At 41.7% G+C, this 72,089-nt stretch overlaps 2 protein-coding genes across 3 annotated transcripts; one reads left to right on the forward strand and one right to left on the reverse strand.

Annotated features, from left to right (window-relative positions):
- Positions 1 to 502: 502 nt before the first annotated feature.
- sycp2l (synaptonemal complex protein 2-like) lies at positions 503 to 12,866 on the reverse strand (the record flags this gene model as incomplete). Its single annotated transcript, XM_071531349.1, has 11 exons — positions 12,847 to 12,866; positions 12,162 to 12,211; positions 11,379 to 11,457; positions 11,164 to 11,228; positions 10,747 to 10,789; positions 8,657 to 8,737; positions 7,093 to 7,217; positions 6,637 to 6,731; positions 6,432 to 6,531; positions 1,192 to 1,250; positions 503 to 584 (listed from the first exon to the last, which is right to left on the reverse strand). Coding segments are annotated over exons 3-11 (660 nt in total), but the record flags the coding sequence as incomplete, so codon positions are not given.
- A 26,329-nt stretch (positions 12,867 to 39,195) lies between these two features.
- On the forward strand, positions 39,196 to 60,740 carry gcm2 (glial cells missing transcription factor 2). 2 transcript variants are annotated; one of them, XM_071531350.1, is made up of 8 exons: positions 39,196 to 39,650; positions 48,309 to 48,372; positions 49,383 to 49,571; positions 49,741 to 49,853; positions 52,819 to 52,944; positions 54,083 to 54,357; positions 54,459 to 54,693; positions 58,147 to 60,740. In XM_071531350.1, exons 1-8 carry the CDS (start codon positions 39,558 to 39,560, stop codon positions 58,453 to 58,455), a joined length of 1,404 nt encoding a protein of 467 aa, XP_071387451.1. In that variant the 5' UTR covers positions 39,196 to 39,557; the 3' UTR covers positions 58,456 to 60,740. The 2 variants fall into 2 exon arrangements, with proteins under 2 accessions (XP_071387451.1, XP_071387452.1); XM_071531351.1 differs by having other exon boundaries at positions 54,462 to 54,693.
- Positions 60,741 to 72,089: the final 11,349 nt, after the last annotated feature.

Below are 72,089 nucleotides of genomic sequence, written 5' to 3' on the forward strand. Positions count from 1 at the left end.
TTACCATAGTGACCTGAGTCCTAGGTCAGGACATGGAAACAGAGAGACACTAAGAGGAACTGTCTGGGGCGAGAGAGCATAATGTAAAACAGAGAGAGAGAGAGAGCAAATGTACAAATGCCTCCATGAACACACAGGCAGGCAGACAGGCAGACAGACAGACAGACAGACAGACAGGCAGGCAGAGACAGACAGACAGACAGACAGTCTGCCTGTCTGTCTGTCAGATCATATTAACTATTCATATTTTCAGTATGTTGTCTTATGTTGAATAAAACATACTATTCTCAGTCTATTGGCTCATTCTGATTTTATTTAAACAAAAAGAAGAACAAACAAACAAACAAACAAACAAAAACTGTGACCATTAACTTTTATTTTCCTTATTGTGGAAACTGAGTCTGGTTTAGTTGATCTGTCCTCCTCCTCCTCCTCCTTCACAGCTCCTCCTCTTCCTCCTCCTCCTCCTCCTTCACAGCTCCTCCTCTTCCTCCTCCTTCACCAGCTCCTCCTCTTCCTCCTCCCCCTCCTTCACCTCCTCCTTCACCTTCTCCTCCATCTCTGCATCTTCCAGTGATTTCAACCTGAGGCAACAGAAACAGATAAAACAGATAAAACAGATAAAACAGATATAGATATAACGGATATAAACAGTGAATATTGAAACCAGTTCAGATCAGATCCTGGCTGTTTAAAACACTTGAACCAGACCAGCTGTCTAAATCTGGAGACTCCTGTAGAAACAAAAGTTCTCTACTGTATTTAGCTTCTGCATTACCAAACCTCCACAGATGGAGGAGTGACTGTCAAAGCTCACAGGTGGATGAACTGGTCTGTACTGAACTGACAGGTGGATGAACTGGTCTGTACTGTGGGAACTGACAGGTGGATGAACTGGTCTGTACTGAACTGACAGGTGGATGAACTGGAGAAAGTGGATGATGAAAGGATGAAGGAGAAACTGATCAGCAGATTGATCATATTGCTGCTGCCATAGAAACCCAAACCTGTCACCGTTCTGTGTGTGTGTGTGTGTGTGTGTGTGTGTGAGAGAGAGAGAGTGTGTGTGTGTGTGTGTGTGTGAGAGAGAGTGTGTGTGTGTGTGTGTGTGTGTGTGTGTGTGTGTGTGAGAGAGAGAGTGTGTGTGTGTCTGCTCCTTGGTGGTCTGAGGAGGTCAGAGGTCAGACTGACCTGAGCTGCTGGTTGTCACAGAAGGAGCTGAAAGAACAAACCTCCGACTGGAAAAAGCTCTGAGAGAGAGAGAGAGAGAGAGAGAGAGAGAGAGAGAGAGAGAGAGAGAGAGAGAGAGAGAGAGACAAAGAAATGTTTGCAACAGAAGTAGTGATAGCAGTAGAAGTAATATTATTAGTAGTATTAGTAGTTAGTAGTTCGTAGCAGCAGTAGTAGCAGTAGCAGTAGTAGTAGCAGTAGTAGTTAGTAGTAGTAGCAGTTGTAGGAGCCTAGTAGTAGTAGCAGTAGTTGTAGTAGTAGTAGTAGCAGTTGTAGTAGCAGTAGTAGCTGTGATGTTTTATACTAACCCAAACCCTTGAATAGAGGAGAGAGGAGACTGTGGTCTGTGCATCCTGCTGTCAAACAGTCTAACTAGCAGCATGTGCCAACTGTATCAATTAAACATGTTCTGAAAAACAACTTTGTATCCTTGGTCTACTTTCACTGTTGTCCTTTTTGTTTCGTGTCCAACAAATGTCCTTTATCATTCCTCTTTTTCTTTTTTTTCTTTAATAGACCAATACGTTTTAACAGCAACACCAATAATCATGTTCCAGACTGAAAACATCTCTAGTCTACAGGGTAACGGGTGGACTACCACACCCTGGTGGAATGGGAAGGGGATTATTCTGCCCTGTGTTGCTCCACATTCCAACTAACTAGTAACTTAACGGACGGCAGGTTTCACAACACGTCCTGAACGTGTCAGCTCAGCTCCGGGTGGTGGTGTCACGTCAGCAGTCTCAGTGTCAGCACTGGCAGGGCTAGGGAGCTCCTGAGCGATAACACTGCAGTCTGGCGGTGTGGAGATTTTCCTTGTTTGAGTCTCATGATGTTCCTGGTTGTCAATCTGCAAATGCCTGCGGGTTCGTCTGGTGGCGTCTCCTTGTGGTGTTTTCACAACAAATGAACGTGGTGTGGAACTCGTAGCCTGGATGACCCCAGTCCCGCTCCATTCCTTCTCAGTGTCAGTTTTGAGTCGTACTCTGTCACCTAGACCCAAGGCAGGAAGCGGCTTTGCTGGATATCTCCTGTTATAGGTGCTTTCGTAGGCCTGCTTAGCATTGGCATCATTCTGCCTTACTGTAGACAGATCGGGCCAGGCTGGCCTCAGTTGGTGGTTAAGCTTAGAGACTGTGGTGGTCCGTAGTGTAGTCTCCTTCCCATAAGGAGTCTGGCTGGACTCTCCTTGGTCGGTTCAGTGGCAGTGTCCCTGTAACTCAGGAGGGCAAGCTGAGGGTCTAGTTGCCTCAGGATGCTTTTAGCTGTCCTGACGGCTCGCTCAGCCATCCCGTTAGCTTGGGGGTAGTACGGACTTGACGTTGCATGCCGGATGTCATACTTAGATGTGAAGTCCTGGAACTGCTGTGAGGTGAATTGCGGGCCGTTATCTGTTATTAGCTCTTCAGGTATCCCAAACCGTGCAAATATGCTCAGCAGGTTGCTTATCACAACTTCACTCATGGTCCTGGTGAGGCTTAGTATTTCCAGCCACCTTGAGTAGTAGTCTGTAACTACTAGGAAGTTCTTTCCTTTGAACTCACACAAGTCTGCGGCAAGTTTTTGCCAAGGGAGCTCCGGCAATGGCGTAGTGAGAGATGAGTGGTTCCCGGTGCTCGCTAGGTTCGTGCTCGTTGCAGTGGGGGCATGACAACACCTTGTCCTTTACTGCGTGGCTGATCTTTGGCCACCAGATGGCATCTTTGTATCTCTCTCTACATTTGTTTAGGCCCTGATATCCATGGTGGATCCTTTCCAGCATCTCAGACCTCATGGTTTGTGGAATCACAATTTGTTTACTCTTTTCAACAGTCCGTTTTGTTCACTTAGACTACTTCTCTCCATGAAATAGTCCAAGGCTGGCCTGGCGACGTTTCTCACATATTGTGGCCAACCAGACCTAATGTAGTGTCTGACAACCTGCAGGGAGTCATCTTTTCCTGTTTCTGCCTTTATCCGCTCCAGCACTGTTTTATGCCTCTCATACTCTTCAATGGCGTCCACATATGCTTGGACGTCCTCATGTAGTCCGGTGTCGTCCACCTTGGACTCAGGATGCCTAGACAGCACGTCAGGCACAACCAGGTTCTTACCCGGGACGTACTCAGCGATGGGATTGAACTTCATGAGACGGATGAGAAGTCGCTGGTATCTCAGAGGGGGTTTGTCTAGGTCTCTGTGGTTGATGAGCGTCACCAGTGGTTTATGGTGTGCCTCCATGATCCTGCAGCAGTACTCCACCTAGTCCATAACTGGATGCATCAGCACCTACTACAGTGGGCAGCTTTGGGTCAAAATACTGGAGCACAGGTGCAGAGGATATCAATATTTTTACCTTCTCGAAGGCTTCTTCCTGCTGCGGGCCCCACATCCATGCCACACTAGTTTTTCGCAGCTCATTAAGAGGGTGAAGGGTGTGAGACAAGTGAGGTATGTATCTACCAACATAGTTCACCATACCAAGCACTCTTTTCAACTCAGACACATTTTTGGGTGTTTCCAGGGCGGTGATGGCGGACACCCTCTGTGGGCATGGAGCAGTCCCATCCTGGCTGACAACATGGCCCAAAAAGTGAAGAGAGCTCTGTCTGATCTTACACTTCTGGCAGTTAAGCTTCAGGCCAGATTCGTGAATAGTCTTCATTACCTTTTCCAGATGGTGGTCATGTTCTTCCATCGTGGCTCCAAACACCAAAGTATCGTCCATGTAGACGACAGTGCCCTCTTGGTCCTGCAACAGTTCCTGCATCTTTCTTTGGAGTATCTCTGGTGCAGGCGTGATTCCAAATGGGAGCCGTTTAAAGCAGTAGCGTCCTTTTGGAGTTATGAATGTGGTCAGCTTTGAGCTTTCCTCATCCAGAGTTATCTGCCAAAACCTGCTCGCTGCATCCAGAGTTGAGTACACTGAGCTTCCAGCTAGTTTATGCAAAATGCTGTCGATGGTGGGCAGGATGAACTTCTCTCTTCTTACATTTTTGTTCAGTTTGGTAAGACCTACACAAATCCTTTTCCTGTCGGTTTGATTACTGGCACCATAGGCACTACCCATTCTGTGGGCTCAGTCACATGCTCCATTATGCCGTTCTCCTCCATTCGCTTCAATTCCTCTTCAACTTTTGGTAAAAGTGGAATAGGTATGCGGTGAGGTGCTGCAACACTATAAGGCTTAGCGTTTTCTTTGAGGACTATTTTCGCGGGATCACCTTTAAGGAGTCCTAACTCCCCGTACACACTCACTTCTTCAATGTGTTGAATCAAACCCAGGTGAACTCCAACTGATCTGCCTAGCAAATTGTCACATGTAGACTTTGCAACTATTACCCTGAAGTATCAGTCTTTAGTTTTTATTCCTTTTGAGACTTGAACCTTGGCCAGGAATTGTCCCTTATGGCCCACGTTTCCTCCTGGACGATCGAGTTTAGCCGTTACTGGTCTGAGTTTTGGCTTCACAGGGAGGTGGCTATATGTGGCCTCGTTTATTATTGTGTCTGCACCAGAATCGATCTTAAAGTTAACTGCAGTCCTGCACATCACTAGTGTTGTGCGCCATGGTGGCTCTGTATCAGTGATGACTTCATCTACTGCCGCCCCATTCTCAGTTTCATTTATTGAGCCCAGGAATAAACTGTCCACTTCCTCAGTCACTTCTTGAATTAATCTGGTTCTGCATTTGATAGCAAAATGTGGAATTTATTACATTCTTTATCCTTTGCTGGGCACTTCTCTCTCTTATGCATGCGCCCACATCTGCCACAATTCCTCCTCTCATTTTCCTTATGTCCTCCTATGGCCCCAGTGTTTTAATTTTTCCACTTACTTTTGTAAGGCTTTGTTTTTACCTCATCAACGTGTCCTGTCGCACCTGTCTCACTGTTTTGAAGCTTCACTAACTCAGAGTGCCTGGCCATGTTGGCTGCCTTTTTTAGAGTTAGGTCACTGGTCATCTGTAGTTTCAGTGAAAGATCTTTGTCTTTGATTCCAATGACAAGCCTGTCGCGTATTCCCTCCTCCTTGAAAAAGTCACAGTGAGCAGCAAGTTCGTACAGGTGCCTTATGTATTGTTCAGCAGTCTCACCCCGTCCCTTGGGTCCATGAGTGGAATCGTGCCCGCTCAAAAATGACGTTCCGTTTCGGCACAAAGTGCCCGTCAAACAGTCCCAACATATAGTCATAATCGTTAGCCTCCTCTTCGTCCACTAAGGCGAATGATTTATACACTTGTTCTGCCTCTGGGCCCATAGAGTATATCAGCTCCTTGTTGAGCTTCGTTGCAACCCGGTACCTTGAAAAACGTTGTTTCCAATCCGGCCAATCCTCCGGCTTGGCAAAGATAAACTGCTCCGGCACCGAAAACTTTGCCATTCTGGGCGATAGTCCCCGACAAACTCTTGCCCGAATAAACGTACCGCGTCGGCTTCACTTCTGACACCATGTGATGTGTTTATATATATTGTGTGTAGTAGTAGTAGTAGTAGTAGTAGTAGCAGTTGTAGTAGCAGTAGTAGCTGTGATGTTTTATACTAACCCAAACCCTTGAATAGAGGAAAGAGGAGACTGTGGTCTGTGCATCTTGCTGTCAAACAGTCTAACTAGCAGCATGTGCCAACTGTCCCAAAGAAACAGGCTTACACCACAGTAGCAGTAGCATTAGTAGTAGCAGTAGCAGTAGTAGCAGTAGTTAGTAGCAGTAGTAGTAGTAGTTAGTAGTTAGTAGTAGTAGTAGTAGTAGCAGTTAGTAGTTAGTAGCATTAGTAGTAGTAGCAGAAGTAGTTAGTAGTTAGTAGCAGTAGTAGTAGTAGCAGTAGTAATTAGTAGCAGTAGTAGTAGCAGTAGCATTAGTAGTTAGTAGTAGTAGTAGCAGTAGTAGTAGTTAGTAGCAGTAGTTAGTAGCAGTAGTAGTAGCAGTAGTAGTAGCAGTAGTAGTTAGTAGTTAGTAGCAGTAGTAGTAGTAGCAGTTAGTAGCAGTAGTAGTAGTAGTAGCAGTAGTAGTTAGTAGAAGTAGTAGTAGTAGTAGTAGAAGTAGTAGCAGTAGTAGTTAGTAGCAGTAGTAGTAGTAGTAGCAGTAGGAGTTAGTAGCAGTAGTAGTAGTAGCAGCAGTAGTTAGTAGCAGTAGCAGTAAAGTTAGTAGTTAGTAGTAATAGTAGTCGTAGCGGTAGTAGTAGCTAGTAGTCAGTAGCAGTAGCAGTAGTTAGTAGCAGTACCAGTACTTGTGTCTCTATAGTATTCAGGCTGGTTGAGTTTTGCTCCAGTTGGTTCAGCTGATTGAAGACTCTGCTCTCAAACCTCTGCAACAGGAGCGACCTACACACACACACACACACGCACACGCACACACACACAATAGCTGTTTAGAGGGGCGGGACCTGTGACGATGTTAGCCAATAGCTGTGGACAGAGGGGCGGTACCTGTGATGATTGACAGCTCTGAGGAGGGAGGAGACGTGTTGTTGACATTCGTTGAGAGACTGAAGAACCTCAGCTTCAACCTTCTGCCAAGAGTCCTGAAAATGATTTTATATCTTTACATATTTACTTAACTCAACATAAAAATGATGGTTCCAGTCAAAATAGTCCCATAATTCCACTGTAACAGAGTGGAGCTCCAGACTGCAGCCTGGTCACTTTGTTTCATAGAAAATCTAAATGAAGCCAAAGAAACAAAACTGAAATCTTCCCTCAAACAAATAATATAATCATCATAATATAATAATAATAAAAACGAATATAATAACTAATATAAAATGTTCATCTAACGAGGCAGTCACTGTAGAGCTAACATGTTAATTACAACACCAGAACACAAAGAAAATATTGAGAGGTGTGTGTGTGTGTGTGTGTGTGTGTGTGTGTGTGTGTACTAACAGTAAAGTGTTCTTGTAGTTGTGTTTTGAAGATTTTGAAGGCAGCCTTGATGCCTGAACTCAGCTCTGCCTCTGACTCCGCCCCCTCAGCCAGCGGCTCTGACTCCGCCCCCTCAGCCAGCGGCTCTGAGGACAGGAGGGAGTTTGTTCAATAGAATGTTCAGCCTGTGCAGTAAAGACTTGAAAAGTTGAAAGCCTCACCAGGACTCACTAATTAAACAAAAGAAAATCATATAAACTTCAGATTTGTTGCTGACCGTATTGTAAAGAACTGTCAGGTTTCAGTTTGAAGTCTCTGTTGTTCACCACTCTCCCTGCCAAAGCATGGATCCACCTAAAGAAATACGTGGAGCCCTTTGCAAGTTTTGTGAATGAGGCAGATGGTAAAGACCGCCCGCTGTGTTGACCGTTCTGATCTGATGTCAGCCAAAGTCCCAGTGGAGACGTTTCCTGTATAAAGTCCTTCTTCCCTACTTGTTGTCCTGTCAACATTCTTCAGACAAATATTGTTTCCAACATTTTATATGTTATCAATAGTTGACTGACATCTGGATTTTTGCGCTCTAGCTTTGAACACGTTCTTCAACCTGTCCTTAAAAAACTTCCTTAGATCCACCGGATTCCAGTGACTGCAGGCCTCGTCCCAAACTTCCACTTCTTTCAAAAGGTGTTTGAGATTTTTTACAAATGCACATTCCACTAAAAGCTTCTATTTTGTTGCATCAATTCGATTTAACTCTTTCATACTTCCTACTCGGGCTGCTGAATGCTAGTGGACAACTTTCATACTCTTAATTATGATACTTTTAATGTAAAATTAATGGGAGTCCGTATATCAAAACATTCAAAGGATGTTAAATTATATTTGAGATATAGACCTAGAACCTTGCTCCTATGCTTCCAATCCAACCAAATGTATTTCCTGTCTTTCTTTCTTTCTTACTTTCCAGCTCAGTGTCTCCTCTGCTCAGTTTCAGTGCTTGGCCTCCTCTTCATCCTCTACATGCTTCTCCTCTCCTCTGCTACGCTGATGACACCCAACTCTGCATCTCCACTAAATCCATCGCTGCCACCCACTACACCCTCTCCAACTGTCCCATGGAAATATAATCCTGGAAACAAGCTTTGTCAAACTGAACTGTGATGAATCAGAAATCACTCAATATGTTAAGAATATGTGAAAAATTAGCTATCCAGAACATTTCTCAGGAGGCTATAAATATGCAAATCCGTTTTTTAAACATATGCCTTCCTACTCAAGTGACAATTAAAAAAAAATGTAAATCAGAATATATGAATTTAAAGTTTGAGAAAAAGTATGAACCAAGTCCAGCTTCTGGAGGGACTTGTACATGTCCCTCCAGAAGCTGGACTTCGTCCAGTCTTGACCTTTTGATTGCATCTCTTGGTCTAGTCGGGATTGATTTTGGACTCTCGTCTAGTCAGGACTAGCTGATTTTGGACTCTTGGTCTAGTCTCAATTGGTTGATTTTGGACTCTTGGTCTAGTCCGGATTGGTTGATTTTGGATCCTTGGTCCAGGATGGATTGATTTTCCACTCTTACCTTTCTGTGCTGAGTTAGGCCCCTCCCTCTCTGGCTTAGACTCCGCCTTCCTCTTCTGGGCTGATGCCCCATCAGCAGGTTCTGAAATATACAGACCGTATGAGAGTATAAGATATGGCTGCACCAATTCAAAAGCCCAAATCCAATTCAAATTTATATATATATATATATATAAATAATCAATCCAGCCTTTGCAACCGGATACAGTCCTAAATCACCAATAGAAATGAGAAATCTGAGGCTGGGTAGTGTGTTTGTTTGTGAGAGTGAGAGAGAAACAAAGAGGGAAATACTTTGGATTTATTATGCTAATTATACCCAATTACACATTTCTCTGTAACCTGGAATCTTGGGTCCGATTAGCCCTTTGATTTACTGTTTGGGAGGCATTCATCTCTGAATGTCCCAGAAATTGACAAGACAAGACAGAAATTCTATTTCTTGGGCCTAAGTTATACAGTCAGGCGTTCCCAGACCCAGTCCCAGGGTCTGGGAACGCCTGGTGGAAGACCATGTCCAGAAAGAGATCCTGTTTGGTGACATTAGTGAGGATCTCTGCTGTTTGCAGATGATGTCGTCCTTCTGGCTTCACCACACTGTGATCTCTGATGGGAACTGGAGCAGTTTGTAGCTGAGTGTGATGCAGTTGGGATGAGGATCAGCATCTCAGAGTCTGAGGCCATGGTCCTCTGGAAAAACGAGACCTGTTCCATCCAGCTGCCCAAAGTTCAGCTACCTCAGGATCTTATTCTTTGCCTCGGTGTACCACGGAGCGGCACAGGAGGTCCTTCTTGCCCACCGCCATGAGACTTTATAACTCCTCTCTGGACTAACCCCCCCCCCCACACACACACACACACACACACAGACAAACACTGCATGCCCGGGCTTTCTGCTCTTCTTGCTCTTTTTGCTCCATTGCACACCTGGCTCTTGAGTAGCATTTGTATATTGTGTATATATACTGTGCATATTTTATATTTTATATTTTAATTTTAATTATTTTAATTATTATTTGTACTGTTGTGTGATTTTGTGTATTGCTGTTGCTGCTGTGGCAAAGAAATTTCCCCCCAGGGATTAATAAAGTACCTACCTACCTATTCACCAGTGAAGGTGAGAAGGATCATGAGATTGACTGCAGGTTAGGTGCAGCTGCTGCAGTAATGCAGACTAACTCTAACCTGGATAAGTGGCTAGAAAATGGATGGATGGACTTTTCTCTGGACTTATATTCACCTTCAAATGCAGCAACACTGGTTTTAACAAACATGAGGAAAACATCATATCACATCAATTCTAAAATCTCTACACTGGCTTCCAAATAGCCCTAGGTTCAACTTTAAATTTCTTTCTGTGGTTTTCAGAAAGAAAGTCTGGCACCATCATATCATATCATCTGATATTCTGGTTCCATACAAGTAGATAGATGCATCAGAACTGAACTGTTTGTAAAACACAGAAGTTCCAGTTCTTGGGCTGAAGAGCTTGGAGTGGAGAGCTTTGTGGTGATGAGGAGGACTTGAAGGTGACTGACGGGGTGACTGAGTTTTGTACATATTGGAGTTTGCTGAGGAGATTAGTGTGGGAACCGAAGAGAATGCTACTGCAACAGTGGAGTCTGGAGGTGAAGGTGTAGATGAGGATTTCAGCACCAGTGGAGGAGGAGGAGAGCAGCATGATGGAGGTGGAAGGTGAAGTGAAAGGTGAAGGTTTTTGTGATGTGGTCGATTTGAGCTTGTATGGTAACACTGACCTCTGTCTGTAAGTCATGCATCAAAACATCTTCCTAAACTATTGACAGGCTTTTCAGATATTGTTGGAATTGCCTGTTTGTCGAGAATATAATGTTTACTACAGAGATGCTTCTTTATTTTCATGGCTTCATTTACATCAGCTCATTTTAGGGTTTCATCAACTTGACAAGCAGCCGTTTTGTGCTGCCGTGCTATGAAACAGCCAATCAATATCCAGAGTGATAGAACAAACATTTTATAAAACCGAGAGAGACAGAAGAGAAGAGAACTAAGAACAAATGAAAGAACAAACAATGAAAGAAAAAAGAAAAGATTAAGAAAGAGTTTGTTGACCTGTGATTGGAGCAGCTCTCTTCCTGTCAGCAGTGAAGATTTCCTACAAAACAGAGAGCAAAGTCCTGGTTTCATTTAAGAAAAGTGAACTGAAATGATAATAATCATCTTTAGTTTTGTTACAGAGATACCCTGGCACATTAAATATTAGTTTGTTAATTATCTTAAAGGGAAATCTTTGAATTGTGATAGAGAAATGTTTCTGTAAACAGGGAACTTTAATGAGGCAACTGACCAGTTAGTTTATAGTTTCAGTTAAACTACTGACAGAAACCAAACCACTGCAGATCAGTAGGTTAGTAGGCAGTGGAAGGTGATAAACTGATTGAGTCGTAAACCGCTGTGGATACGTTCGTCTAGAAATACGTGAAGTAGATTTTCAAACATGACTTCAGTTTTCTAGAGGAAGTGATGCACCTGTCCTAAAGAGAAGCTGCTCAGTCCACTTTCCTCCTCCTGCTCCATGTCCTCCACAAGAACACCTGGGGGGGGGGGCAGACGGACAGACAGACAGACTTCAGTCAATCACTGGAGCAGTCAGTCAGCTCTGGTCAGATCGATCAGCCTCATCCTCATTTGAATCAAAAATCATCCTGACAAAGTTCAATACATTACCAAACCACATGTCTGACCTGAGTCCATGTCTGTCTGTCTGGGGGTGGAGTGTCTGATCTGATCAAACAGAAACTCTGCTCTGCTTCTCCCTGGAGTCTAGAGAGAGAGAGAGAGAGAGAGAGAGAGAGAGAGAGAGAGAGAGAGAGAGAGAGAGAGAGAGACAATTGAATTGAGAGAGAGAGAAACAGAGAGAGTGAGAGTCAGAGGTTAACAAATACATAAATAAATAAAAAAATAATTCAACAAATGACTGATCATTCTCCAGTTACAGAGCAGTTCCCTTGGTAACAAAGTCATGGACTTTTTTAGACACTGGTTACCTTGGTTACACAGTAGTTACCTTAGTTAGAGAGTAGTTGCCATGGTTACAGAGTAGTTACCTTGGTTACACAGTAGTTACTTTAGTTACAGAGTAGTTACCTTGGTTACACAGTAGTTACCTTGGTTACACAGTAGTTACTTTAGTTAGAGAGTAGTTACCTTGGTTACACAGTAGTTACTTTAGTTACAGAGTAGTTACCTTGGTTACACAGTAGTTACCTTGGTTACACAGTAGTTACTTTAGTTACAGAGTAGTTACCTTGGTTACACAGTAGTTACTTTAGTTACAGAGTAGTTACCTTAGTTACACAGTAGTTACTTTAGTTAGAGAGTAGTTACCTTAGTTACACAGTAGGTACTTTAGTTACAGAGTAGTTACCTTGGTTACACAGTAGTTACTTTAGTTACAGAGTAGTTACCTTGGTTACACAGTAGTTACCTTGGTTACACAGTAGTTACCTTGGTTACACAGTAGTTACCTTAGTTACAGAGTAGTCTTCTCCACTGCTGGGGGATGATAGAGGCAAAACTGGACAGACAGACAGACAGAGGTCAAAGGTCAAGATAAGGCTGAATTCAAATATTAGTCTTTTTTTCTTCTCCACTCTTGTCTTGTTTGGTTAAAGACTGAAAACGTGTCAAAGAAACTAACTAGGACTACGAAAAGCCAGTGACAAACTGTGAGCATATATATATATATATATATACATACATACATATATATATATATATAACCGTGTGTGTGTGTGTGTGTGTGTGTGTATACATAGTAGATATATATATATCTCTCCTGTATATATAGAGGAGGGATCTGGGTATCTGTATCCAACAGTAGTTCTCCAGACCTTAGTTTGTTTTACAGGGAGGTCTGGATACACCATGGCAAAAACATTCAAAATGGAGCTAACACAACCAAAACAGGTAAAAACGAAAACATGTGACTGGTAACGCTCTTTGGAAACATGGACAACAAAAAAAAAACATTCCCAGGCTCTCGCTGATGAAGTTTGAAGCCACAACATGCAGGTCAGAAGTGTTTCAAAGGCTTTTTATCTCCGAGTGCCTCGGACCTGTCTTTTTACTGGAGAGGCAGCAGGTAACTTCAAACATTTCAAAGTGTTGCAGTTCCTTTTCTTGCAGAAATAACATGAAGTCTGAACTCACTCTTCAGCCGACTCTTGACTGGTTTCTTCCTGCTGTAAGACCGCCCACCTGCTGCAGAGGGCGAGACCTGGACCGGACCACCTGCTGCAGAGGCCTGGACCTGGACTGGACCACCTGCTGCAGAAGGCGAGACCTGGACCGGACCACCTGCTGCAGAGGCCTGGACCTGGACTGGACCACCTGCTACAGAGGGTGAGACCTGGACCGGACCACCTGCTGCAGAGGGCGAGACCTGGACTGGACCACCTCCATCCTGAGCATGGGGGGAAACCTTTGGTTTCTGTTGCACAATGAAAAAAACAAAGCAGTCAGAGAATGTTCACTGTTCATGTCTAAACTTCTCTAAACTCGATGGAAAAACTGTTTCTTTCTTTCTTCGTCTCTAATGACCCATTTTCAACAAATGAATGTCATGAATTTGCAGCATTCTTCAATGACAAACATTAGGCTGAATATCTTAAAAACCAATCCTGATACTAATCTGCGTCGAAGACCTGTCTCTGTACTGGGCTCTAAGGAGCTTGCTGAGTCAGCTAAAATCCTCTACCAGCTCCCATGATCCTCTGCCTACATCCTTTTTTAATTTTTTTAAAGACTCCTATAATTAGATCTCTCTCTCTAATGATGCCAAACAGATTTCTGTCCTGGTTTTGTTCGATCTGAGCGACCTCATCACATTTTAACAGACAGGTGAGAGCCGGTTACAATTACAATTACAACAATTTCACATTTGGCAGACGCTTTTATCCAAAGCGACTTACACATGAGATTTGCATACAACACAAGCAACTTTCTAGATAGGAGAGAACAACGAGAGTAAGTGCTATAGAGCTAAGTTCTGGTCCAACAGGACAAAGGTGCTACGAGGGAGTGCAACAAGGCAGTGCTATGAGGTAATGCATAGAGTGCATCAAATTTTTTTTTATTTTTTTTTTTATTTTTATGAAAGGAGGTATTCGCTAAAGAGCTGGGTCTTTAGCCTTTTCTTAAGGATAGAGAGGGATTCTGCGGATCGAATGGAGTTTGGCAACTCGTTCCACCACCGGGGAACCACAGAAGAAGAGTCTGGCTAGAGACTTAGGGCCTTGCTGAGGTGGCAGCACCAGGCGCCGCTCCATGGCAGAGCGTAGTGAGCGGGAGGGAGCGTAGACCTGAATGAGGGAGTTCAGGTAGGTCGGAGCCGTTTTGGTTATTGTTTTGTAGGCGAGCATCAAAGACTTGAACTTGATGCGGGCGACTGGGAGCCAGTGGAGGGAGATGAATAGCGGAGTGACATGTGCTCTTTTGGGCTGGTTGAAGACCAGACGCGCCGCCGCGTTCTGGATCATCTGCAGAGGTTTGAAAGTGCAGGCCGGGAGGCCTGCCAGTAAGGAGTTGCAGTAGTCAAGGCTGATATTACAAGAGCCTGTACCAGGAGTTGTGCTGCATGCTCAGACAGGTAGGGTCTGATCTTCCTGATATTGTATAGAGCAAATCCACATGACCGAGCAACAGAAGCCACATGCTCCTTGAAGGTTAGCTGGTCATCAATCATGACACCCAAGTTTCTGGCAGACTTTGTGGGTATGAGCTCAGTTGATTCGAGCTGGATACTGATTTGTTGTTGTATAGAGGGACTGGCTGGGATGACAAGGAGCTCAGTCTTTGACAAGTTAAGCTGAAGGTGGCGTTCCTTCATCCAAGCCGAGATGTCGGCGAGGCAGGCCGATGTCCGCGCCGAGACTGTGGGGTCGTCTGGCGGGAACGACAGGAGGAGCTGGGTATCGTCAGCATATGAATGATAAGAGAAGCCATGTGAGCGGATCACTGCACCCAATGAGGTGGTGTATAATGAAAAGAGAAGGGGTCCAAGCACTGACCCTTGAGGTACCCCTGTGGACAAGTAGTGGGATTTAGACACTTCCCCTCTCCAAGACACTCTGAAGGATCTCCCTGAGAGGTAGGACTCAAACCAGTAGAGGGTAGATCCTGAGAAGCCGAGCTCAGCGAGTGTGGAGAGGAGGATTTGGTGGTTCACCGTGTCAAAGGCGGCCGATAGGTCGAGCAACATTAGAACAGAGGACTGACCGGCAGCTCTAGCTGATCGCAGTGTTTCTACTACAGACAAGAGCGCAGTCTCTGTAGAGTGTCCACGTTTGAAGCCAGACTGGTTGGGATCATACAGGCGGTTCTCAGAGAGGAATTCAGAGACTTGATTAAAGACCGCCGGCTCAAGTGTTTTGGAAAGAAAGGTGAGTAGTGAAACCGGCCTGTAATTATCAACCTGAGATGGGTTGAGTGTAGGTTTCTTTAGTAGCGGGGTAACCCGGGCTTGCTTAAAAGCAGTGGGGAACACACCCGCTGTAAGTGAGGAGCGGTTGGTCTTATTTGATATATTGTGGAGTCCCACAGGGATCAATCCTTGAGCCTCTTCTGTTTAATCTTGACATGCTTCCCTTGGTGATGTCATCTCTAAACACAAGATCTGTTACCACAGTTATGCTGATGACAAACAACTCTTTATTTCATTGTCCACTGATGATATGAGACCTGCAGAATCCCTGCTGGACTGGTGGATCAGATAAATCTCTGGATGTTGGGTTTGGGTGTTATGGCTCTGAGCATCAATGATCAGGTCAGAAATCAAATCAATCAAATTATTATCCATGGTGACCTGAGCTGTCATGACCACATCAGCAGCATCACTAAGTTGGCCTTCTATCATTTGAGGAATATTAGAGGTTTTCTATCAAAATATGATTCTGAAAAGTTTGTGCATTCGTTTGCCACTTTACTGGTTTACAAAGCTCTTAATGCCTGGCACCGCAGTATGTTAGTGTTACAATACCTATCACAGTGTAATAAAACAAACACACCTCTGTATCAGTGTAATAAAACAAACACACCTCTGTATCAGAGTAATAAAACAAACATACCTCTGTGTGGGAGAGGAAGAGGAGCAAAAATAAAGCATAATGAAAAAGTTCTTAGAAATTCTCTCTGAGAATCTCTGTCCTGCTGGGAGTCTCTGAGAGTCTCTGTCCTGCTGGGAGTCTCTGTCCTGCTGGGAGTCTCTGAGAGTCTCTGTCCTGCTGGGAGTCTCTGTCCTGCTGAGAGTCTCTGTCCTGCTGGGAGTCTCTGAGAGTCTCTGTCCTGCTGGGAGTCTCTGTCCTGCTAAGAGTCTCTGTCCTGCTGGGAGTCTCTGTCCTGCTGAGAGTCTCTGTCCTGCTGGGAGTCTCTGTCCTGCTGAGAGTCTCTGTCCTGCTGAGAGTCTCTGAGAGTCTCTGTCCTGCTGGGAGTCTCTGTCCTGCTGAGAGTCTCTGTCCTGCTGAGAAAGAACCTGTCGCTCCAATCTGAAGCAGCTTCTGCCATTGGTCTCCAATCACTGTTCCCTCTGTCCTTACAAGTCTTGCCCACTCCCGGAGCGACTCTATATATATCTGGAGCGAGTCTCACTGACAGACTGTGACAGACAGACAGGCAGACAGACAGGCAGACAGACAGACAGACAGACAGACAGACACACACACACCATGAATCCAGCTGTGCTGAAGACTTTCCCAGCAGCTTCCCTTAGCTGACTGTGGTGTTTGGAACTGAAGGACATTTCAACGGTCTGTCCCTTGGTGCTGTGGTGCATGATGGGATTGAAGAGGTGGATGCTCAGAATAGTCTCTTCCTCATTGCATTCTGGGAACACAAATAGAGGTACATAAGAAAACTAACCAGCAAATATGGAGAAGTAGCTTTTTAGCATCACAACCACGTCAAACAGCGAGACTCATGAGGGACAGAAACTGAGTCTGACAGAAACTGAGTCTGACAGAAACTGAGTCTGACTGACAGAAACTGAGTCTGACAGAAACTGAGTCTGACTGACAGAAACTGCGTCTGACTGAAACTGAGTCTGAGAGAAACTGAGTCTGACTGAAACTGAGTCTGACTGACAGAAACTGAGTCTGACTGAAACTGAGTCTGACAGAAACTGAGTCTGACTGACAGAAACTGAGTCTGACAGAAACTGAGTCTGACTGACAGAAACTGAGTCTGATAGAAACTGAGTCTGACTGACAGAAACCGAGTCTGACAGAAACTGAGTCTGACTGAAACTGAGTCTGACAGAAACTGAGTCTGACAGAAACTGAGTCTGACTGACAGAAACGGTCTGAACTCTTGAAGCGTTCTGAAGACTGGAGGGAATTTATCTCACACTTCAGGTTCTGTGGTGAAAGTGAAATAAAAAAATCTGTCCTTGTAATTCCAGTTAAAAAAAAAAAAGTTGATTCAAGTCAACTCTGTTTATTTGTCACACAGCAGACACGATGAAATGCTGGGTCCTCTCAGTATCAAGAGAATAGTAACATATATTCACCAAAGATAAATAAGAATTAAAAATAAGAATCAAATTAAAAATAGAAGAGTGTTGTAGCTTAAACATAAAGGTTTTGTGATTTCATTAATTAGATTAACACAAGCATTAAGTTACAAGCATTCTAATTAGAATTACAATGACAGACTGATTTATTTCAATATTTGACTACAAATTCTTTCCTTCAAAGATTAAAAACTGAGCTTCAAACTTTAAAAAATAGTTTCAAGGTTTCAGAATTTGGATTGTGTCAATTATTAGTTTCCAAAGGTGAACCAGTCTGACCAATCAGATTGCTTGCCTGAAGCTAACTGTCCTGGCCTGGCCAGACCGATTCAGACAGTAATGTCTAAAAAATATGAATCTCTAATTTAAGCTCACAGTCTGACCTTTGACCTCTGGGCCATTCTATCATTCAACATCTACAGTAATAAAAGGATGAAGTGTCATTACTGACCGTTCTGTTTCCAATGGAGGCTGTAATGATCTACTTCCTGTTTGAGCAGGTGGATGGACCCCCATAGAAATCCCTGCAACACACACACACACACACACACACACACAGATTGTTGAGACTGTTGAAATTTGAGAAACTCTGGTGGTCAACAGAATCAAACTAATTTATAAGTCCAGTCTGTCAAACACATCCACATTTAAATAAACAATATGATATGTATGTATATATATATATATATATACCAATATATATACCAACCAATCAATACCTTTCTATGGACCAGCAAGTTACAAACTCACCAACACTAGCTGCCTTGGTTAGCCAACTTGTCTAGTTGGATACATTTTGAACTTCTTTAATAAATTCAATTAAACATCACATTTCTGTGTGACTGAATTAAAATCTTTAAGAAAAAGTTGATTATTGCTCTTTCTACTCTACCCATTCATATAGTGCAGTACTCCACCTGTTGATTACTACATGGTACTGCAGAATTTTGTGGTATCTGCTTCAATACTGTAGTAGTACTACATTATACAGCAGTATTGTTTGGTATCTGCTTCAATACTGTAGTAGTACTACATTATACAGCAGTATTGTTTGGTATCTGGTTCAGTACTGTAGTAGTACTACATGGTACTGCAGTATTGTTTGGTATCTGGTTCAATACTGTAGTAGTACTATATGGTACTGTAGTATTAGGAGGTATCTGGTACTGTAGTACCTGTGGCTCGTCGATGAAGAAGCTGACACATCCAGAGCCGAGGTTGAAGTCAATCCAGAACTCGTCCAACTTTTCATCCGTCGGACGGAACAGCTGCATAAAAACAAACATTGAACATTTCCACAATTCTAGGTTCAGTTCTATGTTCAGTTCTGGGTTCAGTTCTATGTTCAGTTCTATGTTCAGTTCTAGGTTCAGTTTCAATTCAAGGTTCAGTTCTAGATTCAGTTCTACGTTCAGTTCTATGTTTAGTTATGGGTTAAGTTCCAAGTTCAGTTTCAGTTCTACGTTCAGTTCTGGCTTCAGTTCTAGGTTCAGTTCTGGCTTCAGTTCTAGGTTCAGTTCTGGCTTCAGTTCTAGGTTCAGTTCCAATTCAAGGTTCAGTTCTAAGTTCAGTTCTACGTTCAGGTCTAGGTGCAGTTTCATTTCTAGGTTCAGTTCTAGATTCAGTTCTACGTTCAGTTCTATGTTCAGTTATGGGTTAAGTTCCAAATTCAATTTCAATTCTATGTTCAGTTCTGGGTTGATTTTCAGTTTTGGGTTCAGTTCTAGTTTCAGTTCCAGTTCTAGGTTCAGTTTCAATTCTAGGTTCAGTTCTAGGTTCAGTTCTAGGTTCAGTTCTAGGTTTAGTTCCACTTGCAGGTTCAGTTGTAGGTTCGGTTATACATTCAGTTCTGGGTTCAGTTCTGGGTTCAGTTCTAGGTTCAGTTCTGGGTTCAGTTCTGGGTTTTGCAGACAGGGTCAAGAGTTTCAGTTACTATTGAACTAAAGGTTAAAATGGGCAGAATGTGATTTGAAGTGTTGAACGTGATCGTTGGTGACAAACCAGAAACAGAAAACACAGAAACTGCTATTATTTTCAAGTGCTGACCTCATCAGATTGACCAAATGTGCTATAAAAACATGTTTTATTCTAAAATTGTTTCTAATAAAAAGATGTTATCTCATGAACAGATGCTGCTAGAAGTCTTGTCTGTCATAGAAAACACTTAAGCATTTAAGTAGCACCTAGCTACTTTTCACTTGTAAATCTACAGTCAGTAATTAGATTTTGCTAGTTAATAAATCAAATGAAAGTGCAGAAGTCTGATTGTCATTTTAGGCCTCAAGGAAAACTTGAAAGTGTGCATAGACTTTTGATATTCACTGTATCCTTTTACAGCTAAGAACTACAGTTGTGGCCAAAAATATCGGCACCCTTGCAATTATTTCAAATAACTCTAATTTTCTTTTTGAAATAAGTTGAAAGACCAAATAATATGGTGTCCACATGTTTATTTCTTTGCTTTGTATTGGAGCAAAACAGAAAAACTGGAAAAAAAAAAAAAAAATCTTAGGTTTTTCCTCAGAAATCGTAAAATGGCCCGGACAGTATTACTGGCGCCTTTTAGAAAGTGTTAGAAATCAGCTGATTTCAGTCAGGTGATTCTCATTTACTGTGGAATTGAACTCACCTGTGGTGACTTGCAGGTGCCTACAATATAAAAACCATTAATTTAAGCACTTGAATATAGAAAAGAGCTCATACTGCTGTGTTGTGTCACTCTTTGGACAACAATGAGCATGGATAAACAAAAGAAGACCAGAGAATTGTCTGAGCAGGTCAGACACAAAATTATAACCAAGCACAAACAATCTCAAGGCTACAAGTCCATCTCCAGAGACTTGGGAGTTCCTGTATCCACAGTGTGCAATGTAATCAGAAAGTTTAAGGCCCATGGAACTGTAGCCAACCTCCCAGGACGTGGCCGCAAAAGAAAACTTGATCGAAGATCAGAGGAGGATTTCTAGAATGGTGGAGAAAGAACCTCGATCAACTGCCAGACACATTCAAGCTGACCTTCAGGCAGAGGGCACAGTGGTTTCAACACGCACCATCCGTTGCCAACTCAATGAAAGAGGGCTATATGGTAGGAGGCCCAGAAGGACCCCATTTCTGAAAGAGACACACAAGAAAGCCAGACTGGATTTTGCCAGAACACACCTGGACAAGCCAAAGTCCTTCTGGGACAATGTTCTGTGGACAGATGAGGCCAAAATAGAACTTTTTGGTAGAGCACGTCACCTCTATGTTTACAGAAAACCAGGTGAAGTGTTCAAAGAAAAGAACACCTTCTCAACAGTCAAACATGGAGGTGGTTCACTGATGTTTTGGGGTTGCTTTGCTGATTCTGGCACTGGGTGCCTTGAGTGTGTGCCTGGCATCATGAAATCGGGAGATTATCAGGGTATTTTGCGGCACAATGTTGAAAGAAGTGTCAGAAAGTTGAGTCTTCGTTGAAGGTCATGGGTCTTCCAGCATGACAATGACCCAAAACACACTTCAAAAAGCACCAAGGACTGGATCAAGAAAAAACATTGGACTGTCCTGGAGTGGCCAGCAATGAGTCCAGATCTAAATCCCACTGAAAACATGTGGAGAGATCTGAAAGTTGCTGTTGGGAGAAGGAACCCGCCCAGTGTGCGAGAACGGGAGCAGTTTGCACAAGAAGAGTGGGCCAAATTGCCAGTAGAGAATTGCCAGAAGCTAATACATGGTTATAGGAAGCACTTGAGCAAAGTTATTTTGAACAAAGGCTGTGCTATCAAATATTAAGTCTAGGGTGCCAGTAATTTTGTCAGTGCCATTTTTATTCATTTTTGGATTTACAAGGATGTTTTAAGTTCTAATTCAAAAACAAGAGATTTGTAATATTGAACATGAAATTAAAAGAATGCCTGAACCATTTTTTTTTTTATTATCAGTTTCAAGTTTTTTCAGATAAAATTGTGAGTTATTTGAAATAATTGCAATGGTGCCGATATTTTTGGCCACAACTGTAGGTGGAGATATTTACCTCAGTGGAGTCAAGAAAGGCTCTGAGACACGGAAAGGTGTAGACTCTGAAAGAGAGACAGGTAGAGAGAGAGACAAAAGAGAGACACAGACAGGTCTAAGGTTCGCTGAATGAACCACTGTAGACTAGCAGCTTAGTAGTTGACATAATTCTCATCTAGTTGTTCCCAGTATTGGGCTTTGTTACCTCCTCTGGTCTCCATGGTAACAGTTGACGAAGTTCAGGAAACGTCTACAGTCCTGGTGACGACAGACAGACAGACAGACAGACAGACAGGCAGACAGGCAGACAGGCAGACAGACAGAGACATCTGGTTCACAGTCCAACTCATTATATACCCAAACACTGACTCACTCTGTAGCCCGTTCCCATATCATTCTCATCAACCTTTCACCCAGTAGAATCATCTTTACTGACAGAAATAATCAGTTTAATTAGAGTTCTTGATCTGGTTTCACCCAGTAGAATCATTTTTACTCTGGAGGGGAATCTGTGAGAATCAGTATCTTGTGAAACAATAAACAATAAACATGTATGGATGTCTATTGTGTAAAATCATTAAAATTTAACCCCAATGCGTCACTTGTATGGAGAGAGTGTTGCAGAGAAAAGGATTTGGTTTGGTCTGGTTTTGGTCTGGTTTGGTCTGGTTTGGGTCTGGTTTGGGTCTGGTTTGGGTCTGGTTTTGGTCTGGAATGGTCTGATTTGGTTGGGTTTTGGTCTGGTTTGGTCTGGTTTTGGTCTGGTTTGGTCGGGTTTTGGTCTGGTTTGGTTGGGTTTTGGTCTGGATTGGTCTGGTTTGGTCGGGTTTTGGTCTGGTTTGGTCTGGTTTTGGTCTGGTTTGGTCAGGTTTTGGTCTGGTTTGGTTGGGTTTTGGTCTGGATTGGTCTGGTTTGGTCGGGTTTTGGTCTGGTTTGGTCTGGTTTTGGTCGGGTTTTGGTCTGGTTTGGTTGGGTTTTGGTCTGGTTTTGGTCGGGTTTGGTTGGGTTTTGGCCTGGTTAACTCATTAATCCAGCAGAAACACTCTATGGAAAGAGAGAAGGCAGAGCTGATGGATGGACAGACAGACGATTTGGTGGAAAGATATGAAATTACAGACAGACAGACAGACAGGCATACAGGTAGGCAGAGAGGTAGACAGGTTAGACAGACAGACAGACAGACAGACAGGTAGGCAGACAGGTAGACAGGTTAGACAGACAGGTAGACAGGTAGACAGACAGGTAGACAGGTAGACAGGTAGACAGACAGGTAGACACGCACCACCTCAAAGTCTGCATCTCGGATGCTGCAGAAGGCGTTGCTGATGTCACGGCTCAAAAACCACTGATTGGCTCTCTGCCCTCTGTCCTTTCTGGGTGTCAGACGGCACAAAGCCTCTGATAGGCTGACCTGCAGCTCATAGTCTGAAACAGACAGACAGGTAGACAGAAAGACAGACAGACTGCCAGACAGACAGACAGACTGCCAGACTGCCAGACAGACAGACAGACAGACAGACAGACTGCCAGACAGACAGACTGCCAGAAAGACAGACAGACTGCCAGACAGACAGACTGCCAGAAAGACAGACATACTGCCAGACAGACAGACAGACAGACAGACAGACAGACTGCCAGACAGACTGCCAGACAGACAGACTGCCAGACTGCCAGACAGACAGACAGCCTGCCAGAAAGACAGACAGACAGACAGACAGCCAGACAGACAGACAGACTGCCAGAAAGACAGAAAGACAGACAGACAGACAGACAGACTGCCAGACTGACAGACAGACAGACAGACTGTCAGAAAGACAGACAGACAGACAGACAGACTCACCTCCCACAGTCAGAACAGCTGCAGCCATGTGGCCGCTGTGTAACAAAACACAGACAGACATTTTGTTATGAAGAAGTCTGACTGAGTGAACCGTCTGTCAGTGTTTCATATCATATATATATATGCATATACATACATACATACACACAGATACATATATATATATTACAATTATTATATTACAATATAATAATAATATTACAAAATTATTATATTACAATAATTTTGCAATGGTCTCTTAATTTTTTCCAGAGCTGTATCTATATATATATGTATATATATAATATAAACATATACTGTATGTTTCATATAAATCATAACTGGTCTGTTGAATGTTGAGTATCTAAACTGGACACTAGATGGCAGCAAAACGCTCTGACTGGTTTACACCTGATGAATGTAGTTAACGACAACTGTGTGTGTGTGTGTGTGTGTGTGTGTGTGTGTGTGTGTGTGTTACAGTATTTGACACTGGCTTGTGTCCATCTGAATTCGTCTCCTCTCTTCTCTGTTCAGAGACTCCAGGATGCTGTTATACGTTCTGATGGCCTGAAACATTTCACAGGATGATGTGAACACTGAAGGAATAGAATAGAATAGAATAGAATAGAATAGAATAGAATAGAATAGAATAGAGGGCATGTTTTTGATGTTTTGTGGATCAGTAGTGTCTGAGGTTTTCCACATGATTCCCCCCCCAGCAGCGTTGCTGGTTGCCATAGTTACCTCCAGTCGCAGTGTAAAGTTGATTCCTGGTTCCAGAACCAACTGGGCCAACTGCAGCAGAACCACCGACAGTAGACAGACAGATACTGACAGACAGACAGACAGACAGACAGACAGGCAGACATCTGGGATTTTACTGCAAAGGAAGCTGAAACCCTTAATCTCACTTGAATAAATAATGAATAGAGAAACAAACCTTGGAGAGAGGCTTGACCCAGCAGCTGACAGACAGACGGGCAGGCAGGCAGGCAGACAGACAGACAGACAGACAGACAGACAGACAGACAGACAGACAGACAGACAGACAGACCTGTTTTACTGGCCAGCACAGTCAATTGTAATTACAATTACAATTTCACATTTGGCAGATGCTTTTATCCAAAGCAACGTACACATGAGATTTTAATACAACACAAGCAAGGATCCAGTCAGGAGAACAATGAGAGTAAGAGCCATGAAGCAAAGATCTGGTCCAACAGGACAGAGGAGCCACGAGGCAGAGAGGCAGAGAGGCAGAGAAAGAATTTTATTTATTTTTTTTGGATTATGCAGTCCATCAGGTGAGAAGGTGTTCTCTAAAGAGCTGGGTCTTTAGCCTTTTCGTAAAGATTGAGAGGGACTCTGCAGATGGAATGGAGTTTGGTAACTCATTCCACCACCGAGGAACCACAGAAGAAGAGTCTGGATAGAGACTTAGGGCCTTGTTGTGGTGGCAGACGAGGAACCACAGAAGAAGAGTCTGGATAGAGACTTAGGGCCTTGTTGTGGTGCAGCACCAGGCGGTCTCTCCTTGGCAGAGCGTAGTGAGCGGGAGGGAGCGTAGACCTGAATGAGGAGTTCAGGTCGGTCTGAGTCGCTTTGTAGGCGAGCATCAAGGACTTGACCTCGATGCGGGCGACTGGGAGCCAGAGGAGGAGATGAACAGCGGAGTGACATGTGCTCTTTTGGGGGGTGAAGACCAGACGCTCCGCCTGTTCTGGATCATCTGCAGAGGTTTGAGCTACATGCCGGGAGCCCTGCCAGGAAGGAGCTGCAGGAGTCAAGGCTGATATTACAAGAGCCTGAACCAGGAGTTGAGCTGCATGTTCAGACAGGTAGGGTCTGATCTTCCTGATGTTGTTCAGAGCAAATCCACATGACCGAGCGACAGAAGCCACATGCTCCTTGAAGGTTAGCTGGTCATGAATCATGACACCCAGGTTTCTGACAGACTTTGTGGGAATGAGCTGAGCTGATTGGAGCTGGATACTGATCTGTTGTTGTACAGAGGGACTGGCTGGGATGACAAGGAGCTCAGTTTTTGACAGGTGAAGCTGAAGGTGGCGTTCCTTCATCCAAGCTGAGATATCGGCGAGGCAGGCCGATATCCGTGCAGAGACTGTGGGGTCGTCTGGAGGGAACGACAGGAGGAGCTGGGTGTCATCAGCATATGAACGGTATGAGAAGCCATGTGAGCGGATCACTGCACCCAGTGAGGTGGTGTATAATGAAAAGAGAAGGGGTCCAAGCACTGACCCTTGAGGTTCCCCTGTGGACAAGCAGTGGGATTTAGACACTTCCCCTCTCCAAGACACTCTGAAGGATCTCCCTGAGAGGTAGGACTCCAACCAGCAGAGGGTAGATCCTGAGAAGCCGAGCTCAGCGAGTGTGGAGAGGAGGATTTGGTGGTTAACCGTGTCAAAGGTGGCCGATAGGTTGAGTGACATTAGAACAGAGGACTGACCGGCAGCTCTAGCTGATCGCAGGTTTTCCACTACAGACGAGAGCGCAGTCTGGTAGAGTGTCGGCGTTTGAAGCCAGACTGGTTAGGATCATACAGGCTGTTCTCAGAAAGGAATTCAGAGACTTGATTAAAGACTGTGCGCTCAAGAGTCTTGGAGAGGAAGATGAGTGAAACCGGCCTGTAACTTTCAACCTGAGATGGGTTGAGTGTAGGTTTCTTTAGCAGCGGGGTAACCCGGGCTTGCTTAAAAGTCAACAGTCAGTCAGTTAGTCAGTCAGTCCCGCCCATAACCCCTGGGGGGGGGGCTAACCTGACTATAAGTAGGTAGTTCAACTTCACCACTCGGCTCATTGAGTGAAAAGAAAAAGGCCGCCATCATTTGGTCTTATAGATCCACAGTTATTTCACCCACTGTTGAACCTGAACACAATCTGCAGCAACACAGATGCATTATGGGTCAAATGTGATCCTGTCTTAAGTCATAATAGGAGCATTATGAGGTTCACACATAGTCAAGTCAAGTCAAGTTTATTTATATAGCCCTTTGTCACAAGCATGTCTCAGAGGACTTTACAGAGAATGTGTCTAGCTAGGTCTAACTAAACACAATCAACGGTGAACAAAATTATGTTGGACAAGCACAGCGAAAAACACAGGTAGGCAAGAGCAGATTTAGCAAGACAAACAATCTACCTGTTCTACAGCCTAACCTACCCGGCACCCCAGCCTTAGACCCTAAATGCACACAAGGAAAAACTCCCAAGAAAAACCTTGGTAGGAAAACGTGGAAGAAACCTTGGGCGGGCTGAGGCAGAGAGGGCTCCCCCCCCCCCCCCGGGACGGCTTATCGTGCAATAGGTGCCGGGCAAAACATTGACAGAGTCATGGGCAACAATAATGACAGAAGCAAAACAAAGAGAAACAAAAAGGAGAAGCAGCAACAAATTTCTTTTCCCACAATGCCCCTTACCAAGAAGTAGTCATAGAACTCCTCAGTCAGGCTCAGAGCGGGGGCGGAGTTTTTGTGGAGGTCAGAGGTCAGGAGGTCACGAACACCTTCAAACCACAACAACACCTACAGGAACAACAACCAACACTGATTTTAATCATCAGTATTATTAATGCAGATACAGCACCAAATAACATTCAAATACACACACAAACTAAAACAACAACAAACTACTACGACTAATACTGCTACTACTAATACTAATAATAATAATAATAACAATAATAATAATAATAATAATAATAACAACAATGGTAATCACAACAAGAGGATAAAAGAAAGAAAAGACATGGAAGACATAAAAACAACTTTAAGAGAAAACAAACCCTTAAAAGCCAAAAAATAAAATAAGTCAATCAAACACATATATAAAGTATAGTATAAAACATACAGTATATATATGTAAAACAACATGATAAAAAGGCCAAACCTATAAAATACACACACAAAATCGTACATGCACACAAATCATAACCAGAGAAGAGACCCATACAGCCACTTTTCAGAAGAAGGCCAGTCTATAAAAATGGGTTTTCAGCAGCTGCTGGAGAGCGTTGGAGCTAAAACTGCGGAGGCACGGTCTGCCTTAGATTTGAGTCTAGAACTGGGGACGGTCTGCCTTAGATTTGAGTCTAGAACCGGGGACGGTCTGCCTTAGATTTGAGTCTAGAACCGGGGACTAGCAGACCTTGATCGAACCTCGGTGACCTCACAGGTTTATACAGTGTCAGCAGCTCGCAGATGTAGTCAGGGGCCAGGCCATTCAAGGCCTTGTACGTGATTAAAAGGATCTTAAAATTACTTCTAAACTTCACTGGGAGCCAATGCAGAGAGGCGAGAATAAGAGTAATGTTAGTAGCTCCCAATAATGTAATAATTTCCTGAAAATGTAATAACATTTGCACTTAACTTGATTGAAAATGTAATAAAACACAATAATGTAATAACTTGACCAATAATGTAATAAAATGTCCTCATTGATATTGTAATAACATTTTACCGATAATGTAATACCTTTCAATATAATGAAACCCAATAATGTAATAACTTGACCAATAATGTAATAAAATGTCCTGACTGATATTGTAATAACATTTTTACCGATAATGTAATACCTTTCAGGTGGGTCTTTTTTTTTTTCAAAACTGATGATGGTCATTTTCAGTCCAGAGTTCTACACTGTAAAAACTCATAGTGCAATTTAGTGAAATCAACTCATCTTTATCCATTAACACAATGGATATAGATGTGTTTGTCAATTTCAACTTAAAAGTGCTAGTTATGAGCTTCATGACTTAAAATCATGAGTTCACATCTTGTGACTTAAAATTGTGAGTTGAAAGAACACCTTATAAAGCATTCACTAAACTCAACACTGTTAGTTTATTAGCAGACTTCCTTCCCAGTATGCATTGCATTCGGTTTAACTCTCCAGAAACTCTTCCTTCTTCTGGTTTGAATGAAGTTACAGGATAGAGACTTGTTATGTATGTATGTTTGGTGAATCATAGGTCAATTTCTGATAAAAAGAAAATACAAAACCATAATAAAATCTACTATCTATCTTATCTATGTATCTGGGAATTCACAATCAAGAACGCTTCTCTCTGATGCACATGGCAAGTACAATCCACTACAAGTAAGTGTATTGCAGCTGCAGACTATATGCTGAGCTGTGTATTAATCATGTGATACAAGAGGAACTTAAACCTAGCAAACCTTGTGAAAAAATAAATAACACTGGATTTCAGTTCATCAGTTAATGCATTCAACTTGGAAACATGAATCAGCATGACTACACATTTGTTGATTGAACTTATTGTCTTAAGTTCACTCAGTTAGCTTTTCTACATTAGAACAACTAACCTAATGATCTTTGACCTAACTATTCAGTACTACTTCAGTCAACTCACAATTTTAAGGCAGCACAGACACTAACTTTTTTAAGTTGAAACAATAAGGTTTCTTTTACAGTGTACATTTTGTGTTTTAAGAATTTAAGAATGTTATATACAGTACTGTGCAAAAGTCTTAGGCATATGTCAAAGATATCCATAAAGCGAAGATGCTTTCAAAACTAATGAAATGAAGTTTCTGAATGTCAACAATTTACAATAAACAGCAGTCTAGTGACACACTAATGCAGAAAACAAATAAACATCTAAGACTTCTAAGAAATGTATATAAAAAAATCTAGGGTGCCTAAGACTTTTGCACAGTACTGTACATTGGATTTGAAATGAAAGAATGACTATTAGGTTAAAGTGCAGACTTTGAGCTCCATACAGCCATATGCACATGGGCAGAAACTCAGGGACATGCAGCTACATCCTGGTCTTATTGAGTGGGTGATGGACTTCCTCCCTGGGAGACCATTCCAGGTCAGATAAGCTTCTGAGCAGCACTGGGGACCCCAGGTAACTGTTCCCTAACCCCCCCCCCCCCCTTTAAAACTAGAAAATCTGTGATTGGATCCCCCCATCATAATCCGTGGGGGTGCAGTTGAGTAAAAGTCAAAAAGTTTCTACTTTTTACAAATCTTCTGATGGTGTCTAATCTAAGATCCACTCTGGTCTAATGGACGATCCTTGGGTATGGGCGGGTTCCTTTCCCATTGATAGGGATTTTAGTTTAATGCATCTTTGCCTGATAACAACGTACCACTTGGCATCTGTTGTAAATTTCAAATTCTACATAAAGCCTAGAGTTTACATTTCGGTAACACTTTATAATAACCATGATATATTGTATCATAGCTTTTTACCCTTTTTACCGTCTCTTATCAGCTATGATACAATATATAATTTATAAACAAATGATTTTATATTACACAAACTAATGATAAAATAACATAAATTATAGCATTACTAATAATTAGTAAACATTATTAATGATCATTTCATTGTTTGTTAACAGTAAAATAACTATTAACTAAAGTTTAATTAACTATCAATTTACCATTTATTAATGATGGTTATTATAAAGTGTTACCTACATTTCCAATCATGAAATATAAAAATAAACATAAAAATGTTATTACAATATCAGTCAGGACATTTTATTACATTATTGGTCAAGTTATTACATTATTGGGTTTTATTACATTTTCGATCAAGTTAAGTGCAAATTTTATTACATTTTCAGGCGTTATTACATTTTCAGGAAATTATTAGATTATTGGGTGCTACAGTCCTGGTTAAGCCTGGCTGCTGCGTTTTGGGCCAGTTGGAGCCGAGACAAGATCGTCTGGCTAAGGCAGGACAGCAGGGCATTACAATAATCTAGCGTGAGAAAATTAAAACATGAATTAGACGTTCCAGATCTTAACGGACAGCATTGATCTCATTTTTGCAACATTCCTTAACTGGAAAAAACAACACCCAGGTTTCTAGAGGAGGCCTTAATGTTTGGAGCCAGAGGGCCAATATGGAGCTGAACCTCACTGACCAAGTGACAGGGGCCAAAAACAAGAACCTCAGTTTTAATCAGTTTAGCTGCAGGAAGTTAAAAGATCCAGTCCTGAACATCATCCAGACAGATTATTGGGTTTAACAGACAAGCAGCTGAATGTCGTCAGGGTAACGATACGAGATACAACCAAAACTGTTGAAGATCTGACCCGAAGAAAGCAAGTACAATGAGAACAGACGGGGAGGTGAAGGAGAGCTTAGAAATTGGTCTGTAATTATTAAGAGAGAGGGGATCGAGGCCAGGTTTTTTAAAAAGGGGCTGGACACATGCAGTCTTGTAGTAATCAGGTACACAACCGGAGATAAGGGACTGGACAATGGAGAGGAGACTATGGCCAATGACAGGCAGGACGTCTTTGAGGAATTTGGATGGAATTATATCTGGAATTAAATAATGTTAACTGTAACTTTCCTTTGTTCCCAGTCCGTGTCTCAGCAGCAGCTCCAGGTCTTCAGTTTTCTCTGAGACGATTCCCACAGCCTTCAACAGCAGACTGATCCTGCTGAAGCCAGCCTGACTCAGCTCCTAGCAACAACAACAACAACAACAACACATTGAATATTTAAAGAGAAAGTCACCAGTAAATCTGTTTTGAGTTATGAACACAGATACATGGCTTCTATATGGTGAATAACATTAATGTATTTTTTTCTGTAATCAGGTGTCATTGACATTGAAATGCTTTTTTCAAGAGACCTGAGAAAAACTAAAATGTATAAAAATGACAGACAAGTCCAAGTCACACATTACAGTCAAGTTAAGGTTTGAGATTTATCATTAAAAATCATTTATTTTGTAGATACATTAGCTAGTTTTAATGCTAAAGTAGTTTAACAGACTCTTTTGCTCAATGTATTTCAGATGAAGTTCTGTTGGTTATCAATAGAGAAAGCATCCACAAAGGATCATTTGACCCTTTGTAAACACATGAGCCCATTACACTGTCCAACAACAGAGACACTGTCCAACAACAGACACTGTCCAACAACAGAGACACTGTCCAACAACAGAGACACTGTCCAACAACACAGACACTGTCCAACAACAGAGACACTGTCCAACAACAGACACTGTCCAACAACACAGACACTGTCCAACAACAGAGACTGTCCAACAACAGACACTGTCCAACAACAGAGACACTGTCCAACAACACAGACACTGTCCAACAACAGAGACACTGTCCAACAACAGACACTGTCCAACAACAGAGACACTGTCCAACAACACAGACACTGTCCAACAACAGAGACACTGTCCAACAACAGACACTGTCCAACAACACAGACACTGTCCAACAACAGAGACTGTCCAACAACAGACACACTGTCCAACAACACAGACACTGTCCAACAACAGAGACACTGTCCAACAACAGACACTGTCCAACAACAGAGACACTGTCCAACAACACAGACACTGTCCAACAACACAGACACTGTCCAACAACAGACACTGTCCAACAACAGAGACACTGTCCAACAACAGACACTGTCCAACAACAGACACTGTCCAACAACAGAGACACTGTCCAACAACAGACACTGTCCAACAACACAGACACTGTCCAACAACACAGACACTGTCCAACAACAGACACTGTCCAACAACAGAGACACTGTCCAACAACAGACACTGTCCAACAACACAGACACTGTCCAACAACAGACACTGTCCAACAACAGAGACACTGTCCAACAACACAGACACTGTCCAACAACAGAGACACTGTCCAACAACAGAGACACTGTCCAACAACAGACACTGTCCAACAACACAGACACTGTCCAACAACAGAGACACTGTCCAACAACAGACACTGTCCAACAACAGACACTGTCCAACAACAGAGACACTGTCCAACAACAGACACTGTCCAACAACAGAGACACTGTCCAACAACAGAGACACTGTCCAACAACACAGACACTGTCCAACAACAGACACTGTCCAACAACACAGACACTGTCCAACAACACAGACACTGTCCAACAACAGACACTGTCCAACAACAGACACTGTCCAACAAGACAGACACTGTCCAACAACAGACACTGTCCAACAACAGAGACACTGTCCAACAACACAGACACTGTCCAACAACAGAGACACTGTCCAACAACACAGACACTGTCCAACAACACAGACACTGTCCAACAACAGACACTGTCCAACAACACAGACACTGTCCAACAACAGACACTGTCCAACAACAGAGACACTGTCCAACAACACAGACACTGTCCAACAACAGAGACACTGTCCAACAACACAGACACTGTCCAACAACAGACACTGTCCAACAACACAGACACTGTCCAACAACAGACACTGTCCAACAACAGAGACACTGTCCAACAACAGACACTGTCCAACAACACAGACACTGTCCAACAACACAGACACTGTCCAACAACAGAGACACTGTCCAACAACAGACACTGTCCAACAACAGAGACACTGTCCAACAACAGACACTGTCCAACAACAGAGACACTGCCCAACAACAGAGATACTGTCCAACAACAGACACTGTCCAACAACAGAGACATTGTCCAACAACAGAGACATTGTCCAACAACAGACACTGTCCAACAACAGAGACACTGTCCAACAACAGACACTGTCCAACAACACAGACACTGTCCAACAACAGAGACACTGTCCAACAACAGACACTGTCCAACAACACAGACACTGTCCAACAACAGAGACACTGTCCAACAACAGACACTGTCCAACAACAGAGACATTGTCCAACAACAGACACTGTCCAACAACACAGACACTGTCCAACAACAGAGACACTGTCCAACAACAGACACTGTCCAACAACAGAGACACTGTCCAACAACAGAGACACTGTCCAACAACAGAGACATTGTCTAACAACAGACACTGTCCAACAACACAGACACTGTCCAACAACAGACACTGTCCAACAACAGAGACACTGTCCAACAACAGAGACATTGTCCAACAACAGACACTGTCCAACAACACAGACACTGTCCAACAACAGAGACACTGTCCAACAACAGACACTGTCCAACAACAGAGACACTGTCCAACAACAGAGACACTGCCCAACAACAGAGACACTGTCCAACAACAGACACTGTCCAACAACAGACACTGTCCAACAACAGAGACATTGTCCAACAACAGACACTGTCCAACAACAGACACTGTCCAACAACAGAGACATTGTCCAACAACAGACACTGTCCAACAACAGAGACACTGTCCAACAACAGACACTGTCCAACAACAGAGACACTGTCCAACAACAGACACTGTCCAACAACACAGACACTGTCCAACAACAGAGACACTGTCCAACAACAGACACTGTCCAACAACACAGACACTGTCCAACAACAGAGACACTGTCCAACAACAGACACTGTCCAACAACAGAGACATTGTCCAACAACAGACACTGTCCAACAACACAGACACTGTCCAACAACAGAGACACTGTCCAACAACAGACACTGTCCAACAAGAGACACTGTCCAACAACAGAGACACTGTCCAACAACAGACACACTGTCCAACAACAGAGACACTGTCCAACAAGAGATACACTGTCCAACAACAGAGACTGTCCAACAACAGACACACTGTCCAACAACAGAGACACTGTCCAACAACAGACACTGTCCAACAACAGAGACACTGTCCAACAACAGACACTGTCCAACAAGAGACACTGTCCAACAAGAGACACTGTCCAACAACAGAGACATTGTCCAACAACACAGACACTGTCCAACAAGAGACACTGTCCAACAACACAGACACTGTCCAACAACAGACACTGTCCAACAACAGACACTGTCCAACAACACAGACACTGTCCAACAACAGAGACACTGTTCATCAACAGACATTGTCCAACAACAGACACTGTCCAACAACAGAGACATTGTCCAACAACACAGACACTGTCCAACAACAGAGACATTGTCCAACAACACAGACACTGTCCAACAACAGAGACACTGTTCATCAACAGACACTGTCCAACAACAGACACTGTCCAACAACAGGGACATTACGAATAAGAAGTTCTTGGCATGGATTTTATTTTATTGAGGAATTGAAATTAAGAAGTTTCTTAGAAAATAAATTTTCTTTGTAAGAATTCTCTTGCGAAATATTTATAGTGGGGCGGCATAGCTAACCTATTGTTCATTTTGTGATAAAAGCGCCAAATTTGGTACATATATAGATTAATATATGTAGAAGAATTCTGGATATTGGGCCATTGCAGATTGGCATTCTGATTACCATGGCAACCATTTTCCAAAATGGCTGCCAGCGGTTACTGGTATAGAACACTTTGACCACCCCCAAGCTACTGTTTCCATGTTTTCAGCACCACAAATATTATTTCCATACAAGTTAAAGTGAAAAATATGTTTTATTACAATGTAAGGCAATAATAAATGAAAGAAAATGCAACAAAATGGTGAGATTGTCTCTACATGTTATAGTGATAACTGGATTAAACCGTAGCAGTAGCGAGTACAATTACGTATTAACATAGGCCATGTAACAATGTTCAGTGAATGTACTGAAGCCATTAACTATGCTACTTAAGTTATTTGAAAAGACCAGTGTAATTGCTGTATACAATTTGATCCATTCTATGAACATATCTTGATCATGTTAATTGTTCATCACAGCAAGACAACTTGCCATGGACCATGGCATGGCACTTTAATGTTTGAATAAATGAGAGAACTTATGGCGCTTTTCCACCGCATGGTACTGGCTCAACTCGCCTCACCTCGACTCGACTCTACTCGCTTTTGGTAGTACCACTTTGGTTTTCCACTGCAGATAGTACCCCCTCAATGTGCCCCACCCCCCACAACTGGTTGTCATAGCGACGTCACATCAAACGCGACACACACAGCAACAATGGAGGATATGGAAGGGATGGTGTTCTTGATTCTTGGTATGTGGCTGTTAGTCACAGCAAGGAGACAGATTTTATTTCAGAAGAGGCTGAAGGCAGCGAGACAACAGACTGCTCTCTGGTTGCTCAAGGCGACGCAAGAGGGTAAGCTAACCTGGTAGCTAGCATTAGCATATATGTCCCATGTTGCGATGACGATTCTCTCTACCTATCAGTAGTCTGCAGTGTTTTCACGTCACCTTTTGGTATCGCCTCAGCTTTCTTGGAACCTCGATGGAGGTGCCTTCTTGCACCTGCAGCGCTTTCTGCAACCACTCTTGAAGCCACAAGAGATCAGCTTGTAGCAGGATTTTGATGCTTGTGGCAACGTCGTCCAGTGGGGCTCATACATTACTTCTGTCTTCACCCACCCCCAGTCAGTTGGTGATGGCAGCACAGGGTCTGGTAGCAGTGTCTTCTCCCAGATGTGACCACCCTGGTAGACTGCTCTCTTGACGTGCTCCACCAGAGCAGCTCGGGTAGGCGGGATTTGCTGCGCCAAACACAAACAACATGCTGTGTCATAGCCTGGATTGACAATGCAATAGGTCAGCCAGATATGGTTCCGCTCACACCCATGTCTATAGAATGGGGGGGGTGAAAAACCAACGCTACACTTATTCATGTTGACAAACAGTAAGGTGTAACGCTGGCCAACCCTGTGTCTCCATCGAGCTTCAACATGAGAGAATCAAGCCTAGTAGGTCATTTCTTCACAGGTCTCTACAGGTGTACCAGTACTGAGTACAGAACCGGAGAAAGACCCAGACACATCCAACAGATAGAACCTGATGAATGGACAGGGCGTCAACCAGGACGCCGCTGTGCAGATCTCCTCCACACCTGTTCCACTGCACAGTGACGTTGACGCCACATTCCGTGTTGAGTGCGCGCAGGGTTAGTGTTAAGGTTAGGGTTACTCTAGGGCCTAGATTCACTATTAGTGAATCTAGGCCCATCATGTCTGTCATTACATCCCATAGTTGTTACCATGGTAACCATCCTGTCAGTCATTATACCCAGGTGTGTATCTCATAGTGGTTACCATGGTAACCACCCTGTCAGTCATTATACCCAGGCGTGTACCTCATAGTGGTTACCATGGTAACCATCCTGTCAGTCATTACACCCAGGTGTGCATCCCATATTGGTTACCTTGGTAACCACCTGGTCCAGTCTGGTGACCAGCGAGGCGGACAGTCCTTCTTCATACAGCAGAGAGACCAAAGCAGTCGAGTCGCTGCGCTGCAGACAGTCTTCCATCCTGAGCTCCAACTGACAGACACATGACCTTTGACCTTTAATATTCATAATGAGTTGACCTCAGTGACGTCATGACCCCTATTCATTTGAGGTCACTGGAGGGGACTTTAACATTTATATTTATTATTTTATTCTGTATTTAACATTTTATATTTTTTTATTTTATTCTGTATTTAACATTTTATATTTTTTTTATTTTATTCTGTATTTAACATTTTATATTTATTATTTTATTCTGTATTTAACCTTTAACATTTATTTTTTCTAACTTTACCCTGAGTGACCACCAGGAGGCGCCACATGTCTCACATTACACCCAATAAATATCTGCCAGCTCTTACATAAATTATATATTTATATATATGTAGACTATATACAGAAATATATCCATAGAATATCTTTATATTTTATATTTTTCACTGTATAAAACTGTCAGTTTGTCTCTATTATTGTAGTCTAGCAGTTTTTAAGTTCATGTTTTATTTATTTAGATTTAATTTTCTGTCACATCATTATTTTTTGCATATGAATATGCTGTTATTGTTTAACTAGTTAGTTAAAATAAAAAATCAACATTAGCCTCATTACTTTATGCAGAATTATTGAATCACAACCGGTTTAATTCATTTAATGACAGTTTGGGATTTATGGGTTGAAGCTGCATCAGGTGTGTGTGTGTGTGTGTGTGTGTGTGTGTGTGTGTGTGTGTGTGTGTGTGTGTGTGTGTGTGTGTGTTTTGCTAATTCCTGTCGAGTGGCCAAGTTGAAGAGTCTAAACAGACCAAATCCGTCTGTTTTAATAAAAAATAACTTTAAATAATCTCTGTCCAAGGCTTTCAGTCAAATTTAGCACATTGACTTTATTACTTTACTGTCTGAACAGCTTGAATCACACTGTTAAATATACAGGTTTTATATGATAAAATACAGTAAATAGACAGACAATCGACAGTAAACTACAGTAAAACTCACTGGTTTAGGAGGTAAAAATATAATTTATATTAACCATGATAAACTACATTAAATCTACAGTTTTCAGATGATAAACTGAATTAGTTTTCAGAGGTAAAAAATAATTTCTATTTATGTGTTAACTGGTTAAATATATTGGCGTATTTACCATCTTCGGTGTTTTCTTCCGTCTTCCTCTGCTTTTTCGGGAGCGCGAGCGGCTGCCGCTAATTAATTAATTAACAAGTGTGACGAGTCGCGTGATCCACAGAGGGAGCACGAGACTTCAATTCAGTGTTAAACCCAAGTGAGAGAGGAATTAATATTAATAGAGCCAACTGAGAACTCTAATATAATACAGTGTTTTAATATTATGAAACTATTCGATTATTATAGACTATTGTAGTATTAGGCTATATTAGGCCTATTATTAGAATACAGAATGTAATGTGGGCCCGCATATTATTATAGACTTGTATATTAATATGTAGGCTATGTTATAGAATATAAGTATGTTACTAATATTAATGTAATTCAGAATATGAAACTGAACATTCAGATCTAGATCCATACATAGCCTATGTTTCCACAAGCGGCATTTAGAAATATATTCAGTATAATTCAATATAATAGTTTATAATATTTTAATAAATGGAAATATATTCAGTATATTTCAGTGAAGCCGTTAAAAAGGTAAAACAGATTTTATTAAACAGGTTTCAACATCGTGGCCTTTAGCTGCAGAGTTTTACTGATTTTACATTTTCCAGAATCAAACAGAAAATAAAGTAACTGGGAAAACAACAAACAGCAAATCAGATTTAAATATGAACATTTTTCTGCAATAAACTGCAGTTTATATTTAATAAGCAGAAGGAAACCAGGAAAACCAGTAAGGCCGTGTACTGTTTACGAGAATAAAGGAGAGAGAGAGAGAGAGAGAGAGAGAGAGAGAGAGAGAGAGAGAGAGAGAGAGAGACAGACAGAAGTCACCGTGTCCTCTAATTGATGACTAATGACTTGTTTGTTTTGGGAGCAACACTGTTGATGCTGTTCTGGTGTTTACACAACACACACACACACACACACACACACACACACAACACACACACACACACACACACACACACACACACCTACCTGATAGCGGGCCGTTTAACGGGTTTTGTTCCGTTTTGCTGACAGACGCTGAATCTTTTCTCAGCGACTTTCTCACCAAAACTCAGAAACATTAAATACATGTAAAAAATAATAAACCAATACATTGATCACATTCAACAAATCAATACTTTTGATTCATAAGCCGTTGAATTAACGCCGTCGGCCTTTAAAACCGCTGTTGGATTTTCTGACAATAAAACCAAAAATAAAACTTTTCAGAACAAACCTGAACCCAAAACGTCTTTACAGTTTGAGAAAAAACAAGACTGAATGAAATGAAGTGACGTCACATTCACACAGAAAATAAAATGGAAAAAGAAAAAAACGAAACGTGCTAGAAAGTAAAACTTTAAAGATAATTAATTAAAAAATAATAACAATTAGAGAGGAAAGAGGAAAATGAACCAGTTAAACTCAATGATCAATAATCTATAGCCTAAATAACATACTTATATAAGTGGATCAATAATACTCATATATCTCTAACCCTCACCCTATCAATATGTATATTATTGACATATATATGTATATCTATAATATAGCCTACATAGCCTATATCAATACATATGATAAAGTCCAAACTGAGTTAACTTTCACTTTGAAACCATTTAGACTTTTTAACGACTGATCAACGGATCACCTTTAATCCGGACCGGGCCGGACCGGGCCGGACCGGGCCGGACCGGACCGGACTGGGACAGCACGGCTCATTAGACTAATACTAATACTAATACTAATACTAATACTAATACTAATACTAATAATAACTTGTCTCCTCTCCTCCTCTCCTCGTCTCCTCTCCTTCTGCCCTTTCCTCTCCTCCTCCTCTGTCTCCTCCCTTCAGAAAGCTCGAGACTGTCTCACCTGTTCACTTTTACCTGAAACACACCGGAGCTGCACGCGCCTACCGGGAAGAGCCTCGTGTTTCAGCCATTACGTTAGAAAATTAGAGATTCAGATAAAATTGAAAATGATAAACTAGAGTTTTAATTTGCCTTGAACTTTAAAGTTTAGCAGAGAAAGAGATTCCTTCCAGCTCAGGTGTTCAAACATTATTTCACCGGACCGGACTCTTTTTCTCCAAATTCTTTCTTTCAATCTTTAATTTTCCACGGAAGCGGAAGATTTTAATTCCTGGAAATTTTCTGAAACGGCAATAAGTAAAGGAATAAATTAACGAAATATAAAGGAATAAATTAAAAGTCAGATGTGTATCGTGCTGTCGAAATAAACCGGGAGCGCGACACGGAAGATGTCCCGACCGGAGGAGCGCGAGGAGGCGGACTGTGTTTGTTCTGTCGGGATGAAGTTAACCTGGGATATAAACGACCCTAAATTACCACAGGTAATTAACCAATTAACCAATTAACTAATTCATTTAATGTCAAGTTAACCTATAAACAACAACTAACGAATTAACCAATGGCGGGATTAAATTATTACCACAGGTAATTCACTAATTAACTAATTAATTAAATGTCCATTAAATTAACCTGGGACATAAACGACCCTATTACCACAGGTAATTATCCAGCTAACAAATTAATTTAATGTCAAGTTAACCAACAACAACAACTAAGGAATTAACCAATGGCGGGATTCAATTATTACCACATTATGAAGTAGGTTACATTACATTATGAAGTAGGTTACATTACATTATGAAGTAGGTTATATTACATTATGAAGTAGGTTATATTACCATAAGAAGTATAAGTAGGTTATATTGATCTTTTTCATAATAGATGTTGGTTTGCTGTCAATCTGTGCTGAAGAGGTTCAAACTATCTGACATTATGAAGTTTATCATTTGTTTTTAGCCAAAAACTGATTTCACATCAATCGAACCACCTGAGGAAAAACCTCTGCAATATTAACATTCATAAGATGTACATGAGAGTTCTGAAATATGGCTTTATTACATAATGTATAACATTTAATGTAATACATTAAAAAGTTCAGAGTGGAAGTGGTTTTGGCTTATTCTCCAAAATCCTTGGGCCTATGGGGTCAAGGGACAATGGGCTGGTCTCCAGTTTTTTTCTGTTTTTTCTGGGTTTTTTGTGTGTGTGTATTTGTTATGTGTTTTGTCCTGTTTGCGTGTCTAGCTGTAACTGATTGTGTGTTTGGTATCTTTATGCCTTACAACTTATTTCTCTGGATCTGCTTTGCTTTTCTATGTTTTGTCAGTGATAGTATGCTTTTAAACTTTAAGTGTCAAACTGGATGGTGTTAAAGGACTGAAAATAATTCATTTGAATATCAGAAGCCTTCCACCAAAAATGTATTTATTTTGAGCATGGGTTGAACAGTACAAACCTAATGTTATTACGTTATCAGAAACTAGGCTCACCAACAGAATATTTAACAATGAAATTAAACTTACAAACTATGTTTTATACAGAGTCGACTGAGGTACTAGGGGTGGTGGTGTAGCCACATATGTGTCCTCTAATCTGGTTTCTGAGTTAATTATCCCTGATGTTGAGCCTCTACATTTTGAGTGTATTTTTGTAAAGGTAACTCTGCATGAGAATAAGTACATAACTATTGGAAACATCTATAGACCTCCCTCTGCACCTGCTGAATCCTTTAACTGTATCATTTCTACTATAAATTCTATTACATGCAGAAATGAAATTATTATATTAGGTGACTTCAATAAGAATTGGATTGATACATTTTCTAGTAAAGAAAAAAAACATTTTTGGAAATCTGAACCTAACTCAGTTAATTAGTGAGCCCACTCGTGTTACACCTACATGTCAATCTCTGCTTGACTGGATACTGGTTTCACACCCAAATTGATTTTTAAAAGCAGGGGTTATGTCCGACTGCCTCAGTGACCATGCAATTGTGTACTGTATTTGGAAAATTAAACTACCCAAATTGCCACCCAAATTAATTAGAATCAGGCAATATAAGAAAATCAATATAGATCAATTTATTAATGACTTAATCTCAATTAATTGGGTCAGGTATCAACTGATACCAAATGTTCATGATGCTTGGGACTTTTATATTCTGAATTCATAAAAGTTATAGATAAACATGCTCCCTTGAAAACTACCAACGTCAAGGGAAGGCATCTTCCCTGGATAACCTCTGAACTTATAAGTATTTTCAGGCAGAGAGATAATGCATGGGCCACATTTCCAAAGTCCAAGGATCCTGCTGACTGGGAAAAGTACAGACAGTTGAGAAATACGAGCAAAACTATGACCAGAAATGCCAAATCCAATTATTATAAAGAATCTCTTGCTCAGGACTTTAAAAATCCTAAACAATTTTGGAATAAAATCAAAACTATAATTAATGTATCTGATAAAACTTCACCTAATCAGATAAGAGTTAACAATGTCATATTGCATGATCCACCTTTAGTCGCTCAAGCATCATAATCATAAGCATAATCAGCATTTCTCCTCCGTTTGTTCTACTAATGCCTGATCCTTCTATTGGTGGTGATTTTAACAATGTACTGTCTAGTCACAGCTCCTTCTCATTCAGGAGTATAACACCTGTCGAGGTACAGGAGGCCATTAATGATCTAAAAGTGAGTAGTGGTCCTGGGTTAGATGGCATTGAAACCAAATTTCTCAAATTATCGTCCCACATTCTCATGTACCCTCTTTGTGATCTTTATCTACTTGTGAAATACCTGCCATATGGAAATGTTCACGTATCACTCCCTTGCACAAAGGGGGCGATGTACTTGAACCCAATAATTATAGACCAATTTCAATCATCTCTTCTACTGCAAAAGCATTTGAAAATAAAAAAAATAATAATTTATGATCAATTGTCATATTATCTCAATAAGTACAATATCTCATCACCTTTTCAATCTGGCTTTTGATCAAATCATTCCACAACTACTGCTTTATTAAAACTTACAAATTATATTTTCTCTGCATCTAACAATAGTAAATTAACAAGTGCAATTTTCATTGATTTGACCAAGGCTTTTGATCTGGTCGATCACTACCTTCTTTTAGATAAACTTTACTCTGTTGGTCTGTCACATAATGCTTTACTTTGGTTCAATTCTTATCTTCATAACAGAAAACAATGTGTTGTCATTCAAGGAAGCAAATCTGATACAACAACGAGGCGTGCCTCAAGGCTCAACTCTTGGTCCACTTCTTTTTTCCATTTTTATTAATGACCTCCCCTCGATTTGTTCTGAATGTTGTGTTCAGCTTTATGCGGACGATACGGTAATATACACATCTAAAACTAATTTAATACAGATTGGATCAGCTTTACAGTCTGATTTTAATATCCTACAACACTGGCTCGCAACTAATAAATTACTACTCAATATAATTAAATCTCACACTATGATTTTCGGTACTCGTCACAACATTAAATCCAGATCTAAAGCTTATTCATGTGTTATTGCCTGTCTTGATGATATGCCACTGCAAAGAGTGGAACACACCAAATACCTGGGCCTATTGCTAGACTCTGAAGTATCATTTAAATGCCATATCAATTATATTGTGAAGAAAATGAACTTCGGTATTGGTGTTCTTTACCGTTCCAGAAACTGCTTTTCATTTACTGTTAGACAGAAGCTTGCGCTACAACTCATTTTACCAATATTGGATTATGCTGATGTTGTATATCAGGCTGCATCCAAAACTAATCTTCTTCCTCTCAATATAGTTTATAATAGACTATGCAGATTTGTTCTTGGCTGTCCTTTCAGAACTCATCATTGTATAATGTATGAAACTCTTAATTTGCCTTCTCCCATCATAAGAAGACAGCGACATTGGCTGCAGTTTATTTTTTAAATGTATACATTTCAATTACCCTCACTATTTATAACAGTTTATGGTTCCTTTCTCCTCTAATTATCAATTGAAACACTCTATACAGCTCTTTTTTTCTGTTCCTGCAGTCTCTAAGTCAATAGCTATGAAAGCCTTTATGTTTAAAGCTCCCTCTGATTGGAATAATCTACCTGTAAATATTCGGTCCATATAATCTTTCCACCTGTTCAAAAATACCCTGTCTTCTTATTATGGGATCAGTTGTACATGTCCATAATAACACCTCTATAATTATATTTTATAACTTTATTACTTAATGCTCTCACTGACATTAATAATACTTTAATACTTTTCTATATTCTATGAATGAATGATCCACTTTCATGCTCTGCTTGGAGTATGATCTCCTGATTTTGTATGTCCTATTATTTGATATTTATTGGGGTTTTTTTGGTATCGTTTAATTATCTTGTTATTTTTTGTTTTTGTTAAATGTTTTGTCTAATTGTGTTTATATTGTATTTTTGTCATAGAGGACCCCCTTGAAAACGAGATGGTACATCTCAAGGGGTTTTTCCTAATAAAGAATTTCCATCATATTGGAAAAAATCAACAAGATTCCCATGTACTCTGTCATTTTAGTTATTCCTCTAATTCACGGAAAACCTCTGTCTTCTTTTTATTCCTCTAATTCAGATTCGGTCAAACTCCTCCAGTAACCCTCTGTCTGTATTTACTCTACAGTAGGTTATGGTGGACTACAGGTGGACTACAGTAGATTATGGTAGACTACAGTAGGTTATGGTGGACTACAGTAGGTTATAGTGGACTACAGTAGATATAATGGACTGTCATCGGTTATGGTGGACTACAGTAGGATATGGTGGACTGTCGTAGGTTATGGTGTACTACAGTAGGTTATGGTGGACTACAGTAGGTTATGGTGGACTGTCGTAGGTTATGGTGGACTACAGTAGGATATGGTGGACTGTCGTAGGTTATGGTGTACTACAGTAGGTTATGGTGGACTACAGTAGGTTATGGTGGACTGTCGTAGGTTATGGTGGACTACAGTAGGATATGGTGGACTGTCGTAGGTTATGGTGGACTACAGTAGGTTATGGTGGACTACAGTAGGTTATGGTGGACTGTCGTAGGTTATGGTGGACTACAGTAGGATATGGTGGACTACAGTAGGTTATGGTGTACTACAGTAGGTTATGGTGGACTACAGTAGGTTATGGTGGACTGTCGTAGGTTATGGTGGACTACAGTAGGATATGGTGGACTGTCGTAGGTTATGGTGGACTACAGTAGGTTATGGTGGACTACAGTAGGTTATGGTGGACTGTCGTAGGTTATGGTGGACTACAGTAGGATATGGTGGACTGTCGTAGGTTATGGTGGACTACAGTAGGTTATGGTGGACTACAGTAGGTTATGGTGGACTGTAGGAGGTTATAGTGGACTGTAGGAGGTTATAGTGGACTACAGTAGGTTATGGTAGACTGTAGTAGACTCTAGTGGACTCTATTGGTTATAGTGGCCTATGATTAACTGAGTCCTGAACCCCCATCTGATTAAAGACACTTAATTCTCTCCCATTTCACAATCAGAACATCATAATATTTCAGAATCATAATAAAACCATCACAGCGTTGCCTCTCCACCTGTCAAACTATCAACCGTGTGTTATTGGTTCACAGGTTCTGTTGGTTTTACTGGTTTAATTTGTTTTACTGGTTTTATTGGTTTCACTGGTTATATTGGTTTAACTGGTTTTACTGGTTTTATTAATTTTACTGGTTTTATTAGTTTTGTTGGTTTTATTGGTTTTACTGGTTTTATTAGTTTTACTAGTTTCCTGGTTTTATTGGTTTTACTGGTTTTATTAGTTTCACTGGTCTTATTAGTTTTGTTGGTCTTGTTGGCTTTATTGGTTTTATTGTTTTTGTTTGTTTTTAGTTTTATTGGTTTTACTGGTCTCTTACAGATTCAGATTCGGTCACAGATAGACATCATGTTTGGCTCAGAGACTCGTGTTCTGTCCTAAACAGACTTGTTCATATCAAGCCAACTGTCATCAGCGTTATCTCTTCTGTTAAATTCTGTCAAACAAATGATTTGTTCGGACTTAAATTTACAGGATTTTGTTCTCTAAAGCTGAGTGATTTCTGGAGAATGAAGCTTCAAGCTTTCTTTATATTTTGTTTTTTCGTCTTGTCTTTATGTGAATGAATGATTGTATATCGTGGGTTCTTGTTATTTATGAAGTCGCTGCCTTCAGTTGCCCCTTGAGCGATGAATAAAGTATTTTGATTGATTGACTGATTGATTGAATGATTGTGGTGTTGGTGTAGCTGTGATGATTTTAAATATTCACCCATCTCTCTTTGCTCCTTCCCTCCTTTGAATCACTCTGCTTCCTGATTAATGGAATGGTTTAAAGACCCTAAAACAATTTCACTCATCAGTTCTCTGACCTGCATCATATCCACTTATGATAAGATCAATACTTACGTACAATACTACTGTTATTTCAACGTCTGCTGCCTCAAGCACTTTACACCGAATTACTGGAACGCTTTGAATCATTCAACCTTGTAACTGGCCTAACTCTTTCCTCACACTCCGTCAGTCTATAGATATGAGTCACTCTGTCAGACTATAGATACGTATATATATATAGATATAGATATAGATATATAGATATGAGTCTGACCATAAGGTTTAGTTTTTAACCCTTTACTGTCTCACTCTGCCTTTGTCCCCCTGTGTACTCTCACTTCCTTTCCTATTCATAGTATTTCCATGATGTCACATGCATTTGCCACAGACATGGTGCTTTACCATACACACAGCTCATTGGCTGTGGCTGCAGTTTGATTGGGTTAAGGTCAGGTGATTACAATCACCTGTTATTTTCCTGTGTGATGTAAGAGCACTATGGATTGCAAAACTGCCATTTCCTTAAAAATCTTTTAGAGAAAGTTGTTTCAGCTCAGATGTTTTCTTTTTTGAAGTATAATATATTTGAGATGTCAGTTTGTCTTTAGAGCATTTAGAGACTTCTGCTCAAAGTAACTGATGACCTGCTGGTGATTCTAACTCTGTTAGATCTAAGTGCTTCCTTCAAGTTGATCATGCAACTTCACTTGACTGTCTGAAGCATTGGGTTAGTGTTACAGACTCAGTACTGAAATGGTTCAACAGAACTTTCTCTGTCTTTATAGGTAAACTGTCATTATCCTTTGCTCATTTTACCTGCGGAGTTCCACAGGGTTCAACTCTAGGTCCCGTCTTATTTTCCTTGTAGGCTTCATGCTCCCACTCGCTCACATTCTCCAGAAACATAACATATTTTCACCGCTACGTCGCTGATTTACTTACAGATATGAAGAGCTGGATGGCTCAACATTTTTCACAATTTAATGACATGACAGATCACAAAATGCTCTTCCACTACCTTAATCCTAAATAAACTCGGTGGCTTACCTGCAAACGTGAAGCCAGTGGCCACAAATTTAGAGATAAATTTTGACTTTTAACCTGGGCTTTGACAGGCAGGAGAAGATGCTAATGCAGTCCTGTTTCTATCAGTTGAGAGATATTTCCAAAATCAAACCATTCTTATCTTTTACCTGGAGAAGGTAATCCATGCCTTTATCTTCTTTCTTCTCTCCTCCTCCTCCTAATCCTCCAGCTCATACAAAGGTAGAAACATCACTCTTCATCAGTGTTGGGGAAAGTTACTTTTGAAACTAACTAGTTACTTTACTTCGTTACTTGCCCTAAATAGTAACTGGTTACGTTACTAAGTCAGTCTTTATTAAAAGTAACTTGTTAGAGTACTTTCATGTTACCCACATAAAATCATGCCTTTAAAACACGTCTTCTGCTGATGTCATCACTCTTGATGTACAGAAATCATCACTAGTCATCAGGTTTGGGACTCAGCCTGAAGTAACAAGCTGCTGTTGTCTAAAGAAAACATCAAGCAGCTTTCAGTCACCTGGTTCACAGTAAACACTCAGTGAGGTTTGGACCGACTGGATCCTTTCTGCCATCTGCATCACAGCAGCAGGTGATTCTGACTTTATCAACACTGTGAAACTTTGGCTCCGTGTTCCTCTCTATAAAAAAGCCTAATCTGAGAAAAAATATGCTATCGGCACGGAGCTATTGACGTTAAAAGGTGCATCAACCGGTGAATATCAAACTTCAAACTAACTTCACCCCGGTGATCAACGGAGCCTAACTGGTCCAGTCTGGTCTCAAAACGGCAGACTGCGCTCACAAGCTTTCAATTCAAATCTTCAGGTTTGATAGTGAAGCTAAACTTACAGTTAACAATAATGTTCCTACCCGTTTCTTTGATCAGTTCAAATTAATGTGAATATTTATAAGTTCTGCAGTTTATTGTTGTGTTCATTCTGAAAGCGAGTCGTAACCTACAAGCCTCCAGTCTACTTTTAATAACATATGTAGCTTATAATACCTTAATTTTTTTTATTTGCACTGACTAAACATTTAACCATTTAAAAGAAAAATAAAAGTAGCGAAATGTAACTTTGAGAAAGTAACTAATAACTAATTACATAAATTGGAAAAACTAACGTGTTAAGTTACTCGTTACCGCGAAAAAGTAATCTGATTACTGTAACACGTTACCCCCAACACTGCTCTTCATACAGAAAGATAGAAACATCACTCTTCATACAGAAACATCACTCTTCACAAAAAGATAGAAACATCACTCTACCTAGAAACGTCACTTAAAGTCAGTGTCTTCTTCTTCTAACCCAAAGTCAGTGTCTTCTTCTTCTAACCCAAAGTCAGTGTCTTCTTCTTCTAACCCAAAGTCAGTGTCTTCTTCTTCTAACCCAAAGTCAGTGTCTTCTTTGAAATCACTGCTCAAGACTCTTTTATAGATTTGCTTTGAAGTAATTTCTCGTTTTTCAATCTTGTATTTCCCTTATTGTTTGTTCTACGCTTTGTTTCTCTCTCTGTGAAGCACTTTGTAAACTCTGTTTTTATAAAAGTGCTGTATGAATAGTTCATCATTATCATTATTATTATTATTATGATTTAATTTTAGCAGTCTGTCATCTGTCTGTTATCTGTCTGTCTGTCATCTGTCTGTCTGTCGTCTGTCTCTCAGTCTACAGACTAATATAATCTGTCTGTCTGTCTGTCTTATGTGTCTGTCTCTCTTCTTGCAGGACACCAAGCAGTTCGACCCGTTCCAGGAGTGGACAGACGGTTACGTCCGCTTCATCTACAACGGTGAGCAACACTCCACACTGAATAAATACAGACTTCCATCTATCCACCAGGACGCCCCTAATATACTGATGTACTTATATACTTATATTCTTATATACTTATATTCTTATATTGTTATATACCTATAGTCTTATATTCTTATATACTTATATTATTATATACTTATATACTTATATTTGTATATACTTATATTCTTATATACTTATATACTTATATTCCTATATACTTATATTTGTATATACTTACATTCTTATATACTTATATACTTATATTCCTATATACTTATATTTGTATGTACTTATATTCTTATATACTTATATTCCTATATACTTATATTCTTATATTCTTATATACTTATATTATTATATACTTATATACTTATATTATTATATACTTATATTCTTATATTCTTATATACTTATATTATTATATACTTATATACTTATATTTGTATATACTTATATTCTTATATACTTATATACTTATATTCCTATATACTTATATTCTTATATTCTTATATACTTATATTATTATATACTTATATACTTATATTTGTAAATACTTATATTCTTATATACTTATATTATTATATACTTATATTCTTATATTATTATATACTCATATACTTATATTTGTATATACTTATATTCTTATATACTTATATTCTTATATTCTTATATACTTATATTCTTATATACTTATATACTTATATTCCTATATACTTATATACTTAATTATACTTATCTTAGACATTAATTTAAACCTAATGGAGCAAACCAAAAAGCAAATCTAATTATATTAATGTTCTTTGATGTTTTTCTATATGTGTACTGGCCAGCTATTGAAATAATCTTTCTGCTGATAAATGGCAGATATATTATAACTAAAAGATAACTTGCATTACATCATGTTATGTCATAAATACCATGTTAATATTAATAACACTATTATACTCATGTAATAGAAGTTTACATCCTAGGACTGATATGAAGAAGCTGGTTGATTTCTAGGTGAAGACAAGAACGCACAGCGACATTTGTCCGGCTGGGCGATGAGAAACACCAACAACCACAACTGCCAGATTCTGAAGAAGTCTTGTTTGGGCGTGGTGGTTTGTTCCCGCGGATGTTCGCTGCCGGACGGATCCAGACTGCAGCTCCGCCCGGCCATCTGCGACAAAGCCCGGCAGAAACAACAGAGTAAGATCTCAGCCGAAACCACAAAAACGGAGATTCATTATTATTATAAAAGAAGAAGAGTGTTTCAACCAGCAACCCTTCAGTCAGACCAGGTTCAAACCCCAGACCCCATCGTTCATTCAGTGTGTGTGTGTGTGTATGTGTGTGTGTGTGTGTGTGTGTGTTGCAGAGAAGCTGTGTCCCAGCTGTAATGCCGGTCTGGAGCTGCTGCCTTGCCGTGGACACAGTGGATATCCTGTCACCAACTTCTGGAGAGTCGATGGAAAAGCCATTTTCTTCCAGGTGTCAACCTTTACCTTTCTCTAGTTCTAATTATTAGAGCTAATCTAATCCTAATATAATCTCTAGTTCTAATTATTAGAGCTAATCTAATCCTAAACAACTGGTCCAACAGGAGACTGATGGGAACAGTGACAGCAGTCCGGCTGGTTCAGTCCTGAACCAAATCCAGTCTCCTATTGACTGTCGATGGAAAAGCTCTTAATAATGTCTGATTAGTCTGATTAGTCAAATTAGTCTGACTTGTTCACATTCACAAACATCAGCTGGTTAACAAACCAAACTGTTGTGGGTGGATTTAAGATTTGTGCTTCTTTAATACAACAGGCTGCTCTGCTCACTGGTTCATTAAGGGTATGTTAGCGGTTTTTGTTATTATTATATATATATATTATATTTTGATAATCAATCAATCTGTTGATTACTACCTCAATTAATCAAGTAATCAGACAAAAAGCAGAATTATTTTCAGCTTTAACAACAAGAGTTTTATTTAAAAACCGCATCTTGTACAATGCTGTCTTTCAAATCACTTGAGATGACAGTTATAATACAAAAAGAAAACTGCATGCTATAAATCATATGTGTTTTTATAATGGATGTATCCACAGGTCTTTTTCCATTGTTCTCAAAACAAAAAGTTAAGTCTTCAGTTTGTTAAAACTTAAATTTGAAAGGAGCTGAACTGTTAAATAATAAATACATAAAGACTATGGAGACAGGATGAGACTCTTTATAAGGAAACAGTTTGATGTCTTCCTTCCTGAGTGGGAAGCTGCTGACTCGGCAGTATGATGCCGGACCTCAGCAGCACCTGCACAGGTAGAAATAGTCTAGAGTAGTCTCAATGTTGTGGTTTATTTCTGTGTGTAGCATTTGGAAAAATTATATATGCTGTTTTGTATTTTGTGTGAAAACAATGAAAATCTACAGTTTTGCAAAATGATCAAGGGTTTAGATGGCTGTATTCATTATTATTATTATTATTATTATTATTATTATTAGTTTGTTTTTAAAAAAAAAAAAACGAATATCTGCAAGGCGTTCCTGTGGAGTGTCAAGGCAGTTCTGGTTTCTAGGTTTGAGACTATCTCTGATTATCAGTGTAACGGTAAAAAGAGACGTAGTTACTGATTTATTGAGCAAGGAAAAGAAGATGGGGTCTAAAGTGAATCCTGTGGAACTCCACAGGTACAGTGAGCTGAGGATGATGATGATGTCATACCATCCCAGAACTATCACTACTATCTGTGCTTACACTTTTTTATTTATATCAAAATTCCCCGATATAATGGCACTTCTCACCAATCGATCCTCTCTATTGACTATTTCTGCCTGAAAGTAGTTCCTGTGAAAATATTAGAAAAATGCTTTATTGTTTCAGACCTACTGATAATAGAAAGCTTGTTTTTTTCCAATACAAGACTCATTTTAAAATATTTGTAGTAGTTTCATAAGGAAGAAAGGACAAATGGGCTGAACATTGACGATGGCCGAAATGATCCTACCATGACATTTCATCAGTGTTGGGCAAGTTACTGAAAATTTGTAATTAGTTACAGTCACTAGTTACTTCTCTCAAAAAGTAATTGAATTACTTTACCAAATATAGCCGCAAGCGGCGATTCAAGGGTTCAAACCTTTTTGTGCTCAATAGAACGGTACTGATGTCGCGAATAAAGCATCAGTGGTTCCGAGGACATCGTCCAAATATTTCCCTTGATATATCTGCCAAGTTTCACGATCACTGAACAAACGGGTGTGGAGTTACGGACGTTTTTTTGTTAGGCCACGCCCATTTTTTGCATTTGCGGGGCCCCCTTTTGGTCAAATCACACAAAATTCGGTACGCATGTTTGAAATGCCATTCCAGACGAGGCTGAGAAGTTTGGGACCGATTATGCAAATGGGTTAGGGTTAGGGTTACCCTAACCCAACACCTAACCCAAAAAGTAGATGTCACATTACTGTTTTTCACATTATGCAAATTAGCAAAAAATCCATCATGGCAGACTTTTATGGTCCAAGAGGCTTTTTTGTAGAGCACATTCAGCTGGACTTGTGTGTCAAATTTCAAGTCAATCAGACTTACGGTGTGAGGGGCGTGGCCTTTCCAAAATTGCATTTTTGGGCCTTAATTACAGCGCCACCATCTGGCCGATTGGGCTCATATTTCTAGGGAAGCATTTGCAATTCATTTCCAGTTATTAGGCCAAGTTTCATGGTTTTCGCTCATTCCAGCTCATGGCAATTTGAGCCGCGGCGGAAGACAAATAATAATAATAAACCGGCACAAAAACAATAGGGTTCTACCCCTTCGGGGTTTGAACCCTAATTACTGCATAATAAAAGTAATTAGTTACTAGGGAAAGTAACTTTTGCGTTACTTTTAAATGTCTGCTTCAATTCTCTTATTACACATAGCTATATTATTTTAGTGTTGCTGTGGCACAGCTGGGACAAGACTACCCATTATCACTATGATGAAAAGTAAGTAGTGGAACAATAAAACTCAATAGATATGTTTTGATAGGTGTATTTATTGCAGCCTCACAGGCTTCAGATCAGCATCAGTTCACTGTGTGGGCGGAGTTACGCACCGGGAGCAGAGCTGCCAACTCTTTTCCAAGGAAAGCAGCTATTGGCTGCTCAGAAAGTCGCTAACCCTAACCCAGATGATGTCATACGATAATTTGCATATCAATATATAATGCTGCACTTGTTATGCACGCCGCGGCGTAGCCCGTTTTAATATAAGTGCTGACTCCAGAGCAGAGCAGAAACACCACAGTGAGGCTGAGGGACGAAGATGGAGGCTAAATTTGAAAAATAAAGATCTCACGGATTACTCCTTTAAGAATACTTTATGTTGTTTGAAAATGTAAGAATGTTTTAGTTGTTTTAGTTTAGTTACTATTATTATAATTAATTAATAATTAGAATTATTATTATAATTATCACATTCCAGGCTAAAGGTGTCCATGATCACCCCAGACCAGAGTCCAAGTCCGAGACTGAAGCCAGACGAAGCTCTGTGAAGAGAAGAGTCAGTTCTCCTCCGTTCACACAGAAGAGACGACTCATCGAAACACAGGTAACCTTTCTCTGAGTTTGACTGCTACAGTCTGAGTTAATCATACATCATATAGGGCTATTAGTCTCATAGCCCTATATGATGTTTGATGTATGATGTTTGATGGTTTCTTGAATGGTTTCTTAGGGAAGATCTGACCTCTTACCTCTGATCCCTGATCCCTGATCCCGACTCCCAGGGTTAGGGTTAGGGTTACCCTACCTAAACCTTACACACTTCGGACTAAATGGCCTTCAACAATATTCAGGTTGACTAAACTATCTAGTCCTCAACTGGAGGATCCAGGCTCAGTCCGCCCTGCTGAAGTGTCCTTGAGCAAGACACTGGCTGATTATCAAAACCAAGAACACCAAGTCGCTACTTTTACAGTTTTATAGTTTCAGATGGACTGTGAGCTTCACATCGCACTGATTGATGAAGACACACAGCAGTTAATTTTCCAGCTGTTAACCAGCTCTGTACTGCAGACGGAGTCTTGGGGCTTTCAATTCGTTCTCGTCGGTCAAGTCTCCATCTGATGCATCCTGGATATTTTGAGGTTGGCAAGGAGACTTTTGGGTTTTCTATCCATCCTCCATCTGTCCATTCTTTTGTTTTGGAATCGTGCTTCTGCGATTAGATATTATGTAAAACGCGTCATGGAGGACACAAGAACGCACAAGAACGCGTCAGCAATTGATAGTCAGCAACTGAGTCTCTACCTGTTCTGTAGCTGACCCTGACCTCTGACCTCTGACCTCTGACCTCTGACATTTGACCTCTGACTTCCCTGTGGAGGGGGGCAAGAGAAAAGACTGTTCCCCCACAGGGAGCAATAGACAATCGCATTATAGGCGGGTTTTCCAGGTCAATAAGGAAAGGGAAGGGAGAGCAGCATGGCATCCCAGCAGCTGCTATCAGCCGCAGTGCATTATGGGACTCTGATTTATCAAACGTTAGTGTGCCTGCAAACCGTTTTCTATTCATGACCCGTGAACACAGACAGTGACAGGAAAGCTGACTGCACTAGTGCATTTTGCATATAAATATACAAATCTGTAAATACTATTATTGCTGTTTGTTGTTGTTTACAGGCTCTGGGTGCAGCCCTGCTCTGTTGAAGTTGTTTATTGTTGTTGTTTATTATTGTTGTTTACAGGCTCTGGGTCCGGCTCTGCTCTCTTGTGTCGAGGCTCCGGAGCGATTCTCCTTCATTGCTGAATCCAACTTTCCTCTCCAGTCGCAGCATTACCCAGCATTCCAGAGCCCCGAGCCCTACTACAACTCCCACAATGCCCTGGGAGAGGCCCCTTCCACCTTGCAGAAATCAACCAATCCCAGGCTGTACATGGCCAGGCCGGGGTGTGGCTATGAGTTCCCAGGCTACCTGACCTCTACCTCCTATCCAGCGACCTCTGACCTCTGTGACCCCAGGTCAGTGCGTGTGTGTGTGTGTGTGTGTGTCTATTAATGTAGTTATTCTAGGTGTGTGTGTGTATTAACGCAATTACTCTATGTGTGTGTGCGTGTGTCAGCAGGGTTGCTCCGGTCCTCGGCTCCTCCTCCTCGTCTTCCTCAGCTCCTCTCTCCTCCTCCTCCTCCTCCTTCGACCCGCAGGCGAAGCCTCACGGCTGGAAGGAGCTGCTGAAGAGCTCCGCCCCCTACGGCGAGAATCACCATTACTACAGCCCAGAATACCCCTGCCGTTACCCTGGCAACGCCCCAGGATCCCCCGCAGCCCTGCAGACCATCATCACCACCACAACCAAGGTAATACTGTTACTGATATCAGTATCAATACCAAAATCAATACCAATAATAAAACACTGACACTGGAACAAAACCTTGAAATCAATTCTGCAAAAGTATAAACACATTTTAAATCGTTGTTCCTCGACCACAATCTTATCCTGACTTAACCTCTCTGGGGTAAAGCATGCTTACACATGGGATCTTCCAAACGACCTGATCGCAGTGACTGACAGGTGTCGGCTGTGCTCGAACCCTAACCCTAACCCTAATCTTTGGATGTGATAGGAGGAGTCATGGGATAGCTTTTCACAAACCTACTCCTAACCCTAACCGTCGATCACCGAAAGGCTTCTGAATTGTCCAGAGTTCCCTTGAGTCCACCAGTTGTCTCCAGTGAGGAACCCATGCAGCTTGGAAGAACCAAACTCTCCCAGCAAGAAAGAGACACGAGAATGAAAGAAAAGTGCTGTCTGTATTGTGGCTCTTCAGGTCATTTCAGAATCTCTTGCCCAGAACTTTTGGGACAAGCTGGGGCTTGTCAGTGACAGGGAGAATGTTGGCGAGCCATCTTATTTCTCCCAATCCATCCACCTCCCAACCTTTCCTGCTATTCTCTCTTGGGTTGATGAGCAATTTGACCTCCAGGCTTTTGTTAATTCAGGTGCCTCTGGCTGTTTAATCGACCGCTCCTTGGCTCAAGAATGGAGGGTTCCTTTTATTATTTCTCGAGAATTCCTCTCTGGTCCTGAGACTGCTGCCATGGAGGAATACATCCGTGATGCCCTTGCTGCTGGCTTCATCCGCCCTTCTACCTCTCTGGCCGGCACAGGCCTCTTCTTCGTGGGAAAGAGAGACGATGGCCTTCAACCCTGTATTGATGTCAGCGGTGTGACGACCCTCCCAATCTCCTGCTCTGCTTGCTGTACATGTTTGTCTGTCCTGCAGGAGCCTGGTGGGCGGGGTCGTCATCACTGCCAATGGAGTGCACCTGGGCCCGGTGAACTCCTTGGGCTTAAGAAGCCTTCAGACATCAGTGTCGCTCTCCCTCCTCACCTATGCACACCTTTTGTTCTGTTTTTTTGGTTTGATGTAGTTTGTGTTGTTTGTTTACCCCTTAGTTTTAGTTAATAACCATCGTTTTAACTTTTACTTTGGCGTATATCTCCCCTCATTGTTACTTCCTTGAGCCAGGTTGTAACAGCGGGCTAAATAAGGTGACTGTCAAGAACCGTTATCCCCTGCCTCTGATGTCATCTGCCTTCAAATTGTTGAAGGGAGCTACTGTGGTCCAAGTTTGATCTCTGCAATACTTACAATCCAAGAAGGGGACAAATCCAGACCACCTTCAACACACCTAGTGGGCATTATGAGTGCCTGGTCATTTGTTTGTTTTTGTCTACTTGGACGACATCTTGATGTTCTCGAGGACCCTTTCTGAGCATATCCAGCACGTCCGTGTTCTGCAGTGTCTCCTAGAAAATCATCTCTACATTAAACCGAAGAAATTAGTGTTTCATATCTGCAAGGTAGCCTTTTTGGGCTACATCATCTCCACTGGCAGTGTCCAAATGGATTCTCAAAAAGTTAAGGCAGTTCTGGATTGGCCCCAGCCCACATCGGTTAAGCAAGTCCAGCGGTTCCTGGGTTTTGTTCATCTGCAACTTCAGCTAGATGGCAACTCCTCTCACCGCCTTAACTAAGGGACCCTCCTCCTGCTTCACCTGGTCTCCTGATACTGTGAAAACCTTCCAGATACTGAAACAGCACTTCATTTCTGCTCCCATCCTGGTGCATCCTGACCCTTCACTACCCTTCATTGTTGAGGTGGATGCTTATGGGAGTGGGGGCAGTCTTGTCTCAGCAGTGCTCCCGAGATCAGAAACTCCATCCATGTGCCTTCTTTTCTCTTAATCTGAGTCCCGCTAAAAAGAACTACGACATTGGTAACCGTGAGCTTCTGGTAGTCAAGCCAGCTTTGGAAGAGCGAAGGTAGTGGTTGGAGGGCGCTAAGCACCTCTTTGTCGTTTGGATGGATCCTAAGAATCTAGCCTACATCCAGGATGCCAAGCGCCTCAACTCCCATCAGGCCAGGTGGCCCTTTACTTCAACCGGTTCCAGTTCACCATTTCCTATCACCCAGGTTCCAAGAACCTGAAACCAGAGGATCTCTTGCACCAATTTGACCTGTCCGAGGAGGACCAGGTTCCTGAATCCATCATCCCCTGCTCCCACATCATCGCTCCTGTCACCTGGGGAATCAAGACTGTGGTGAGAGAAGCTCAGCACCAGGAGGCCAATCCCAGAAGTGATCCACCCAATTGTCTCCTGTTCCAGGACACTTGAAACAGGAACACAAACTCCACAGCAAAATGTCCCACTTGTAACTCCTCCCATCAGCATCCAGCTGGTTTTCTGCTTCTATTGCCTATTCCCACCTGCCCTTGGTCCCACATTTCTTTGGACTTCATCACTGGTCTTCCTCCTTCAGAAGCTTTCACTGTCATCATGGTCACGGTGGACTGGTTCTCTAAGGCTGCCCACTTCATCCCTTTGCCCAAGCTTCCCTCAGCTCAAGAGACGGCCCAGCTGGTTATCCGGCATGTTTTCCGGCTTCATGGTCTTCTCCAAGATATTGTTTCTGGCCATGGTCCTCAGTTCATGTCTCGATTCTGGAAGGCCTTCTGTTCCCTTTTGGGGGCCTCTGCCAGTTTGGCTTTGGGGTTCCATCCTCACTCCAACTGCCAGACAGAATGTATCAACAAGGACCTCGAGACCATCCTGAGGTGCTGTGTGTCATTCAATAGAGCTGCAACGATTAATCGATTAATCGATTAGTTGTCAACTATTAAATTAATCGCCAACTATTTTGATAATCGATTAATCGGTTTGAGTAATTTTTAAAGAAAAATAAGTCAAAATTCTCTGATTCCAGCTTCTTAAATGTGAGTATTTTCTGGCTTCTTTACTCCTCTTTGACAGTAAACTGAATATCTTTGGGTTGTAGACAAAACAAGACATTTGAGGACGTCATCTTGGGCTTTGGGAAACACTGATTGACATTTTTTACCATTTTCTGACATTTTATAGACCAAACAACTAATCGATTAATCGAGAAAATAATCGACAGATTAATCGACAATGAAAATAATCGTTAGTTGCAGCCCTATCATTTAACCCATCTACCTGGAGTCAACATATTGCCTGGGTGGAATATTGCCGTTAAACATGGAGGAGGGTTTGAGCTGCTCTAAAACGTGCTTCATCCAGGCATCAGCACCAGGCTAATCGTCGCCACCACCCTGCTCCTTTTCCCGCAAGTTGGCTCCTCGGTTTGACGGTCACTTCAAGTCTGTGAGTGCGGACATTGGGATTGGGCGATTGTGTCATTCTGAAACACTCCTTCTCTTCTCTCCTCTCCTCCTCTCCTCTCCTCTCCTACTCCCCTCTCCTCCTTTGTCCTCTCTCCTCCAGGTCTCCTACCAGCCTTGTCCAAAACCTCCTGCAGCTCTCCCTTCCTACCAGTCGTGTCCTAAACCTACCACCGGTCTCCCAGCCTACCAGTCCTGTGTTCCCCCTAAACCTCCGGTCCTCCCCGGCTGCTCCTCCCTCATGGACGACGCCTCCTCTTACTCCTCTGAGGTCAAGGTGACTGAGGAGTCAGGAGGAGTGATAAAGTCTCTGTCCTTTCAGCCTGACTCTCTGCAGACCAAGACAGAGCGAGCCGACAGCTACGACTACCGCTACAGTTATCCAAACACATACCGATACGACGAGTACTGAATACATACTTACTAAATACAAGTACTACAGCTAACACAACAACCACTACTGCTACTGCTACTGCTGCTACTGCTGCTACTACCGCTACTACTGCTACTACTACAACTACTGCCACTACTACAACAACTAGTACAACCACCAGTACTACTACTACTGCTACTACTGCTGCTGCTACTACTACTACTAGTACCGCTACAGCTATCCTAACACTTATCGATATGACAAATACTGAATAAATACTTATCCTAATACAGCTAGTACAACCACCACTACTGCTACTACTACTACTGCTACTGCTACTACTACTACTGCTGCTACTACTAGTACAGCTAGTACAACCACCACTGTTACTACTACTTCTACTACTACTGCTACTGCTACTATAGACCAATTTTTTCAGATCATGTCATGTGTCTGCATGCGCACGCATCTGGAGGCAAAAAGCTTGCTGGAGGTGCACTGGGAACAGTGTGGATAAACAAAACACTCTCACGCTTGCAATATTTTCTTGCAGTATAAGCAAAACTGTCTGAAGTCAGAGCTGTTTTTTAAGGTTATTCTGTTCTTATTGTAAAAGAACAAATTGGTACATCATCTTTTTTGCTGAAAACAACTTTGATCACCCACTTTGTAGATGCTGGACTTGTCGCTGGATAGGGAGCACGTCAGAAGCAAGCACACAAAATCCATCGGCTATATCCTTCTATCTTTTATCCTGAGTGTGGCCACCTATTACATAATTGTATGTATCTAAAGATTTATATGGCCTACGGATCGGTTACCCTTTACTTAACGTTAATTTGTTAACGTAACCCTTGCGGTCCTTTGGTCCAAGTGACTGAACGCAGTGTAAAAGATCGTTCATTGTTCCACATTTTTCTAAAGATAGATACAGCTAGTTTGCTTGCTGTGTATAGTTGTGTATGCTAATGCTACTGTAGGCGCTTTCTGCCTCCACTCTTTGCAGGCTTGTGATGTCAGCAGTGTTTACAAATAGAAAAATGGCCCATAACTACTACTAATACTACTACTACTACTGCAACTATAACTACTACTGATACTACTACTACTACTGCTACTACTACTATAATCAACACTACTACAACTACTACTATCCCAGCCTACACACTCCATTCCAAGTGCTTAGAAGATTTTGTGGGTTTTCCATCATTGGCATCATGGTCATGTTTCCAGCACATCTGGAAATAGGGTCAGGGGTCAAAGTTCAGATCATGTATCATCATATATTAACATCTGGAGTGTTATTTATTGAAGGGTTGTGGACTGGATTGGTCTGGATCGGCAGACAGGACAGAACTATAAACTGATTGAACTAGTCTGAACTGAACTAGTCTGAACTGGACCAGTCTGGACAGGACTGGACTGGACTGGTTCCAGACTGTTTTGTCACATTTTGGTTCAAACTTTCCCCTGTAGGGATGAACAAACTAAACTATATTAAAGTGGACGAAGTGTACAGAACTGAGCTGAACTGAACTGGAGTCCTTGGATCAGAAGGAAAATCTTATTCCTTTTACAGACTGGTAGTCAGAGATGGATTTGTTCTTTTCCTGCTTCACCTCAGTGCTCGGCCTAGGGTTAACCTGAACCCTAGCAAGACTGACTAGCAGTGCTAACTATCAGGTGAACCTGGGCTGACTGGTTACTAAGCCATCCCCACTCACTGCCAAGGGAAGGAAGCAGAAAAGGAGACAAGGAGATTATGAAACCAACAGATGAGGAGACGATGTGACAAGGATACAACAACATAGAAACAACGGGATGAGATAAAAGGACATTATGTTAAATAAAATAAAAATGAGGAATGTTTTTTCTGAACTGAAGTATTTGGACTGGTGGCAGCATGTTGCCTTTCTGTCAGCAGAAAACATTGCATGGATTTTTATACAGACTGAGTTCCTGCCTGGTGCTATGGGCTTTAATGAACCAGGCTCATTGACATATACTAGTACTGTGGTTTCAGAATATACTAGTACTGTGGTCATTATACTAGTACTGTGGTTTCAGAATATACTAGTACTGTGGTCATTATACTAGTACTGTGGTTTAATGCTAGTACTGTGGTTTAATGCTAGTACTGTGGTCATTATAACATGCTAGTATTTTGTCATAACATGCTAGTATGTTGTCATGACCTCCACATGTGATCCTGTGTCTCCCTCTGGGTCCGGAGCCGGAGTTTCAGAAACCTGCTGCAGATCAAAGGCCTGATGTTTGGAAGTCGGATGGTTTCACTCTGTCTGAGTAATAAATGTTGTTTTGACAAGAACAAGTCTGGACTAGAAATACTGCTGCTGTCCTGACAATGAACCTCTCCTCCTCTCCTCCCCTCCTCTCCCCTCTCTTCTCCTCTCTCCCATTCCCTCTCCTCCTCTCCCCCTCTCCTCCTCTCCTCTCCTCTCTCCTCCTCTCTCTCCTCTCCTCCTCTCCTCCCCTCCTCTCCCCTCTCTTCTCCTCTCTCCCATTCCCTCTCCTCCTCTCCCCCTCTCCTCCTCTCCCCTCCTCTCCCCCTCCCCTCTCCTCCTCTCTCCTCCTCTCCTCTCTCCTCCTCTCTCTCTGCTCTCCTCCTCTCCCCTCCTCTCTCCCCCTCCCCTCTCCTCCTCTCTTCTCTGATAGTTTAATGAACCTGGTTAAAGCTGTCAGTACTGTCACTACCTTCCATTACAGTCACTCATTCCTGCTCAAGTTTTCCACCAGTCACTCATTACTCTCCGTTCAGTTGACATTAGCATCAGTCAGTACATTATTATGTTCAGCTTTCACAAGTTGGCAGAACAGACAGAATGCCACCCAGCTCTGAACACTCGCACATCCAGTGCATAGACTGTACTGGATTCATACAGATACATACAGTATAACATATGAGTAATATAATACACTACAGATTCATATAATACACTACAGACACATATAACACCCTACAGATTCATATAATACACTACAGACACATATAATACACTACAAATTCATATAATACACTACAGAGTCATATAATACACTACAGACACATATAACACCCTACAGATTCATATAATACACTACAGACACATATAATACACTACAAATTCATATAATACACTACAGAGTCATATAATACACTACAGAGTCATATAATACACTACAGATTCATATAATACACTACAGACACATATAATACACTACAAATTCATATAATACACTACAGACACATATAATACACTACAGATTCATATAATACACTACAAATCCATATAATACACTACAGATTCATATAATACACTACAAATTCATATAATAAACTACAGATCCATATGATACACTAGATATATGTATTTGGGTTTGTTGGACTTCATTTACTGTAGCACGAGCACCAGTAATATTTTGCTGTGCCCCAGTAAAGGGGGGAAATTTAGCTTATTTGTAAAAATACACTACACACCACATATAACACACTAACACTCCAGTGCCACATAATGCGTTGACTGTGCCACACCAAAATTATCTTGTTAAATGTTAGATCTGTATTCATTATCTTATTCTACCATATAATCTGTTGTTTTTATTCATCACAGAACAGCTTTCAGGTCTGTGTGTCTGCTAAACCAGTTTGTCCCGATGTCTCCTCCAGATCCTGCTAACACTGTCTCAGGTGGTCCTACACGGTCTCAGGTGGTCCTACACTGTCTCAGATGGTCCTACACTGTCTCAGGTGGTCCTACACGGTCTCAGGTGGTCCTACACTGTCTCAGATGGTCCTACACTGTCTCAGATGGTCCTACACTGTCTCAGGTGGTCCTACATGGTCTCAGGTGGTCCTACACTGTCTCAGATGTGATGGTCCTACACTGTCTCAGATGGTCCTACACTGTCTCAGGTGGTCCTACACGGTCTCAGGTGGTCCTACACTGTCTCAGATGTGATGGTCCTACACTGTCTCAGATGGTCCTACACTGTCTCAGATGTGATGGTCCTACACTGTCTCAGGTGGTCCTACACTGTCTCAGATGGTCCTACACTGTCTCAGATGTGATGGTCCTACACTGTCTCGAAGGGTCCTACACTGTCTCAGATGGTCCTACATGGTCTCGAATGGTCCTCCAGCTCTTTGGATGTAATCCCTTTTAAATTCCTCAGAGGTCCTTGTGTGAACACATCCATCACCTCCTAAGCTACTTTAACACTCCAACTGTCCTATAGTCCTACATAAACACCTAAAGAAACCTTGATCTATCCCTCCTTCAAAATTACTGATCTCTAAATCACCTTTTATTTCTAACATCACTGTGAAAGTTATTGCTAAACTTTTAGAGTAGTTTAAGGTAATATTTTGTTTCCACCAACAGCACCATACGTTGACTGCCCTTTTAAGAGTTGTAAACCACATTCACATGCTCACTGATATGGGGAGGAGATAATGACTGAATTTTCAGTTTTGGGTGAACTATTCCTTTAACCCTAAAACAACTGTTAGTTCAAATGAACTAACCCACACCTTAAGCATAATGATGGCTTAAACGTAGCTAGCTCTAGGCCTAACTATTAGTGCAGCTGAACTTTACACTGACTCTAAACCAGCTATGAGTTGAACATAGTTCCATGTGGCTGGTTCATCCACCAGTGCAGCTAATCCTGCTGTGTGTAATGCTATCCTTTTACCAAACAACCACCTCACCCTGTCTTCTTATCTTCTAATCTGCTCTGTCTTCTCCTCTCTGCTGAAAGGTTTCCAGATCACCATCACTCCATCTCTGCTTTTTCACACGCAAATCATTTCATCCTCCTACCTCTCCTCACCACTAAATAAATCATCCTATCCAGTGACATCAGATACCTTTTCAAACAACAGCGCTCTATCCCACATCTGTCCCCTCTCCTCCACTCAGATGTGGCTGGGCACTAATGGATGTTTTCAATTTAATGCTACATGGTTCTGATTAACAACAGAGAGAGAGAGAGAGAGAGAGAGAGAGAGAGAGGGAAGGAGAGACAGGCAGGGAAGGAGAGACAGACAGGGAAGGAGAGACAGGCAGGGAAGGAGAGACAGACAGGGAAGGAGAGACAGGCAGGGAAGGAGAGACAGACAGGGAAGGAGAGACAGGCAGGGAAGGAGAGTTATACAGAAGCTGGAGAGGGAAGGAAAAATGACAGAAAATTACAGAAAACAAGAGAAAAACAGCTACAGAGAAAGCGATAGCAAGCAAGACAGTGAGAGAGAGAGAGAGTATGTAAGGTACTCTGTTTTAGCTAGCAGTGCTAAATAGATGCATTATGGGAAGCGCTGAAGATACTGAAGCGTGGCTCTCTTTTGATGAAATTTAAATATTAACTTCCAAAACATGTTTAGCTCTCAGTACCCCCTTTCCATTGGAAATGAGAAAAAGTAGCCAGCACTGGAAAGATAACTTATTGGTTGACAACCAGCCTTAAAGAGAAAGAGAGGTTCCTGGTGAACAACAAGAGTTAAAGAGAGGTTCCTACTAAACAACAAGAGTTAAAGTGAGGTTCCTAATAGACAACAAGAGTTAAAGTGAGGTTCCTACTAGACAACAAGAGTTAAAGTGAGGTTCCTAATAGACAACAAGAGTTAAAGTGAGGTTCCTCATAGACAACAAGAGTTAAACAGAGGTTCCTACTAAACAACAAGAGTTAAAGAGAGGTTCCTACTAGACAACAAGAGTTAAAGTGAGGTTCCTAATAGACAACAAGAGTTAAAGTGAGGTTCCTCATAGACAACAAGAGTTAAACAGAGGTTCCTACTAAACAACAAGAGTTAAAGAGAGGTTCCTACTAGACAAGAGTTAAAGTGAGGTTCCTAATAGACAACAAGAGTTAAAGAGAGGTTCCTAATAGACAACAAGAGTTAAAGAGAGGTTCCTAATAGAAAACAAGGGTTACACAGAGGTTCCTGGTGAACAACAAGAGTTAAAGAGAGGTTCTTGGTGAACAACAAGAGTTAAAGAGGGGTTTCTCGTGGTTCCTGATGGACAACGAGCCTTTGAAAGAATCTCAAGGGTAGAAGACAGCTGGCAAAGTTCTTATCAAAGTGAGTCACAAAAATATCCTGATTATCCTGGGAGCTGCTAAACTATTCTTCCAAACATTTCCCCACGCAGAGATGCTATCAGAGGGAGGAACTCTCCGCTTTCTGCTGAAGAGATAGCGATCAGGAGGAGAGGACCAGCAGTGTCATGCCTCTTTAAGAAGACAGTACATTTCTATGACTCTTCCTGCTGAGATAAGAGTTCTCACGGAACGCAGAATACAAAATACACACAGCATAACACACACCAACACAAACTGCACACAACATGACACACACCAACACAAACTGCACACAACATTCACAATTGCTTACACACATTTTCTGAAACCAAGGCTCATTTTCTCAAAACTCTAAACACAAAACAGAAAAACACTAACGCAAAATGCTAAACTCAAACACAAATCTCTTGCAAAAAGAAACACTGCATTCAAAACTGTTATCTCTTCTCAAAATTGAATTTTGCATAAAAATGACAAACACAACCATCATATAAATAATCTTACTAACACCCGACTACACACTGATGTGCTCAACGGAAAACACTATTATGAATATCTGATCAATAGGCTTATGGGTTTCAGAGTTACACTTATGCACAGTAGTCTGTTGTAAAACACCGCTGCAGTAATGTTTATATACACAAATATAGTAACACACAAATACTTTATTTTAATCACAAATACTTTATTTCAATCAACCCCTGCATATGTGATGTGTTCTACATACAAAACACAACGCAGTAGGAGAAAAACAGAAAAGGAAAAGGATCAAAAGTTCAGCAGCTTCTGCCTCCTGTGTGTCTGACAGCAGCTCATCTTCATCACAAGCTGTTCACACAGACTGTCACCTCTCAGTTCTGCACAAGGTCCAGAAGCATCATGTGATTGGTCAATATGAAATCACACAACTGTAACATTACAGTAACACACTGGATTACGGACTACCTCACCGGCAGGCCGCAGGGCCGCCTGTCAGACGAGGCGGTGGGCGACACCGGCGCACCCCGAGGAACCGTACTGTCACCATCCAGCTCAACATCACCAAGACCAAGGAGCTGGTGGTGGACTTCAGAAGGAGCAGGAAGCCCCCAAACCCCGTCACCATCCAGGGGGAGGAGGTGGAGATGGAGGTGGAGATGGAGGTGGAGATGGAGGTGGAGATGGAGATGGAGATGGAGATGGTGAACTCCTATCAGGAGTGCAGCTCAACAACAAACCGGAGCGGTCGGACACTGAGGCTCTACAGGAAAGGACAGAGCAGCTGTTCTTCCTGACATAGAGCCTCAGGCTCCTCCCCCCCTCAGGCTCCTCCCCCACACTGCAGGATGGAGCGCCTCAGGCTCCTCCCCCCCTCAGGCTCCTCCGCCCTCAGGCTCCTCCCCCACGCTGCAGGACGTAGCGCCTCAGGCTCCTCCCCCCCTCAGGCTCCTCCCCCCCCCTCAGGCTTCTCCCCCCCTCAGGCTCCTCCCCCCCACGCTGCAGGACGGAGCGCCTCAGGCTCCTCCCCCCCTCAGGCCCCCCCCCCCCCCCCCACCTCAGGCTCCTCCCCCCTCAGGCTCCTCCCCCCACGCTGCAGGACGGAGCGCCTCAGGTGTTCCTTTCTGCCTGCAGCCCTGGGACTGTTCAACACCATCAGAGACCACTGTGCCAGTCAGCCTTGACCATACCCATATAATATGTAGTACTACAGTATATATGATATGTAGTACTACAGCAGTACTACAGTATATATTAGTATGTAGACAGACCTACTGATATGTAGTACTGCAGTATATATGATATGTAGTACTACAGCAGTACTACAGTATATCATAGTATGTAGACAGACCTACTGATATGTAGTACTACAGTATATATGATATGTAGTACTACAGCAGTACTACAGTATATAGTAGTATGTAGACAGACCTACTGATATGTAGTACTACAGCAGTACTACAGTATATAGTAGTATGTAGACAGACCTACTGATATGTAGTACTACAGTAGTACTACAGTATATAGTAGTATGTAGACAGCAGGTTACTTGCCTGTTCTCTGTCAGGATGACGGAAGCAGCAGTGAAGCTCAGGTCGGGCTGGACTCTCTCAGACTGCCTCCCTAAAGCGCCTCATGCTCAGTCCATGTGGACCACATGGTGAACCAAAGTGGCCTGGAGCTCATATGAGACAACTCTTCTCGTTCTTCTTTGTCCTCATTCTCCTCTTCCTCCTCTTCCTCTCACTCCTCTTCCTCCAGCTCTCACTGCAACATCCGCTTCCATTGTTCTCAAAAACAGGACAGCTCATCTGTGGCTTTTTTCATAGAACTAAAGCTCTGATTTCTGAGTGAACAATTCAGCTATTAGTGTTTATATCTGTGATGAGTGGATGTGGCCAATTGGTAAAAGTTTAGCATTTTGAATGACAGTGGTTTCCCAATGAAAACAAGCGATTTCGGCCACGGGGGGCGCTATTACATGCGGCGACACTGAAACGGTCCTCCCGGCCGCCCCGTTTGACCTAGACACTTGTAACTTGGTATATAGCTGTCATTTGGTCTGCTGAACAAATTTCAAATTGGGACCAATAAGGTCCGTCTGGGTAGATTTTCTGCCATCTTGGAAATTTGGAAAAACGTTTGACAATCTTCTCCTCCTGAACCGCAAGTCCAAATGACACCAAATTTGGTATGCATGGTCCATGGACATGCCTGGACAAAATACCATTTTTTGGAATGATCAGGTAAAAAATGGAGGAGTTATTAGCCAATCAGTTTTTGACAAAATTCAACCCCTAAATTCAACCTATCATAAGTCGACTTCACAGTGACCTATGTCTATGAAACTCAGTGGGCACATCGCTGACTGCACCCTTAGGGACTGTACCAAGTTTGGTGTTGATAGCCCAAAGGACGACGACGCAGTACCGATTTCAATTTGTGCTAAGCTAACCGCTAACGCCCGAAATCACACATTAACGACATCTACTCGTAAACGGTGACTCGCATTCACTCCTGATCGCTCGTGGACGCTTCTCGCTCCGTCCTGACTGATTTTCAGAGGCGGTCGCTGTACTGGGCGGTCACGCGCTGTGAATACCTGTCGAGGCTGCTTGCAGCTTTAATTTCTCTATTGTTACTTCTAAGGTTTTGGAAAAAGTAGTCAATGAGCAATTATACCAATATAGTAACTATAGTAACTATTAAATTAATTTCAGTCAGGTTTTAGGGAGACATACTCAACTAGCTCATGTTTGCTAATTGACTTCATCAGGTCTGAATTGGAAGCCGGTAGATTATGTGGTATGATTTTAATTGATTGACAGAAGGCATTCGATACAGTGGACCATTGCCTGGGTTTGTGTCCATTAGCCCTAAATTGATTTATCTCATATCTGTCAGATAGAGATCAGAGGGTTGAAGTTCAAGGTTATCTATCCAATAAGAAACCTGTAACATGCGGTGTTCCGCAAGGGAGGGTCTTAGGTCCCCCATCATTTTTAATTTACATTAATGATATGAAGGCTGCTTGTAGAGAGAATCTGTTTGTATATGCTAATGATTCAGCTATTTTGCTATTTTAGCTTCCCATAAAGATGAGAGCAGATTACAGGCCATTTTAAGTGAATAATTTAGGAAGATTAAGGATTGGCTAGTAGACAACAAGTTATCTCTCCATATGGTCAAATCAGAATTGATCATGTTTGGATCAAATCCTAGACTAGTATTGTCCTTGATGGTCAGTGTTTTTCCTCAAAGTCCTCAGTAAATTATTTAGGATGTCAGCAACCTGGGTGGAGAAAGTATGGCATTAAAGATTATGGGTAAGGTGAATGGAAGGACTAGATTTCTAGCTAGAAAGTTTATTGATGCAGCAAGTCTCAGAATGGTTGCCAACTCTTTAGTTTCCTGTTTTGATAATGCAATTTGTTCATGGTATGTAGGCTTGGCAAAAGTGCTTTAAGATAAAATACAGATTTCCCAAAATAAATGCTGGGTCTGGCCTTGAGGGACCATGTAGGAAAACAACATTTCCAGCAGCTGGGATGGTTACCACTGGCAAAAAGGTCAGTCCACCTGCAGCTCAGTATGCTCCATAATATCTATAACAACAGAGTGTCTAAATGGCTATTTCCAGAGAGTTTGGGATGTACATGTGTATCGGACCAGAGCTAGCATTGCTAATTTATCTTTGACTAGGTTTAAAACTAAAATGGGTAAATATTCTTTTAAGTTTTGTGGTGCTGAGAACTGGAATAAATTACCATTGCACATAAAAGGTAGAGTCAACCCACACCTCTTTAAAAAGCAGGTCAAAATCTGGATGACCCGAAATCTGGCAAGGCAAGGCCAGTTTATTTATACAGTACATTTCATACACATGAGCATTTCAAAGTGCTTTAATTACATAAAAGAAAAATAAAGACATAGGTAACAAAATATATAAACGTGAAAGTGCATTAAAAAAAAAGAAAGATATATAAGATAAAAAAAGATACTGATAAAAGACAAAAGAATGAAAGAAAAAATATTCCAGTGCAGATGAGTGTTCCCCTAAATATTTAAAAAAGCCCTGAACAGAAAAGTGGGGGGGTATCCTCGGACAGTGACTCTCAACCTTTTTCATATCAAGGACCCTAATTTAGTACACAATAGGTCTCTCGGACCCAAATCTATATTTTTATTGTTAGATATGATTTTGTCCAGAATCCTATGACTATCTGTATTGTAGGTAGAGAGATAACAGAGAAACTATGATCAAAACAGTCATCCTTCTACATTCTCTAATTGTGGTATCTTCTTGTAAATTAAATAATGGTGAACTTTGATAATTCATCAATTTGCTGGGGACCCCCTGGAACCTCCTGAAGGACCCCTGGTGGTCCCCGGACCCCACTGAGAGCCACTATCCTAGGATGTGGCAATTCTTAGTATTTCTGGTGATTTTGGTTCTTGGAGGTGTGAAGTAATCACAGTCAAAAAACAGAATCATGTTACTGTGCCGTTTCCCCACAGTCACCAACTATAAAAACGCCCCCTTGTACAAGCCAGTCAGATTTTATCTGATTTTGTCCAGTCCAGTGTCTATGTAGACACTGGCGTCTACTGGTGTCTACACAGTGTCTCTTTAGACACTGGACTCTCTGAAATCGACTAATCAGCGCTAAGAGGAGGGCGGGCCTTCCACAATGGCCAGCCAGTCAGAGCAGTAGCTCATTAGCATAAGAAGCTGCTTATGTAAAACGACCTATTTTCTTGTAGGTGGAAAACAAAACCCTAACCCTAACCCTGGGAAGCTATAACTAAAAAAAAATATTTGAAAAAAACTTAACAGATGAATTTTATAGACACCAGGTAATTATATAAAATTGCTGAAAAAGCAAATGATACCCCTCCTTTAAATCCTGATATAAAAGATTGGAGGCAGAACTCAGATGTTCTGGGAAAAACTAAAAGCTCCTGAAGACCTGAGGGCTCTGGTGGGTTCGTAACACTGAAGGAGATGAGAAAGTAGTTAGTTAGCCTAGGAATAATCCAGATTGAATTTGTTGTTGTTTGGTTGTATTAATTGGGTTATTGTCACTTGAACCTGTTTTGCCATATGTGGCATTGATTGTTGTTGTTAGGACATTGGTTGTTTTATTTTTTGCTGACACAGTGGTTTGTGTGGGTTGGTATTTGCTTCTACTGAGTGGTGCCAACATTTTCTACTGCTTCAGGCTGTGTTGAAAAAAAAACCACTCAATTTTTCACGCCCAGATTGCATTGGAGAGAATTTCCCCACCATAGGCTCCCACATAACACGTACACTGGCACAACATGAATGTGAACAGGGCGAAATGCGACAAACGGCACTGCTAATTACTCAGGCATTTGTTGTTCCGATTTGTAATTTCACAGATGAACTTTCAAGGCCATTTTTGTTCTGAGCCCCTGTTAATGTCTGGTCCTGTAGTGTAGCTATAGTGTAGCTGTTGTGTAGTGTAGCTATGGTGTAGATGCAGTATCACTGTATTACTGTAATGTAGTTGTAGTGTAGCTGTACTGCTGTAATGTAGCAGTAGTATAGCTGTAGTATAGTAAATATATATATATATATATATATATATATACATATATATATATATACAGTAGCTGTAGTGGGGTAGGATAGGTCTCAGGAGTTTGTAGACGAAGGATGTTCTGAGAAGTTGGAACTTCCTATTGGTGGGTGGAGCCCACTTGATAACCCCTATAACAAACATGCTCTCACCGCTAACATCCAATCACATTTCTGCTTTGTTTACTGTCACAGGGCGAGTTCCATCACGTGCCGAATGCCAGGAAATGTTTTAAAGGCTGTTAGCTGGGAGTACAGGAATCAGCCAGCTAACAGCTAGCTACATCCTGCCCTCAACATCATTCTTGGCTGGTTGTTTATTTTGATCTAAACTAGTCATACCTGTTGCCTTTTAATCTGTCCATCACCTATTGACTCTTCTATCTCTCCAGTTCATCCTCTATCGCTTCTATCCATCCATCCTCAGCTGTCTCTCTTTTTATCAGCTCAGTTCATCGCAGTGTCAGGACACGGAGAAACATCACGTAGGCATTAAGACCGCCGCCATGGCTCCCAGCCAAAGACAGCAGCATGCTGGTAGCTTTGATGTGTCTTCAAAACAAACCACTGTCATGTAGAACGAATGGAGGAGATAGGCTAGAGCGCTACTGTCTATAAAATAAACTAGAAAGAGCAGACAGTACAAGTTCTACTAGCAGCAACATTGGCAGTGGTAATAGTAATAGTAGTAATATACTGCTGTAATGTGTATGAATGGAGGAGACAGGGTACAATGCTAGTAGTTGTAGTAGTAATAGTCGCACTACTACTAGCAAGTAATTTCAAATGGAGAGAGAAGAGAGCTGGAGAGAAGTAAGAGGTAGCAAGTAGCTAACTAATATATCAATTAGTTGTTAATCAATGATTAATTAACTACATAATTAAATATTGACTAGCAAATCGTAATGTAAAGTTTTACCAGGAAATATATTGTAGCTTAAATCCTTAAATCATAGTTATCGTAGGGATTATACTGCTGCAGGATCAGCCACAAAAACATTCTTCAAAACTCACGACAAGTCAGTGGAAGAATTCACCAGATTTCATGAACATGCTGTCAGAGACGCTCTAACCCTGACCCACACCCCTAACCCTAACCCCCCAACCCCCCCAAACCCCCTAACCCCTCAACCCACACCCCTAACCCCCCTAACCCACACCCTTAACCCCCCTGACCCCCCCAACCCACACCCCTAACCCTAACCCCTCAAACCAGACCCCTAACCCCCCTAACCCTAACCCCCCTAACCCCCCTAACCCCACCCCAGTAGAACCCACTGCAGTAGAACCCACAGCAGTGGAACTCACCCCAGTAGAACCCACTCCAGTAGAACCCACCGCAGTAGAACCCACTGCAGTAGAACCCACCGCAGTAGAACCCACCCCAGTAGAACCCACCCCAGTAGAACCCACCCCAGTAGAACCCACCCCAGTACAATAGAAGTCAACTCACTGCAGCCTGCAGACACTCACATACCAGGAAGTAGCTCGATCAGTTTGTAACTATAGCGAC

The sequence above is a fragment of the Centroberyx affinis genome, unplaced genomic scaffold, assembly GCF_046629955.1.
Source record: "Centroberyx affinis isolate AG114_WGS23_722 - 3 ecotype Tasmania unplaced genomic scaffold, CSIRO-AGI_Caff_v1 ptg002067l_1, whole genome shotgun sequence".
Classification (NCBI taxonomy): Eukaryota; Metazoa; Chordata; class Actinopteri; order Beryciformes; family Berycidae; genus Centroberyx; species Centroberyx affinis.

Excerpts from the sequence above, each read along its gene's own strand:
- gcm2 (XM_071531350.1), top strand. The coding sequence starts at position 39,558 with ATGTCCCGACCGGAGGAGCGCGAGGAGGCGGACTGTGTTTGTTCTGTC. Across the intron at positions 39,651-48,308 it reads ACGACCCTAAATTACCACAG|GACACCAAGCAGTTCGACCC; the intron begins GTAATTAACCAA and ends CTCTTCTTGCAG. Across the intron at positions 49,854-52,818 it reads GAAAAGCCATTTTCTTCCAG|GCTAAAGGTGTCCATGATCA; the intron begins GTGTCAACCTTT and ends ATCACATTCCAG.